Here is a 72,089-nt window from a genome sequence, read left to right as displayed (position 1 = left end):
GTGACCATGATGTTGTTATGAGACTCAACCAGTCTGTGCAGTTTAATGGATTGCTATAAATTAAAGAAGAACACACAAAAGTGTCACATCTTACATTATGCAATTTGTCCACTAACAATTATTGCTTTTTGTTGTTTGTTATGAGAGCCTTCAGAAACTGGGTTCCGGCTCTACCAGGAACTATACAACCACTCAGAGAAAGAAATTCCCCACCCTAATTACTGAGAGCATAACAAAATGTTACAAAGTGAAGCACTGGAATGGGGAAGGGAGGATGTGGGCAAGGTACCACACAGAGATTACCATGACTAGGAGGCCAGGCCATTGCACCTGCTACTGCACAATGTCACCAGACTAAACCTCTGAGTAAGTCTTGTAGCACTGTAACATGCTGGCCTTTCCCAGACATTAGAAGTAAATCTGCCTTGTGGCAAATGTGAGGTGTCTCACCTTTCTAAGATCATATACAGTCAAAAATATTGAGACAAGAGACATGAATATGATGGCAGTGGCATACTCCATGTAATCTTCAGCAAACCACAGACACACACTGAACAGCTGGAACACGTAAAATGGATTTAGGACCTGTTTGGAGAGACAGCAATAGTAAAGAGCTGGCCACATTTAAGTGGCCCAAATATACCTAGATAGTCCAACCTGTTAGAAAAGGTCTGGAATAAGAGACATTAAGTATTGTGACTTCTGAGCCCTGTTTTAATTTTCTTAGCAATCACTTTAGTCTAATCAGATCAGACTATCTTCATCTGACCAAAGGGCCAAATAATATGGACCAGTAGGATATTATTTGGGATGTGAATGACTCAGCCAAATCCTTGGGGTTTTTTGCTTCTTACAAGAAATGTAACAAAGGTGAGAGAAGAACAGATTGTGCTGTGAGCACGGAGTTCACATACCACAAGCACGCCGTCACAAACACCCTGTTTAGGCTACATATAGGCTGTTCCTGTCTGAAAGAGGTATTGGTGCTTTGTGTGGTGCTGTGCCCAAAATCACGAGCTAAATGGATCTCTCTGCAGCTCTAGGCATGCTGTTCACTTAACCTCTGTTGATTAACAGACAGCCCTTGTCTGGAAGGTTTGATTTCTAGCGTAGCTTGGAAACCTTCAATGGCCCTCAGAAGGCAAACAGAATGAGCTCCCAGGACACAGATACATACAGAGAAATACCAAGCAGACACACAGGCATGGGGATGGAGAATATGGAACAAGGGAAAATTAATGAATTCATGATGATTTCATGGAACAGCTTTCAACGGGATTTGAAAAAGAAATGCGCTTGAAGAGTAAGTAGTGGGAAGTTAAATCAGATGTAGAATCAATTATATGCACATACGGCCTCCCAAGCAGCTTAGAATAATGCTTAACCTCTTTGATGAGTAGTTTCCAAATAGGGATCACTGGAACATCGATAGTGTTTGGCCCACATATAACTCTCCTGTATGGGATAAAAAACATCACTCACATATAAAATATGTGACAGTGTCACTTGCTCAAGAAAATGCAGATTTCAGTAGTCCTGAGAGCTTCTTTTGATCCCAGTTTAAAGGCTGGGAGGATATTTCTTAAAAAAAAAAAAATTAAATTAAATGTCCTTACAGTGCTTACGTCAGAAAAGATGGCTGTACCAGTGGCATTTACTTATGCAGACAAAAGGTGCAACAGAACCGATTAGGCAAATGTTTCCATCATACAAAAATTACTTTGAGACACTATAAACAAAGGAATTCTGCATCTAAATAAAACTTAATTATCCAAGCCCAAATAATTCTGCAAACAGTTAAGAGTGATTGGAATGCACGATTTGACATCTTAGGTTGCTGGATGCTCAATATTCAATCAACTGAAGATTATTTCTGTATTTAGCAGTTTCATAAATACGTGTTCTGTAACTTGCTAATGATACAGTAGTTTATGAGAATAAGTTCAAAGACCAGAACTAGTCAATTTGGAGCCCCAGTGAAGAAGCAAACATACCTTACTTGCACTCTTTCACAGAGACTTTCTCTTACTCCAAATAAGAATTGCTAAAAGTTACAGGACATAGTTATTTCCTGATTGAGAACAATAACAGAGATGAATACTGAGACACTTCAAAAACTTTGACAAGGACTAAAATTCATTCTCTAGCCCTTTTCATTCAATATTTCCATGCATGGCTGTTTCATCTAAAATTATGTGCATATTAATAAATACACAAAAAACTCCTGGGAAGTGCAACAACAGAAGGAATTTACATCTCTTTGAAATCCATATGTTGAGTGCTCATGTTTTAAAATGCGTACCTGACATTCTGTTCGTTGCAGGTGAGACCAGAACCAAATTTATCATGTATAGCTGAGCAAGTGTAGTGGTCTTCTAGGACTCTAAAATAGAAAGGGAGTGTTTTCCTTAGGACATTATTCACAAAGACACTTGACTTCCTCAGAGACTTCTGCAACCAGTGCAGTGAACTCACCCAACTCTCTGGAACTGTTTTGCATAGATATTCCAGACATAGCATATTTTTTGTACTTGGATAGCTCTCACCTGGTAAACAAAACAGGGACAACAATTCATGCAACACAGCAAACAAAAATACTCAGACTTGCTCACAGAGCTCACCTAGGCATCCTCACTGGGATCAAGTACAGATAAAGGAAATTTTATGGGGGCAAAGAGGGAGAGAAGACAGGATTGCATACACTGACTCCCTAGCTGAATTATAGATCGGGATCCTCAGCTCAGTGCAGGTTCCAGTTTACAGATCTTTAGGTCAAGCAAGTACAAAACAGTGTTCTTCGTGAAGAAAGGAATAAGCTTCACTCTGATCTCACAGAATGAACCTAAGAGATCACTGAAGCCTCGGTGGATACGCAGGCAGCTGTCTTCAACCAACAGCTCCCTTGTCTTCCATCTGGCTTTGTGGAAAGCACGGGACTTTGGGCCATTTCCAGTCATGGTGCTGAGTCCTTCAGCTAAACAGATGTGCCAACAGACAAGAAAGGCCATCCCAGGATACTGAGTCACTGCTAATGCTAAGTCCTTGCAGAGCAGTTATCCATTAGGAACACATGTTGTCATTTATAACTTGCAAGAGGAGTCTGTCCTGTCCTGAGCAACAATAATGAAGCCTATTAGAGATAATGGCACTTCCTATCTAGCTGGCAGAGGGCAGGGCTATACACCTGTACACACGAGTGATAAAGAAATCAGCTTCAGGGAACTCTCCCTACCCAGTGTAATAAGCATTGTTATAGGCCAATGAAATCTAGACTCACCTCATCCACTGACTCAAAATGGAGCTATAACCACAGTCATTAACTTAACAAGAGGTCTGAAGTCAGGATTTCATGCAATAGGAGCTGCAACATCTGCAATGCTAAAAACTGGAGTGGGAAGCGAGGGATTCAGCTCCCTGTTGGAAGAGGTCCTTAGACAGCTCTTGGGCACAGCACACAACTCCGTGGATTTAGGTAGCTTAAATGGCAAAAACACTTTATAACTGACTTATAAGTAGGGGTTTCTGAATTGCTAAGGAAGGATTAAACTGTTCTCTCTTTGCTGATTTGAAATCTGGTCTTTTCTATCTAGATGTTTTGATTGATATGAAAGTGGTGTTCAAAGGGCCTATTATTTGAGTTTATATTTGGCTTTTTTATGTTACTACTTTGATCCTCAAAAGAATGTTACAGAGCTGTCTCCACTTTCGTCATATTGTGCCAGCTGATTAAACTAGTTGGCACTAAACTTTCCTGGGCACATTAATATATGTCCACAGCAGAAATAGCAACAGCTTTGCTCAGCTAAAGTTAGGTTTATATTGAAAATATTTACTAAAAAATGTTGTAGATATAAAAATAAATTCTGGTAAGTTAGAAATTATTTCCTGAAAGGGAAAATAGCTCTTTTCTGGATTCCTTGGTGCGGTGCTCTAGTATCTATAATTAAGAGCCAGATATTAGCAAATGTATCATTTTGCATTTCTATTGCTCACACAAACTTCACATGTAATGCTAAACAAGGCACCTAACTGAACTGTCTGGTACATGTTTTAGACATGGGATAATTACATTCACTCAGCTCAGGAGGGACATTGAGATCTGCTTGGATCAATCCATCACCTACCTTCTCCCCAGTGTCTCATCAGGATGTCAAATCTATGGAACTGGCAGAGACCAGGATACATTTTTGCAACAGTTAACAATGACACCTGTTAACCTGACTCCAGCAAACGCACTTGAAAGAACAAATTGGTGCATACAGAGGCAAGGAAGCAAAATGTGTTGATGAAACATTTCTGGAAATACGGATGTCGCTCAGGCACTTTTCTGTTCTATTCTCCATCAGCTGCATTCTTCCCTGTTTTCATTTTACTGAGGCAGCTGTGTTCAGTTCTGCACAGTCCCCTTTCAGACCGTCACCCCTAAATTCCCTGATTCTTATGTCAGGAATGATTTTTTTATTTGGAACTCTGATTCTTCACTGCAAACCCCAGTCTCCTGAAGCTCTCCTACTTATAGGTTTTCTATCAGAAATAGTGAGATTTCTCATTTCATAACCCCTCTCAGAAAAAGAGAGGATTTTTACAGAGGCAAGAACCATTGAGTACAGTTCTCTTCTTTTTCCACAGCTCACTGTGTTCCTCAAGCTGTAAGATTCTTAGCTGGATGTGTTTCCCAGGTCACTTTCACTCCATGAAGCATGACTGAGATTTGCCATCATCTCCCAGATGCTACAGGGAATACTTTACTTACTTGCAAACTTGGCTTCAGTATGGCTTTGCTGAAGATTGAGTCTTCCTCAGTGGCTGGATAATCTGATTTACTTTTGATAAATGCAGACACTGAGATCCATGTCACAGTCTTACGAGAATAAGTCCTAAAATCATCCTAAGTGAGTATAGAAGAGAAGTGTCACAACTTGCCCCAAACACCAACCAAACTCACTTTCACCTTGGAGTCAATGATTACAGTAGCCTTTCTAGAGCACTGCTCTGGCTTTTTTTAAGGCTTAACCAACAGAAGCCTGCCAACACTTGTGACTGAGAGAAAAATCATTAGAATAGGAACAGAACCACTGTCCTGTCAAAATGCAAGTACTGCAAATACTTCAGTGACCACAGGTCCAGTGTTTGGCTAATAAAGATGCAATGTGAACACTCAGGTCAAGATCTAGGACAGGCAAACAGCACAGGACAATCTGAGATGCAGTGACCGTGCTGTAAAGGGAAGATCAAAGGGAACACAGCACTGTGCTGCAAAATGGATGTTTAGTGCCAGTACCTTTACAGTCACTCCTGAGTAAACACTTCACTGGAAGAAGTGTGTCAGCACTTACGGCACCTTACACAAGCTTTTGCCACAAACTGGGTTCATGACCTTCCCACTTTTTATGAAGTAAGTTGAACATTAGAACTGCCTGATAACAAGAGTTGGTAGTACAGTCTGAGAGATTAGAGCAAATACCGTAGTGAGTAGCCTCATGCTAAGTTTCAGTCCCAAACACTGAATTACATGCATTAAGGCCAGCTATGAGACTGACTTACATTCTGTGTGTGAGCAGTTTTGCAGTTACAAAACTTTAATTAGAAAAGGGGACAGTAAAAAAAAACATTCTGTACCAAATATGAGTCCTTTGGAATAATTTAAGTGTGAAAAAAAGAAGTTCAATAATGTTTATATATCTTATTTGCCCACTTTTCTTCTTAAATTGATCTTTTGTGTGGAATAGCATTTATTTTCTGATATTTATCTTTAATTTAGATTTCAGAATGAGTAGACATTGGCATGCAGATTGAGATGGGAACCAGTGAATAACACAGGTACTCATCATTCGAACTAAAGTGAATCAAAATTCAATAACAAAAGTAAGCTAAATAGGCTCTTATATTGCAAATGCAGAGATAATGATAACTTAAGAATTAAGGTTTTATGTGAAGTAAAAGATAATTACAAGGATCAAGCTGATGAAATAACTTGTATCCTCATCATCACAGTAGCCATCATCACATTTGAGGGCTGATATAATCAGAATGCAGCAAAACAAAACAAAACTGTCATTTTAACACAAAGAATCATGAAGGAAATCTCAAATTTTCAAACACCCAGAGCATATTTCAGAAATCTTCTTGATAACATGAACATACAACATGATTCAATTCCTGTTTAATTACACAAAGGATCATTTAAAAACTCATTTATTTGAAAAATGCTCGGCATGGCACATCTTTTTAAAATTACACACAAGAATAGGTAATTAAAAATACAAACTGAATTGAAGATTTAAAAAGGATATTAAGCCTAATATGATGTTTTTAATAACAGAAAAAACATACCCCCAGACTATTAGGCTGCAGATTGTTTCATTAGGAAGTATTCAACAGGCAGATCTGTGGTTTTCAAAATGTGGGATTTTAACTGCATGCTGCTGTGCTCATTTCAGAAGGCAGCTCAAACACAGAGGCAGTAAGTGATCCATTTTGCAATTGCAAACATTGAAAATGCCATTGTTCAGGAATCTTTGAAGCAGAACAAATCAAACTTTTGGAAGCAAACCAACCCTGCCAGGTCCTGGAGTACTAAGGCTCAGCTGGGATTCAGACCCAAGTCTCAGCTTGCTTCTTTAGTGTTGTGGTAGCTTCCATGAAATAAAACCAGGGTTTGCATATGTTGCAGTGCTTCAGTATAGTCCTCAACAGACAGAGACCTGTATCAGGAAACTACTTGCAAAATGTACCAGCTCTGAAAGCATTAACTGCACGATTGCAAGCTGGGGGAAGTGCTGATGGAAAATTGAAACAGAGCCAAGAAAATAAGTAGTGTAGGCTTGGCCTCTTGTGTACTGATCCCTCATGACACACTTGGACACTGCTGGGGACCCTGCTAGACAAATCTTTAATTTGGTCCAGTGGGTAAATTTTGGCAGAGAAGGACATCTTCACCATAATAGCCAAGTGAGGGAAACAGGATTTGCTGGATACTGCCAAACAAACGGGTGATTTAGAACCTGCAGCACACAGCTACAATGTAGAAAGCACAGGGATTGTAGAAGGGAGGAGGAAGGACTGAGAACAAATGACAGTCTTGAAACCACATATTGCAGGTTTTATCATCCCAATGTCTTTCATGAACCTTGTCTGATCAGCTGTTACCCTCCATTCCCACCATCATCATGCACATAATTTGTGGAATACTTTGAAGTTCTTTAGATCAACAGTGGTACACTTAAGATATTATTGCAGGAAACCAGCAATGTAAGAGATTTCAGCTAACTGGACACCTTACAGTTAACTCACCAGTCAAATAGCTACCTACTAGGGACTAATTAAAAGATTAAAGTAGGCACCTACTGTTGTTCTAAGCAGAACAATATCAGCTTCTTCCAAGCTGCATCGGATGCAGTTTACCCACACATCCCACTCGGGCTTCCAGTAAAACAGCAGCCTCAGAGCCCCACAGGACAAGATGTATCCAGCAATGCACAAAGCCTTTCGGCAGCTTTGAGTTTTGTAGCCAAATATGTCCTGTACAGCAAAGAGAAGAGGAAAATCATTATTATTTCTCCTAAAGAAATGCCTGCAATACTATACCTTCCTGTCATTCACTGGTCTCCCATAGGTAGTGTTAGGTATGGTACTGTGAAAAACAAGCCATAGAACTTGCATTTGGCTGCTTTACATGTCTTAAACATGATTATCAAAAATTTGCATCTTACTTTTCATCCACCTTCACAAAATCCAGATCCAATCGCTATTTTTCTGTAGCTGTGAAACTCCGTGAGACACTGTTTTGTATGTGCATGAGCAGGAATGATAACATTCTAAGTTTCAAACCTTTACTCCAAGTCAGGAATTCAGATTTGACTGTCAGCTTTTTTAATGGCCAGATAGCTGCAAAGTTTATCTGCACCAGGGGCTGGTGGGTGATCAGTGCAGAGCTGCTGCATTAGAAGGGCTGCTCCCCTGCTCTAGCAGTGATCTGCACTACTGCACCTATACCTCAAACACTGAGCCAGTGCCTCTGCTTGGTGCTGAATGACACTGTGTGCCTGCATGAGCTGGAGCTGCTGTGCACAACTTAGCACAGACACAGCTTTTGTAGCTGTTGCCACCCTCCACGACAGCTCCAATATGGGAATTTTTGAGCTTGCCCATGTGCCATTGGTCTAACATATAATAAATAATAATAATAATAATAATAATAATAATAATAGTAGTAGTAGTAGTAGTTAGTAAGAACATCTAATGAACATTTGAAGAATGCTTTACATGTTCAGAGGACCAAGGAAGCTACTCATTTTAGTTGTATGAGTAGGTGTTATTATTCCATTTTAAAAGCTGGGGAAATTGTTACAGTGAGGCAGGGTGACTTGCCCAAAACATCAAAGAGATGTCTGTCAGCATTACATTTCAAGAGCTGCAGGTCTTGGTACCATGGCCAAATTTCCTCTCAGTACTGCTAGCAGGGACTTAGAAAACATGAAATGAGATGTATAGTGAATTTATAGAGGAGATGCAGCCAAAGCTAAGATGGTAGATTCCATGGCTGCAATTACATCAGGTGACCAGGAGGATTTGCTAACATAAGGATTAAGGTTCTTCAGTTTCTTTCTTCCAAGTATATCTCCAACAACTGTGCAATCTGCTTCTGAGGATCAGATGTCTACAGTCACAGATATTGCAAGATAAGGTGAGAAGAAAAGGCAGTGTAATTGTAAGGATGACTAATGCATAATTCCTGGTTCTGTGCTGGTGTCTGCTTGTTATGTGAAATGCAGGCCCTGCCCAGTGGTTCCACACGCTGCCTCGGCACACCTGCTCTGTGGCATTCCCCAAAAGACAGACTCTGTCATCCTAAGCAATCTCCAAGAGGTTTCTAAGGGGAAGAAGTTGGCAACCATGAGGAAAAAGTATGGTAAACAACGAAGGGAAGTGGCCTGCATTGCACAGGACCTGGTTATACCACATGTGAGATGCATACATAGCATTTTCAAAGGCTTCTATAATCTCTGAGCAGACCAAGAGAATAAGGCAACTCTACAGCAGATAGAAAGAATCCCGTGGAAGGCAGCAGACAGGCAAGCTTGCTAGGAGGTAGTTGGTGTGGCAGTCATGTGCAATTAATATTCACATGCTCCTATAAACAGGTAAAGAGTCTCCATTCAACTCTCTCTTGCTGTAACCTTAACAAAAAGGTTAAAGAAATAGTGTCAGCACCAGCATACAGAATAATGCATAGGACAATGTGAACTTACTCTTCACAGCAATTGCTTACTAGCAGGATCCAGATGTTTGGATACAGACTTCACAGCTCGTCAACAAGGCAAAGGATCTCCCAAGAAGAGAGAGATGCCAAAGGGAAGAACTGCTAAAAGAACACGCCTTTGGACTTCCTTCAATGTATAGCTGGACCTGGAATAACTGGAATAGTATTTTGGGATGGGCATGAATATCAGGGTGGGGAAGACCAGGATTGCTGCCATGTGCATCTTGCTTCTGCCCATGAATCACTCCTTTAATTTCCAGTTTTTGTGTCTTACACCCGATGCCTGAGAAGTCAGTAAGGTTGTACTAATAGAATTAAGAAGAGAGAGGGTGAATGCTCTGATTGGCAGTCATTTGGGATCATCTTCTGTTGGCAGTGTTCTCCACTGAAATGGTCAATGGTTTCCCAAGCCTGATACATAACATAACCACAAAATTAGAGTAAACTCTGTATTTCTCTGTATTTTTTGTCTAGGAAACCATGCACCAATATTTGAAAATATCTGAGTCCCCCTATGCCAGGGTATGTTTTAAGGCCTTTTTTTCCCAGAATAGTTTCAATTCATAAAGTGATTTGAAACCACAGATTCCAAGACACTTCCCAGTACCAAGCACGTATCAGTATTCCTCATCTTGAAATACAGGAGATGCAAACAAGGAAAACAGATCATCTTGGAAGAAAAGATCATGCTCTTTAAGATATACATTATGCTGTGTGCTGGACCTTGAGCTTCTCACAAGGGACTTTCTTGAGACAGACAGGGAGACAGATAGACAGAGGGATACCATTAAACTGTTCTGACCCTTCAAGGGCATGATTTGCCATATGAACAGAGATGTTGGTTCAGGTTTGTTGGTTCATGTCTTGATGAGTGCGACATTTCTAACGCAGTTGTTCAGGAGTTCTAAACAAGGAGTAAACTGGGAAAGAGTAAACATCAGATGTTTACTGATGTATCTAGATGTCCATGAAGGAATCTAATGCCAAAGCAAATAATTTCCCACGGTTTGGAAATGTCTGGAGTGGATCACCTGGGCCACGTCACTGAGAAGTAAAGCTAGGCAGGGAAATAGACTATGTTCCAAATTTGACTTGTGCCAAAGTCCCCTGAGCCAGAACCTTTCAAGCTTAGCTTCAGTACTGAATGTTCCTTAGGTTGAGGAGTTTTTTCTGGCCCTGTGCTTTCAGCTGGAAGGATTATAGCAATGAATGTTGTATTCATAAAAAAAAAGGAATTAATACATGAATAACTCCTTGTTGAAGCAGAAACTTCTCACTCATCAGATAAGTCAAAACACAATTCTTTAGAAGAATTCTCAAAACCATTATCTTCCACAAAACAGATGAATATTAGACCAATAACAGAGGTATTCAAAATGTGCATGAAGAAGGGAGGAACAGGCACACACACGGCGCAGGTTTGTTCAGCCACATTAGTAATTAGGGTTTAGAAATTCTTGAAGCTTATTTAGGATTCACTCGGCCTCTGCTACAAAGGCCTCCAAGCAAATGCATGTCCACTAGGGCAAACAATACTTTCAAGGCTGGTAGAAGTCCTGGTGGGAGAACTGCAGTGAGTGCATGTCTGTCACATTAGTTTTATGCTGTTAAGGAAATCACTTTTGCTGTGTTTCATTTTGTTGTGCTGTTGCAGACATGCTTCTTCTGAAGAGGATCTGATGAATACAGATTTGCACCTTGACAACTTTTCTAATGCATGAACAGGTTTTTAGAATTCAATGAGTGCATTGGCATATAAAATAGTTCACAGTCAAATAATATGGGTTCTTGAGTGCACCAGACTAGGAAATGGTGGAAAATAAAGTGAAGATTAGCTGTCTTTAAGACTCCAAAGGGCTTCTTATTATCTCATAGGAGGTAACACCATCTACAAAATAGGCTGGTATACAGTGTTCATCTCATCTCTATAGAATAATTTTTAATTAATTGTAGAGTACAGTAAAATTTTATTCCCTCATCTGTGAACATTCCTTTTCTCTCAAGACTCTCAACAGAGAAGTGACTGTAACAAAATGGTCTGACTTGTGAGTGAAGGGTCTAAGAAGGAGCCAGGATTATTGGACAGAAAAAGCTGCCAGACCTGCTCTGTTGGCAAGAAAGGTTCTTAGCTGCTTTTACGATCACACAATGCCAGCATTCAAGAGCTTATCACTCTGGTGTCCAGCAAGTCTTTGTTACTTATGTTTAAAAGAAAAATTGCTTCTAACTTCCAGGTCATCTGCACAGCAGAATTTAAATGCAAAAGTCGAACAAATTCAGGCACCTTTTTCTTTGGTGAAAACAAAGTTTGTAGCTACAATCAGGGAGCCTAAGCAGTGGCTGTGAATGGTCATATTTCTGGCAACCCCAACACCAGGTACCCTATTATGTACAACCTGTTGCTATAACAACAGGTAATAGGATTAGACTTGAAAAACTGGCTAAGTTTCACAAGCAATTTAATAACTGAATCTCATTCTTACCAACCAGAACCTGTTTCATAGAGATTTGTTCCTGTTCACTCTGAAACCAGTAGTGGCATTCACTATTGTTCCTTTAGCAACAAGATTGTACCTTTCAGATTTTATTTCAATTTTAAAAGTTACATTTTTCAAATTCAAAGTATATAAAATTCCTGTATCAGATTCCCTTCAGAACTGTGGCATCTCACAGGAGGTGGACAGCTGCCAAGATGCAGCAATAAACTGGGGTTCACCAGCTGACTGACTGCAGTTCTCCCATTCCTTCAGCCAAAGCAATAGGAGAATCCATGCTCAAGACAGGCTGCTGGCAAATCCTTCCCAAGGCAGTAGCCTGTCAAAGTCTATCACAATCTTTTGCACTGCAAGACTTCAGCTTCACACTTTAGGTTTTGTGCAAAGGGAATGATTATTCCCAAGCTGTGCAGAGAAGAACATCACATTGGCAGAGAGCATAAAGCTGTGTTTTAACTTCCTCTTCATACTCCACATTAAATGTACTTCTCAAAATCTTCAAGCAGAAGAAGGGAAGCATACTATTAGCCCTCTCTGAGGCAAGCTCTGGAGTTCTGGAGTGTCCAGAGTTCTCTCACACTACTAAGATCTTTCTGGTACTACAAATGGTTATGGAGAGAGAGTTTGTCTCATGCTCTGAATATACTTTGCTAAGTTTTAGCTGCATAGCAGAAGAGTGAACTTTCATTCAAGAAAATGTTCTGCAGCAATTGTAAAGTAAACCCAAAGACATGCACAAGGATATACAGGTTAGTTTTTGTAAATCAGAGTGATTATTCTTAAATCCAGGACTATCTAGCACCACAGCTGTACCAAAAAATTGAAATACAGAAGAAAACTTCAAAGCATTTCTTCTTATTAGAGCTCCTGAACTTTCCACAACAAATTGGACACCTGGTTCAACACAGGGAAGCATTGCATATCCAGAGTTCAAATTAATTCCTTGCATGCTTTCAGATTACTTGAACTATTCCACTCTGGAAGAACTGGCACTTGCACAGTGTCGGCTGTTAGGTTATTAGACCAAGAGATCTGATCTTGTTTGAGAAGAATTGCTTGTTAATAATTTGGTTCAGGTAGATGAAACTGGCTGTTGAAAACAACATCAAAAAATATTTTACATGGCTTTGAATCTAAAAAAAGTCTTTCTCTTTACTTCATGTATTCTTCTTCACTTCTCTACTTAAAGACAGCCTTTTCTCTTTCTTCACAACTACTATCACTGACATACTACTTTCTTTTTTCCTTTCACACAAATACATACATTCGTTGTTCTCTTTTTCTACACACATGTTGCTTTTCTTCTCATCCTCCTACAGTACCTCATACATCCTCATGGATATCTTCCACTATCTCATACTTTTTTTCTCTCTTACATCTATGTAACAAATACACATGCATTCCTGCCTATTTTAGCATAATTTGGCTACAGTTTTAATTGCATTTTCTACTCAAGTGCTTAACAAGCCTTTTTTCTTCCATTTCCATTTGGGAACCCCAGGTGAATGAGCACTGACCATACTCATGGAGAACATGGCAACTGCCAGACACTCTGGATTCATAGTGAAGACTGACTCAGCACTGAGCTCACAGAGCAGCTGTGCATGGAAAATTCACAGTGCAAATCCCTGAGCACCAGATTCAGGATACATGGGCTCAGTATGATACTGGTGAGATGGTGATATGATACTGGATACTGGCTCCATACAAGCACAGCTTGTGCGTCCCAGCAGTGCAGAGCTGGAAGTGAACATTCAGGGTACAACAGTGACTGTACACAGCACCAGACAATCCACTTAAACCTAATTAGCTCCAGCTCAATTCTGGCATTGCTAGAGACAGCACTAATAGTGGTGAGAGCACAACAGGGTGTTTATAGTCCTAGAAGGACAAGGCAGGGTGGAGCAGAGGCACAAACCCAGCAGCTGTTTGGAGCTGGGGAGCAGTGGCACATCAGCACCAGGGCTAGAGCCAGAAGCGGGGTGCTGCCAGCCGGTTTAGTAATTGGGTGGCAGAGCCAGTCGGGTTCTGCATTGCACGTTGATAATTAGTCCCCACCCTCGGAGCCAAGTGCCTTGTGCTTCCTGCACTGCTCAGTTGATGCAGTTGGGTGACTCTCTACTGCATTCTGCAGGTTTGCATTTGACAAAATGTCTTTCCCTGGATGGCTGAGACAGCTGTCTGAAAATCTACATTTTCCTTCGCAAAATAACAGGTATCCATGTTTGCAAAGACACAGTCTCTTTCACTAGAACAGCAATCTCAGTGAGATTTCGAAGACTTCTCCAGGATTTCTGAAAGTGAACAGCTGTGTCAGCTTGTAACTGTGTTTCAGTAGCTTTGCTGTTGAAATCCTGCAGGCACTCACATCAGCGCTCCAGCGGCTCTGCAGCACAGGAATTTTGAGAAGCACTGCATTTACCAGATATGCCTAAGAACTGTTGTTATACAGCTGTATCGTGGATCTGACATCTCCAACAGAATCTATTAGAGGGACAGAATCCATGTGAATAGCTGACTCAGGACACACAGTAATGCCAAAGCAGCTCAGAAGCACCGAATTCACTTCAATCGTGCACTGGCGTTATTACTAAAGAGCAGTGCCATGCAGGAGACCAGAGATTTTGTGTAAACACAGAATGTTACAAAATGCATGCAGATACATTTCTCCCTGGAAAACTCTGGAAAGAAATACAGCAGTTCTGTATTTAGGAATCCCAGCTTCTGAGATAGTGTTGGCAATTCAACAGACTGCATTTGCCAGTAATTTGTGAAAACATAACAGGTGGTTTTACGTTTTGGAAAAAGCCAAGGTTTCTAGTTCTCTAACTGGAGCTTATCCTGGAGATCCAGCTGTCAAGAGGTTGGGGATGCTGGTTTGGCCCATCCCTCAAGCTCATATTAAAGCACCTCCATCTAGATCTGTAACACCACATGAATAATCTGTTGAGCCATCATCCCTTATTGGAGGGGATAACCAGTTAAAACCAATGAACACAACCAACCTTCTTTTCTTTCTGCTAAAAAAGATTACATTCCTTTCTAACTGTGTTTCTGCCAAGGAAACAGCCCAACTACCAATAACTCAATTACAGTCTGTAGCATTTTATTGCAGAACACATGCCACCTTCTGCTTCAAGCTGAGAAAGACCTAGACAGAGATACAACTCACCATCTCATTCTCTTCTCCCTGGTTAAGCTGTGCATAATGGTTCTTGGCAGGATTTTCCCCCATGAAATGACCCTCTGGAGACTTTCTACAGCACCCTCAGGACAGGTCTTCAGCATAGTGTGCTTGAACTTCTACATTGAGGAAGTGCTCTAAGTACACACCTTCCTTATAATTCTGATGATGTTTGAAGTAGGGAGCTCCTCCCTCTCTGGGGTTAGCAGGTAACACTTTATCCCTCCTCCCTTCATTCTGTTGTTGGAGTTTTGCAATTGTGAGGGTTCATGCAGAATTCACTCAAAAACCATGCAAGAAAGAAAAAGTTCAATGTTACAAGTGTTTGCCACAGTATGATTCCAGAGAGTAACTCTGCTAGGTGCAAGCAAGCGCTGTTGGCACAAAACTTTTAGGGGAGGGCAAGAGGGGAGTATTTTTCTTCAAGAGATTATGGAATCACTGGAGACCAGGAGTGTGTCCAAATAAGAAACAAAATAGGCATTGCTACTGTTAACACTCTTAGCAACCAGTCTGAACTAATTGTCCAGCAGTGATCCCCATATATGCCATGGAAAATAAATCAAGCTCTGGCACTGTAAAAAGGGGCCCCAGTTCATGCAGGGGGATTTATGCACTAACTGTATGTCAGGATTCCACTGGGTAGGATCTGTAACCAGGACCTTTATTCATTATTGAGAATATCCTCATAGAATGTCTTCTGACCTCACCATATAGCTTTGGGAGACATCAATGAGGTTATTTACTCACTGCTGGGGAAAACTGGAGTTCCCCACTGATGTCAGTAAGATGGATAAGATGTCTGTGACCTTTAAATCAGAGCCAAAAGGAAGCTGGCAGGAAAACAACACTGAATGTTTTACCACCTCTTTTTTTATTTTATTTTTTTTTTGGCTGCATTTGCTGATTAGTCTCGTGATTTATTCTTATTTCACTACTATTTCCTTGTACTTTGCTACTTTTTAAGAAGTTACACAAGAAATATTTTAGGAGTGAGGTCAGGAAAGGCAAACCTGTTCTTCCAGCAAGTATGTCAAGAAAAGCAAAACATTACTTCTAGGGTGATTGAAACAGATCAAGAGGTATTAAGTTAACTCCTATTCTTCAGCATTTTGTTGCCATGAGGCATGGACTTGTACAAGTCCATATCTCAAGCTACAGGAAAGACCACTGCCTATCCTGCAGTGGGCAGGCTCAGAGAAACTGAAAGGGAGAAATGCAGGAAACAGAGAAGAGAAAATGAAGGAATTAGATCAGTTAATATAAGCAGATGTGCACCTATGCACAGCACAGAGACAGATTCATTTGAAAATGCTGGTGATAAGCACTGGAGCTGAGTTGTTCCACCCTGACACCTACCACATTTCCAAAAGGAGCCCAGACCAGAGGTTGGATTGACAAGGATACATCTGTACTAAGCTGTGTAGAGGGTGATTTATTGCACAAGATCAAGTGGGAACAAGGCTCTCTCCAGACAGAACTTTAGCGCCACCCTCTCCTTCCTCCCACTGCAACTTGCTCTGAACTTCTCAACATACCATTTTATTCCTCTGAGACCAAGCAAAGGGAACTCCAGTTATATGAGAGTCACAGTATAAACTAAAACTTCAAAAGAAAGAATATATTAAATTCCATTTCTGATAAACCTGACTACATGGGCAAAATGAGCATTGTTATCTAGAAGCTGCAATAGAGAGGAAACAACTGCAAAGGTACCTTTTCCAAGGCAGGCTGATGATTTTGGGAAATAATTCATTATTTTGGGAGGTGCCAGGGATGAAAAACAGGACTGTCACACACGATTTTTCTGCCTGGTCAGCTTTTGCCACTTTCCCAAATATCATCCTTGCTCTTTCAGTGTCTGTAGCAGACTAGGGTGCAGCAGGGGTCCTTGGTTACTCTGGCACAGAGATGAGAGGTGCAGAGATCCCACAAAAGCAGGGTACCCAGGGAAGAATAAAGGCTCATACAATCTCTCCACTATTTGTAGTTTTATTCCAGCTCCAAGGTGTTCTGCCCTCCTGAAGAACACCCCTATAGGAGTATTTATACTGTCACTGAAAATGAACTAAAAACAGGTTAAAGGTGCAAAAGGTTCATAATTTCCATAGTCTGACATCCTGTCATAATAACTCATCACAGTATTAATCTAGAACCAAAAAAGATGGTAACATTTGATCATTTTCTTAAGCATGTTCACCATTGCCTGGAGAAACAGCAGCCTGAAATGGAACCTTGTTATAGGATGCTCTCTACTGTTTGGAGTAAGAATTACATAGTATTTATTGATAAAATATTATTTGTTAGCATCATCATTCATATTTTTAAGATGAAACTTGCCTTTAAAAGTTATACATAAATTACAAAAACAACTGGTCAAGCTAAAATATAAAAGCGAAGTAAGATTTAAAATATAGTCCCTTAAACTTTTAAATAAATTAGTCACAAAGTAGGCAAGCAAGAGACAAAATCACTTGCCTCACCTCATCCCAACAACTTTTATCTCCGTCCTGAAGATACATGTATGTATTATGTCATCCTTATGCAATTTATTTTTCTTTGAAAAAATCTCACTGTATAAACAGAAGCCTGGCCTCTAAAGCATCCCAATTCTCATTTTCTGTTTCTCAGCATGTGACACCCAGTTCTGGCTACATTACAGAAAGGAAGCTGCGAATCAACTGGTGACAGTTCACAGGAGAGCACCAAGAAGAACAACAAAGGAGTCATAAAATATGGAAGAGGTACTTAGTGTTCTTCCATCTAAAGAAAAGGAGACCAAGAGGAGCCATGGCAACAGTCTTCAAACACGTAACTGGAGAATGCAATATTATCCATGTCCACTGTGGATGTGTTAGAAGAAAGATCCAGATCAGGAACAAGGGAATACTTTCTAAGTCAGCAAGCACTGGCATTGCCAGGTGAACAATCCAATGTCTGTGGTCTTTAGGGACAGATGTGGTATGCACTGCTCAAAAACTTCCTAACCAGAGGTGAACCTGCGTGAGGATGGATGGAGCTGATGAACTCTTCTGGTGCCTCCTTTGCCTCCTGCTTCAATGTGGCTGGGAAAAAAAAAGCAACCCAACAATTCGCAGAAGCCCACTGGGAAACACCTTGTGTTTTCCAGCTTACAAGGCAGCGCTGCCTTATTCTGCACTCCCCAGCCACAACAACATCTGGGGACTCACCAGAATCTTATCCGTACGAGAGTGGAAGACCCTGGTACCACCATCGGGGCTGGGCTTCACCTCCCCTCCCTCTCCATCCCTGCCCTGCCGGGTGCCCGAGAGGAGCCAGGGACACAGGGACGAGGCCCCGAGGCCATCACTGGGGTGTGAGGGGGGCCCAGAGGCCGCTGTGAGGGATCCAGGACTCCGGTGCGGGGATCCAGGGCCACGGTGTGAGGGATCCGTGCTCCCGGTGCCCGGATCCGTGATCCAAGTGTGAGGGATCCGTGCTCCCGGTGCCCGGATCCGTGATCCAAGTGTGAGGGATCCGTGCTCCCGGTGCCCGGATCCCTGATCCAAGTGTGAGGGATCCGCGCTCCCGGTGCCCGGATCCCTGATCCAAGTGTGAGGGATCCGTGCTCCCGGTGCCCGGATCCCTGATCCAAGTGTGAGGGATCCGTGCTCCCGGTGCCCGGATCCCAGATGTGCCAGCCCCGGCACTCCCCGGCTCTCCGCTCCCGCCCGGCCAGCCCCCGCGGTGCCCCCTCTAAACCCTCCCTCCTTCTCCACCGCCAAGCCCGGAACCTTGGCGCGGTGAGGCGCGGTTTCCGGCGGGGCGAACGGACCGCGGTGCCCGGAAGCGGTGCCGCTGCCCTTGCCCTCAGCCCGGCCGCGCTCCTGCGGCTCCCGGGCCGCTCCCGCTCCCTCCCGGCCCTTACGATGTGGCGGACGCGGGCGGCGGCGGCTTGGTAAGCGGGACGGGCCCCGGCGGGCTGCAGGCGGGCCGGGCATCCGCGGGGGAGGCGGTGCAGCACAGCGCGTTGGGGTGTGAGTGGCGCAGGGCTGGGCCTGAGGCTGCTGCAGGAGGCAGCCTGGTACCCCCGGGCTGGGCAGTTTCCCATTCTCCAGCTCCCCTGGGACCTGAGCGAGGTGGTGCATGTAGAAAGGAGCTGCTTCTCCCGCATTCTCGCCCTGGGGAGCTCGGGCCGCTTTCGTGCTCAGGCGTTGTCCCTCCCAACAGCTTGTTTTCCGCCGTTCTACTTAACCATTCCAGGCCGGGGCAGTGACAGTGAATGGTGGATAATAGCACGGTGGTCCTTGTCAAATTTCACGGAGTCTTGAAATGGTTTGGCTCAGAAGGGGAACGTGAAGATCGTCTAGTTCCACCCCCTGTTTGGGATCGGCAGTAGGAAAATAAGCGTTGTCTAGTGCTGAATGAGAAAGAAAATGCCACGTGCTTTTTGTTGGGTTCCATATGCTTCATAGTCACAGGCATACCAGGCCGCTTTTTTGTGTTTTACAAGACATTATTTATAATCTCAGTGCGGTGTTGCAGCCTGTAGTCAGGCAGAGCTACTCGTGTCTGGAAGGATTGTTCTTGTTAAAACCAACGTTGCAGAGGCTTGAAATTTGGAACTCATTAAGTACCTAATTTAATAGTATTTTTCTGCCATCCTTTTCAATCTAGCTGTACTTTTCATTGAAGATCTCAAGGTGATTTTTTGGTCAGTATTCATCAGGAGACTTAGCAGCAAGAGGACAGGAAAATGGAAGTTTTGGTGTAGTGGAGGAGTAGTGGGGGTCTTAATGGATTGTAAGATTTCAGATGTGTAAGTAAAGCAGTTGAGTTTGAAATATGCAAGAACACTCAAAAGGAAGTTGTAGATCAAGGTTTTGCCAGAAGACTGTAATGGAATTCAATTCTTCCTTCAGTTTAAACACACAGACTGAATGCTGTAAAACACAATGTGTTCTAAAAGAAAAATCACAGAGAAGAAAGTTATGTAGTATTAGACAAAATGCCTTTAGCCCAGGTGAAGATGAATAATGAGGAGTGACTGCTACAGTATGTGCTACCCCATGGTCTCTGCTGAAAATAGTATCTGTGAAATGGTAATGTCTGCAAAACAAAATAATGAACAGCCATTGGCACACTTCATAATGGTTTATCACACCTTGATTTGAAAACTTGGCTTCAAAACCGGGAAATAAAACATTTCAAGTGTGGAGGCATTTTTGTAATGTTTCTACTTGTAGTTAATTTCTGAGCCTCTTATAATTCCATGTCCAAGAGGAGAAATGCTTTACTGTTTTAGGGATTGTTCTGGTCCTGCTTATTAATCTCTTTCTAGGTTCTGAGTTTCTTACTGCCAAAGCCCAGCCTTGCAGAGATGGTTTTCTATGACCTGTGACCTATAACAGCAAAGGGTGTCCTTCACAGCCAAAGTGACTTGGGAATGGGAACTTACAGATCAGTCCCTGGAGTTCCTTTGCTGAGCTTTCCATTGCACTGAAGGAAATGTCTAAACTTAGATCATCGGCAAAAGTGGTCTTTAAGAAAGAAAAATGTCTGAGTTCTGTTTTTTAACTTCTCTTCTAAAAGCTCAGTTTCTGGATTAAAAGTCCTTTTTATGACAAAGTCTTTCACTTTGGATATTGAGAATACGCCTGTCATCTCTAGTACACTGAAAATCTTGAGGCAAAGGACTGTATAGATCATAGGGCATGTTATTATAAAGTGCTGCAATGTTTTCTGCTAAGTATGGTTCACTTGTTCTTGTTAAGATCTGTTAATTTTAAATGTTTTAGGATTATGGGATTAATAATTTGGCATTTCAGTGATATGAATAACTTTTTTTTTTTTTTTTTTTTACTCGTCCCATTTGGAAGTAAATGCACTTGATAATATTGAAAACCCTGAAGAAAGCATCAGAAGACAAGCTTTCATTTCAACTTTTAAAATTTCAAACCTGTAACTTCGCACATATTTTGCATTCACTTAATGATTTAATATTAACCATTCTGATATGATGGTACATCCAATAAATTACAGAAGAAAGCAGTTGTCATTTCCTTAAACTAACAAAATTACCTCAGACTGTTGCAGTGTGCAGATAGTGTAATCAAAAGTACGCAAGTTTTATTCCAGGCCATGTGTTTGCATAACATAGGCAAGATTGATAAGGCTCCTGTGTTTTAACGTGTGTTTTTCATGGCTGAGCTCTGCTTTCAGAGTCAAATCTTCCATGCTTTTCCCTCTTTAGTCTGAATTCCTTCATGAAAGCATCAGTGCACATGGTGCAGCCATCTCCAGAACTAAGCTTGTCTATGCATGACCCGAGACAAAACCATAGTCCTGTAATCCTAGAACCACACCAAGTGAAAGGAACTGAAAGATGTCATTTAGCACGTGCCTCGACTCCAAAGGAGAATCTGCTCGGCCAAAATAGGACAAATGTATTCTATAAAGGATTTTCTTCTGTGTATTGGGTTTTTTTAAAGTTTGGAAATCCTGTACTAATTTAACATTCTCTAAAAGTTCCAATAGACAATAAGACAGGACAAACTGCTATGTTTTCTTGTATGTTACAAGTCTTCTGTGGACTCTTAGCCCAAATGATACTTTACCTTGTACATGTTGCTTGCCTAATTGCAGTGTGAAGGTTAAATGTAATTCATAACAGACTTCAGAATTTGTAGTTAAGGTTTTGTGTCTGTAATCACTAAGAATACTGTACCCATTAACGATGTTTGCAGCTTTTTATTTTCCTCATAAGCATAGCAGTAGTAGCTAAAATTGTGCATTCAGGGTGATGTAATAAGGTTATCTGTAACCAGCTAAGACATAATGTGGATTGCTTCTGTGCATTTGAGTTAATAGTGTGTTGAAGAAATCAGTTAAAGCTTTTATGTCTTTCTTTCAGTGTCATCTGCCGGAGTCTAACAAATAGCAGCTATGGAATAAAGAGAAAATCACCGCTTCAAAACCTACATCTTGTTTCCCGAAGTATACATCATCCTTACTATCCAAGTTCAAAGTTCCAGAGACCTGCCTTAAGGATATCCATTCAGCAGTTCTCTTCTCTGAATCGTCTTCCCCTTCACAAAACAAAACTTTTAAATGTAAAACATGGATACCAGTCCCACAGGAACTTTTGGCTGGCCAGATTAGCCTCCAGGCTTCTCAAAGTTCGCTATCTCATCTTAGGATCTGCAGTAGGAGGTGGCTACACAGCTAAGAAGGTATTTATCTCTGGAAGCTACTTCATACATTTTGTCTTTTTTATTACATACTTCAAAACAGAAGTTCTTGTTATGGTCACAAAAATAGAAGATGCCATTGCTTGGTTAACTTGGATAATAAAGATGAGTGAATATGGAAAACATTGTTTATAAAACTGCTATAGATCTTAAAAGATCAAAGTACTACTCCTATCTTAAGATGGTGGGTTAGTATGTTTTACGTGTAGGTAGTAGTTCTCATGCACTTCTCTATGTACATTTCCTTTTCTATTTCTACCATGATTTTTTTTCCTTTCTCTGTTAGACATATGATCAGTGGAAGGACATGATACCAGATCTCGAGGAATATAAGTGGATTGTTCCTGACTTCATTTGGGAGCTTGATGAACTTGTTGACTTCGGTATCACAAAGCCATGATGTTACTCTGTCTAAAGACTGGCATGTGTAAAACTTGAACATAGGAGTGTAGGTCCTCAGGGCCTCACTCCAGGAGTAGTTTATCCAATGTTATTTGACTGGAATTTTATTTTTGGAGTTTGGTGTATTTCTCACCAAGGCATTTGTATCAGTGTGTTTGTAAGAAAAAATTAAGCTCTGTTTAGCATGGATATTCCCTAATGCATCCTTTAATTTGAGAATGTTCTTGGTCCTTTCATAAAGCCGTATAATCTCATTAGTGAAACAAAAGTTGCAACATGATCAAGGGGATTCATTCACACAGGTGTTGGTAGTATTATGCAGAAAGTTCTTTATTTCTGTATTAATTACTTACAAGTGAAGATACAAACAGATCAGTAAAAAATATGTGTGAGTAAAAGACCAGTTGAAAATGCAATATAGTGAACCTGCCCATCTACAAAATTATCTTGAAGATACAGAAAAAAAGAAATTAAAAATAGAGACTTGCTTTCCTGAGCATTCAGGTTGCAACAGAGACTTTTGTGTATTTTTAGATGAAGGACAGAAATCTGAAAATCAAGCACCAATGTATATTTTATATGCAGGGTAGAAACATGGTGTTCTTTTTTTTTAAAAAAAAAATAATCTCTATGAAGATTTTACTGCATAGACTCATAGAATGGTTTGGATTGGGGAGGACCTTATATATGTATTTAGATCCAATCTCTATGCCATGTGTGAGTTTTGTACAGATAAATGCAGAGATTGAAAACTGATAAAAGTTTTTCTTTTTCTTACTGCAAGTGGTCACTACATTTTTATAGTACTTTAAAGCTAATGATTTTTATTTTAATGATGACAAAATTGACTTGTTTATGAAATTGAAAACTAAGCTTTTCTTAAAAAGATTTAAGACATGAGCACGGTTATAATTTCAAGTAATTTTAAAACATCCTCTACAAAGTATGTGAAAGAATAATGTATGAAATGTGGTAAAATGCAGCAATAAATTTTCAGCAGTTTTAAAGTACCTGAGGCAGCCAACTTTATCAGGAAGTTCAAAGTCTAAAAAAGCAAATGGTTTTTCAGATCTGATAGTCTTTCCCAACAGTAGTGGGGGGAGGTGCATGTGGAAAGAAACTTCTTCATACTTTTTTTAAAAAAAATTTAAAAGTCATATCCTGAAACAGTTGCTAGGTTTTATAGCCTAAGCCATTTTTGTTCACAAAAATAATAGGAAAAAGCCTGGCTCACTAACTGTTGTGCTGTTTTCCTAGAAAAACTTCTCAAAGCCCTCCCTGATGCAGATGACCTTGCCAAACTTCTGCCTGACTTTGAAAAGATTGGAGAGAGCCTTGCTTCACTGAAAGGATTTCTTTCTCCTGGTGAGAGCAAATTTTCAGCTAAGTTTTAATTTCAAATGCTGAACTTGTTTCATTATGAGGGTGTAGGTATGTCTTTAGACAGTAAAACAAAGCACATCCTGAAAATATTTGTGTTTGCATTGAGTATCTCTTCTGAAAGTGTTGTGGACACAGGTAAGTGTAATGTATTTTTAAAACTGAGAATTCTAGTAGCAAGTGCAGAGAACTAAAATGTGAAATTGAATATAAAACTAGAATTCTTGTGCAACTCTAAATGAACAGCTTGAAAGTTCAGTTCTTCAGCAAGTCAGAGAAGCTGATATGTCCAGCTAGAACTTGGTGAGAGTATCACTGGACACTAACAATATCACAGCTGTTACAGGAGAAAACAGTTGGATTATTATGAGCAAGGTTCTTAATGTTGCAAGCATGTGAAATAAGGGATTTGTAACAAAGGTATTCTTCTGGGTTGAATGATGTTTTCCATCTGGTCATGGACCCAGGAAAACGTGCTTGGAGATTCAGGTTAGGTGGGGCAGTGTTTCAAAGGAGCAGGTAAGAGTTTTAAATCCTTCAGAAAAGGCACAGGGGTGGTTTGTCTATTCAGCCTGTGCAGGCAGTAGCAGGATTAATGGTTTTCAGGTTTTGGCAGACTTAAATGAGACATTTCTATCACTGGGCTTTTTAAAACTGGGAACAATTAGATTTGATCATCATATCTGACTTGTTAATGAACACAGCTCAAAACTTCATTCATTCTTATAATAAACTGCAGGAGTATTTGTATTACATACCTTACTAATTATCAAACCACACAAATTTGTATTCATGAAAGAGTCTATTTGTGAGGGGTTATATCATTGTTCTAAAAATGTTTGAAAATATTTTCATATCAGTATGCATAAAAAGTTTTTGCTTCTTTCACATGCTGTCAATGGCAGAACTAATTTATTAATCTTAAAAGCACAGTAAGAATCTAAGTAGGGGCCAAGTTCAGCAGAGTGACATGTAGATTCCAATCTCCTATGTATTTTGGCTGTTAAAAATTTTAACAGTTTAAAATTGTGTTATTGACTGAGAGTGAGATGTCGCCTATAACTTATCATACTCACACTGGCATAGTGGCCATTTATGATTGTGTAGTCCTCCAAATGAAACAAAGATCCCTCATCTTTATTTTGCATTTTGTTTTGTGTTTATAATTTTTATTTCCCCTCTTCTGCTGATTTTTCACAGGTTACAATTTGGTTAGTGAAGTCATAGGAGCTTCTGAACTACTTCTGTTGTTAGGTGTGTAAAAGCCCTTTTTCCTGCCCTTAACCTGCTTTTTTACAGCAAACTGTTAAAACACTACCATACTAAGAGGAGTGAATATCAATATAAGTACAGCTATTTACAGTATAACTTAATATGGATTTATAAATACTTTCCAACTATTTTAAAAATACTTCATAGAATGACAGATTTGCAGAATATGCTGAGTTGGAAGGGACCCATCAGGATCATCAAGTCCAACTCCTGGCCCTTTTCAGGGATATCCTAAAAATCCCACCATGTGCCTGAGAGTCATGTCCAAAAGCTTCTTCTGCTCTTCCAGGCTTGGTGCTGTGACCACTTCCCTGGGGAGCCTGTTCTAGTGCCCAGCCACCCTCTGGGTCAGGAATCTTTTCCTGACCTAGGTCCTCCCCTGTGAGAATGAACATGAACAGAGATGATATATCTCTGCCACAGTCCTTAGCAGATGCTTTTTATTTCAGGCTTGTTCCAGAAGCTTCTTTTGAAAACCTGTCATTAAAATAGAAAGGATTTTTTTTTCTCATTACAGTAACATCAGTGGATTTTGTATTATCCTTCTGTCTTTCTCAAAAATTAATTCTGCGATATTTTGAGATTTTTTTATAGTCTAAATGAACCTGCCTGCTCCCTTGTGATATAAGTAATCTGAGTCATAAACTAGATAAAAAAAATTTAGATGAGTTTTAAACTGATTTTCTTCTTCAGTTTCTTAAGATGAATTTTTTTTATAAGAATTGCAAAGACTGTTGAAATACTAACTCATAGGGGTTGAAGCTTTAATTTTCTGGTAGATGTAGTTTGAGAATTTTTAAATGTCTTTTGCATCTTATTATTAGTTTCTGTAATTGTGTCCTAGGTTCTCCAGGAGAAACAGCATTCCGGGCTACTGACCAGGGATACGACAATGATAAACAGTTCAAGAAGGTAATTACTCACTTGCAAACCTGAAAAAGTCTTTATAAACAGATATTTATTGCTTGAAAGTGCATCAGTAGCCCATTGCAGAAGTTCATTTGAAGCAACTTGAAAAGAATTTATTGTTGAAAATTAGTTCAGTATGCATTACTGCTTTTTGTATATAAAAGTAGTGCAGTGATAATAAACATTTTGGTGTAAGGAAATAAAAGGCAGACATGAAAATGTTTAGTAATTGCATTATTAAGAAAATTGGTCTGTAATAAGAATGTGATTTTTAAGTATTGTATGTGCATTTGCAATTTTTCAGGGCTTGGTCTCCATAGCACTTGAGTTGATAACTTATTACTGAAGTTGGTTTAGGCATTTATATTTCTTTTTAAGCATTTCCGCTTGCAAACTCATTTCTGTTGACATTTTCACAGCTGTAATTCTTACCTAAGAACTTCTGCCTTAAAGAATTTCCATTTCTTAAACTGGTCTTTTACTTTTTTTATCTAGATAAAGCATGCATTATATTTTTGTTACTATTCTCTGGAAAATAATGATACTGTATTTTGATAACTTAGAGTTTTAGCACATTTTTCTTGAAGTCAAGAAGGTGAAGTTTATTTTTTTTTTGCTTTCATGAACATTTCTGTTAAATTACTAAATTGTCATGTTGGTCATTCTTTTAAAGGCTTTTTATTTTTCCTGTGCTTATTTTTAAAAACTATTTTACAAAAATTGGAGAAAAACAATATATATCAGGGAATTTACGAATTATCATATAGTTATTTATGAACTGAAACTTTCTGAACTATAACTGTGGCTTTTCCATAAGCAACTTTTCTGTATATGCAGGCATGTATACATTTATCCTACATTAATTCTGCATGGTAATATATAGTAAAATATATACAAAGCTCTGGTCTTACAATCATTTTTCCCCCTGGAGAACAGTGATGGATTTTTACAAGAGAATTAACCTAGCTTTTTATCTCCCTTTTGTGTGTAAATTGTTTATGTTTTTCTCCAGAGTGATTGCTTACACCAGGTTTCACTGTGTAAAACATAAATAACACCTTACTATTGATTTGTGAAGAAGTGGTCATCTTAGTTTATTGTCTCTGATAATTGAAATAACTGACACTTTTACCAAATACCAGTAATATCATTAAAACTTGTTACAGTCCCATGGTTGTTTTCAGTGCAGTGATATCTGCATTTTGACTTGACTGTGGTATGGAAAATAGCACCAATTAAATCAATATAATTAAGAAAATTTTGTCTGGTCTAATAATTAAATCTGATAAGAAACTGATAATTTGAAAATTAATATGATTAGTTTGGTCAGAATATTTCAAACCAGGCATATATGAATACCTAACAGAGCATAATCACCAAGTTTATTGGCAGGCAAAATTATTATTTTCAAGACAATGGATAAGATGGCCTTTTTGTATTCAATGCTTACCAATGCCAAGCAATGCTGGTTTAAGAATTGTGGTTGTATGGGCTCGTAAAAAGATTATATGGGATATTACTATCATAATAATATGATATTAAATGTGCCGGATGAGCTGGTTTTGTTTTGTTGTGAAGAGATTAGTAATTGATAAATCCAGAAATTATTTGTTTGGAGGAATTTTCTGAAGAATTGTTATTGGATGTGATCCTCAGACAGGTCTCTAAAAGCTGGGAGTAGAATGAGTGAGAAACCAGCTGTTTTGCAAAGTAACACTTTGATAGTGAAGGATGTCCTGAACACCAAATCAGGCTGTGCTGCTTCTTGTCAGCTAACATGTTTATCTCATAATCTCTCATTTAATCCAAAAGGTACAATATTTTTAAAAGATAATTAAATTAAAATTACTGAAGTGTTCAGATAAGTAGTTTAAATATGTGGTGTTCAAATCTCTTTTTACCTGGATTAAAGAAGAAATTTTGTTCTGGGAGAAAGAAGAGTGAAGACAGTTATAAAAACTATATTGAAGTAAAAATATTGTATTGTAAGTGAGGATCAAGACAAAAGGAAATAATAAGTTTATTGATTGATACATACAAAGAAGAAGATGTTACAGGGAAGCCTTTTAAATTGCATCATTTTTTTATTTGAATATTTTATTAAATGGTGTGACTGCAGTTGAAAAGGATTCTTTTCATATTTTATTGTGGAATAAGAGTCACATGCACCAGATGTCTTTGAAAGGAATTGCTCATAAAATAATTAGATTTGGTGACTTCAAACTTCTGTTACATTTCCTGTTTAAATGCTGAAAGGCCTTCATGGCAGATTTTGTTCAGTGTTTTTTCTTGTATTTTTGGACCCATAGTGTAATGTTTAAAGGGAATGTGTTGGGTGATACCGAGAGTTTCTTTGTCTGCAAAGCAGAAAAATATTGTTATTGTTCTTCTAATACCAAATGTAGCCGTGAGGTTTCCTCTCCTTGCTGCTGTGTAGTAATGAAAACTTTTGCCTGAGTTCCTGGCACAGCTCTAGTGCATTTGCTAGTCCGGCATAAGAGGCATTTATTAAATCTGAAAGTGGTTCAGTAAAATGCAAATGAGAAGATTTTTCTATGCTTCAAATTATACAAATCACTGTTTAACAAATGTTTATATTTGGTCATTTGATGTGTCTCTCCTTTTATCCATTCTCTTGTGTTGTTTATCCTTATGTGTACATGCCTGTGTGTGTATTTCATGCAACAGGTGTATACCTTGATGATGGATGTCTTGAATTCTAAAACCAAAGTTCTGTTTCAGAGCTTGTTTTGATTCCTGAAGTATGTTCTTGAAACATTTCATTTCACTGAATGTTTTCTTAGAAGATGTAATATTTTTTTAAAGAGCTTTATTTAAATAGTTCATTAATATTCTTCTCTGCATTCTCTGAAATAAACAGTTCATAAATTTCTGGTAAATGCTGGCATAGTATTTCTCAACCAATTTTAAAAGACACCTCACCATTATAGAATTTTTGGTGTGGAGGCAGAAGAAAAGAAAACTAAGCTTTGTGGAAATGCTGAATGAGTAAAAGAAGAAGCATCAAGTTTTAGGGATTTTTTGAATGATCAGGAATAGTTATGACAGCATGAATTTAAAGTGCAGTGTACTACAGAAGTGGAGAGGGAGCTTTTTCATTTTTTATGCTTGAGAAGCTATTTTTCTTCTGCTTGTTTGAGAAAATTAAGTAGCAGGCAAAAATCATCGTTTTATAGACTGTATTTTGCTAGGAATAAAAGCAAAGTGAAAAAGGCTGAAGAACTTCCACTGACAAAGCTGTACTGAACAGTTTGGTAATATTTTAAAGCTGGGATAGTTATAGACAGAATTTTTTAAATATTCAGATGCTTAGTTAAAGTTGAATACAATTGTAAAATGTAGCTAAATGTTGGTTGCTTTGTTCTATCTGGATTTGCAAGATGCATGCTTCTGCTGGCTCTATCCAGTCCAGCTAGCAAGAGATCTTGCTAATGAAATTTCACTTTTGTTTGAACTGACACGTTCATACCTGTTTTTCATCTGTCTTTGTCATGCCTTTTGGTTTAACTTTGTTCTCCTTACACCCCAAATTTTTCCTCTCCTTTTTATTATAAACTCACGGCAGGGCCTGCTTGGGGAGCTCATTCTGTTACAACAGCAAATCCAGCAGCATGAAGAGGAAGCACGCAGAGCCGCTGGCTTCTCTTCCCAGCAGAAGCGAAAGGTGATGGCTTAAGGGACGATATGTTCTGCATTCACTCTAATCAAATACTTCAGCTCTCTGCATTTGAGCTGGAAAAATCTAACTAATTAAACTTTGGACGCAAATAATTGGCCAACTTCCCTACAGATGTATAGTCCGGTTTCAGTTTAACCAAGTTGCATTTTAAGCATGATGTTAAAAGCAAACCAGGTACTTTGTGTCACTTTGAAATTGTATTATCTCTGCCTCTATAAAAACTGTTAATTAAAGTTCATACATTAAAAATGCATTTAAGGAAAGAACATGAATTAATGTTAAATCTGTTTACTGTTGCTTGTTTATGGTAGCTCTGTCTTGTAAGAGTGTAGCTGTTTATGGGGAATATATCACTGGGAGCTTTTCTCCCCTGCTTTATACTGTTGCCAATCTGAAAATGACAGCAGCTCCTTAGTAATAATTTTGCACAGACAATTGAATACTGCTGATAATAACATATATTCATCAGTGTAGTCCCTTGTCTGTTTTCCATCCTAAAGCTGAACTTTTACTGATTTGTTGTGCTTGTTGAACATCTGCAGTTCTCTTTACTTATTTAATTTAAGCTCAGATAATTTTGTTAATTATTTAATGGCTGATTGGAAATTCCTCTTAAATTGGGATATTTTAGTTGTCTGATCTGCTGCAATCGGTAATTCTTGACCACATGGCTTTGTTGGCTGCTTTTGTGCCTCCTTAAAAGCTTTCTGATTGCTTGTGCTTTTCAACAGCTTTGGAATTGAGCACTGAATTCAGATTTTGATCTTCTGTACATCTGAAGTTAAATCCCACAGAAAGAGGAAGGCGCTAAATATGAATTAAACTTTTAGACGTATTTACATAACTGTAATTGTCATGCTTTTTAGTCCATCAACAGAGGAAAGTCAGTGTTCTCTGAAAGTACAGTAGTACTTCAGTGTTTAACTTTCTTGCCATATTATATGATTTAGAGGTACAAGCTACTTTGTCAGATTGTATACACTTTATTGAGAGAGCTGGAGTATGGAATAGTGCATTGAGGTAATAATGAAATGTATGAACTTGTAAAAATTTCTGGAAAAAACAACAAAATACTTGATATATAATAATGTATCAGCCTAATAAACACAATCAGGAAGAAAAATGAGCTTGATATTACATTTGCTTCTGATTGAGATTCTGCTTTGTTAGTACTTTGTTGCAACTAATTCCACAATTCCCAAGCTGTGAAGAAACTGCAAGGGCTGTCTTATCCTGCCCTCCATGGCAGATACTCTGTTTGGAGAGGATTGAAGGTTTACCTTCCTTTGCATATAGAAAGTTTTCATTTAGTGTTCAATGTACTATTTGGCATACATGCCTTATGACAAGGAATGAGTCTTGTCACTCTAACCTTTATGTTTGAATCAATTTGAAAGAGATGGTAAACTATTTTCTTTAATACCTTGATATGATGATATGGGTCAAAGAATCCAATCACTGATCCACATTCTCCTTTGGAAGAACAAATTGTGACTGTCATTGAAATAAGTCATTGCAGGTCCTTCTGACAGGACATAAACTAACCTTTTTTATTTTTTAACTGAGTTGGCTTGCTTGCATGTTTATAAGAAAACATGGTAATTTTATTTCTGTTCTCGAAAGTTTTATTGCCCAATTTACTTGCATATTTTTCCATTTTAATTTATTTACTCAGTATTAAATCTACTGCAGTGGTAAATTGAGTAACAGTAAAAACCATCTTACAATCAGGAGAAGATATTAAAAACAAAAATTGAATCCTCTCCTGTTGATTTTTTTTGGGGGAGGCAGGCTGTTGATAAATATTTAGCAGTAAAATTGTTTAGTCTGGTACAGCTGCACTGTGCATGGCTGCTTGAATGCATTTTGTCTGGGCCTTGATATTTTCATTTGAATTATTGGAAATCATTATAGTTCTGCAAATAATCAATTTAAAATTATTTGTAGTCTAGTTAGAGAATATACAAAACCAAAAGCTGTAGTTTCAAATTTTCAGATGCACACAATTATTTCATGCAATATGTGACAAAGGCTGTTGAAAAGCAACTGCTGTGCAAAATGTGTAACTCTATAAGGAGCTTTTAGGTATCTTAGTGATCAGATACCTGTGTGCAAGGGCCCTTGATTAAAAATAAGTCTCCAGTATTTTCTCATAATTCTTTATGGTGGCAATGGGGAAAGAGGGAGGAATCTTGAGTTACAAACCATATTGAAGTGGATTAAACAAACACTCATGTGTCTATATAAACATACTTCAAAAGTTGTTTTTTTGGGGGGAACGGGGATAGAAATCAGAGATTAGTCTTATGTGACTGTTAATACTTCAAATTGATACATTAGCTTTAGCTTTTATTGGCAACTTAAAAATTTCTAGCGATATTATGGACCATGTATTCAAAATACTGTATGTACTAACATTGAAATCACACCTGCACTAAGCACTGAGGCAAAGACATAATTCTAGAGCTGTTGGTTTTGACATAACTTACTTAACATCCTTCTTAGAATTAATCACTTGGTGCTAGATAATTCTTTGCTTCAGATCCTGCAACTTGAGACTGTGCAGTATTTTGGCTTTCTGTGCTGAACAGAAGCATCAGCCCACACAGACGGTGCCTGTGGTTAGAGGTGTCTGTAGGGGAGCACTTCAAAGGTGCATTATGGCCCCACAAATCCTTTGAGAACAGCAGAGAGCAAGAAAATGTTATCTCCTTTGAAAGTCTGCAGTACATGGAAACACTTCGTTTTCCTCTTCTTTCCTAAATTTTCTTGCTTCTTTTGGCTGTGCACATCATTCTCTTTGCCTTCCTGTTTTTCTTTTCCCCTTATATCTCTGAGGTGTTGGAGGTGTGTGTACATGTAAATGTTTATTTACATACAGCACCTTGTGGCTGCACACATTAAGTCAACTGTTCAACTAACCCTATTTCTAATGTACTTTTGGTACCACTGAACTAATTAACAGTAATGAAAAGTCAATTTACAGCATTTTGTCTTTGCTCTTTCTGAAAGAAAATAATTGGAATAAAATGGAAGTATCAGCTTGGATTTCTTTCTATAAAATACAGACATGATTCTTCAGGCTTAACAGCTAAATGATATTGATCACTGTGAATAATTGTGGATTTTTCTTGTTTAGTCTGTAACAGTAGTTGTAAAGTTTTAATAATGGAACTAATTTATGTCTAGCTAACAGCTGTCCTCTGCATATTAGATAATATGCTCTTTCTGATCTGAAGCCAACTTGAGTTGTAAATATCACATGGGCTTTATCACATGAACTTTATTTAAATATTGACACACTCAGTAATTGTTTAGTTTATAATTTTTTCTAAACTGAATATTTAATCAGTCAACTATTAGATTTTGTTGTTTGTGAATATTTGCATCATAAGAATTTGTATTCCACCATTTATGCTTTTTGTCTTTGTATTATTAAAAGGGGATTGTTTGAAACTACTGCTTACTGCATCTTGATGAACACATTCTAGGAACATTTGGCATAGAATGTTTCTTAGTGTTTGATCTTATTACATTAATGCCTTGAACCTCAAGATCTCTTGTACTATAATATCCTAATTTTTCCAGTTTTAATGTAATTTAAACAATTTTGAAATAACCCTTCAAGACTGTCCTGTCTATCTAAAATGTATGAAGTTGTGCAGCACATTTAGAATTCTTACAAACAAATATGAGATAAAAATGCTTATGAATATTCATAAATAGTGAATACTCACCTGAAGGTATTTTCTGTAGCAAGCAGGTGTTCACTGATTTTATCACATTAAGATGGTGCTAATTCAGAAGATTAATATACAGGATCCTGAGAGTTTGGCCACTAAAACTACATTTAGTTCAGTGGACAGAAATCTCAGCACCATATGAAGCCACTTTTCCTTAAACCCACTTTCCCAGTATTAAGTCTTGAAGGATTAATTTTTACGTTTGCATGTAATGAAATTCGGACAATTCTCTGATGTGAGCCTCCTGTTGCAGATGGGGCTTTCCATCAGCTTTAAATTTCAAATGCTAAGTGAAGAGTTTTACTTGCTGTAAAATGCATGTCAAGTCACTTTTCTTATGTGGAATAAAGTTTTCAGTTTGTAATTTAGTTACTTACAGTACTTAAACTAAACAAGTGATGGTAGCCATGATTATTTTTCTTTGTAGGTTTCTGACAAAGAGAAGATTGATCAACTTCAAGAGGAACTTTTACGCACTCAGGTGACTTTTCTGAGTTATTGATGCCTTAGGTAGTGATTTATGTGCAGCTAACTCAGATTTACTAGACAAAAGCACATCTGAAGTATATTTGGTAAAAATGCAGTGTTTTTTCAATCTCTGAATGTATCAGTGCAGAGTCCCCTGTGTTGGCACAGACCAAAGGTCAGTCTAGTTTGTTCTTCTCTGACAATGACTTAGAGAATGCAAGACCTCATTCCAACCAAGTTTTAATCTCCTTGATTAGCAAGGCAGAACTAGTTATTTGTAAAGTAGATTTTTTTCAGGGATGATGCACATTAGTCATATTTGTCAGTGTTTTGGTTTTCTTGCTCATGTTAATGTTAATGTACAATTAATCTTTTATCTGCAGGCTTCTAAATGGATTAGCTCTTTGGCTCCGCTAAATTGTTTTATTGGGGCTTTCCTAACCTCATTATATGTTTGCTCATTTTCAGTGCATTTATAACTTACCTTTTTTTTAATAACATATTGAAATTTGATTTGTTTTTAAAAATACACTCAGGCCAAATATATTTCCACATTGTAGAAAAACATTTTCAGAGTAGATATCAAAACCATATGCATCTCTCATCTTCAGAGTACTATTGCAATCTCCTCAACAGAGCTAAGCTGTTACAGTTGTGTCTTGATCTGAGGTCTTATGCTGAAGAAAGGGTCTAAATAAGGCTTGCACATTTACATTCAAGCTCCATTTTGACTGGATGGCCACTTCCCACTGACACTGATTTCTGTCTGATTCCATATATATAGCTTCTTTGAAAATTATGCCTAAGATGCTTAAAGATTGATCTTTGTGTCCTGAGGTTTGAACAGTGTGGTTTTATAAAAACCTTTGAAGCAAAGGAGTTGCATTGTAAAAAAAAAGTAATTCTAACATTTTTCTCTTGGTGACCTTCTGTTATTAATAACTCATGTTCACAAAGGTTTCTGTATTTTTGAAGGACCTGCCTGAAGGATTATGAGTTTTTCACAGGTAAATCTTTGCTCATGTGAATCTACTATGTCCATAATTACACAAATATGTTTGTACTACTTTTTATAGCTCAAATACCAAAGAATGCTCGAGCGATTAGAGAAGGAGAACAAAGAATTAAGAAAATTGGTGCTGCAAAGAGATGACAAGGGAATTCATCAGAGGAAGTTAAAGGTATGCGTTACTAAACCACATTGAAATATAATTATGCCATATAAATTGCATTTATTAATTCACATATAAACTTTTAACGTTTGTTTTAAGATACCTCTGTTAATTTTTTGAGTCATCAAGACATTTATACATCCCTTATTTTTTAACTGTATAGCTTTTGAAAGTGGCTTCAACTGAAAAACACAAAGGGGTTACCATGTCTAATTAACTAACTTACTTAAGTGATTTGGAAATGTGACATGGTTTTTTTATGTAGCTTCACTGTATTTTTTGGATAATCTTGCTTCCAACTCTTGCACACGCAGTCTGAGACCTTTGTGCTTAGATTTGGGTCTCATTGAGTTTGGTAGGAATAAGTTATGGGGTCAGGGAACATCATTTAATGGCCATATAAATCCAGTGAGATGGGCTTTTGTTTTTGTTTGCCAACATCCTCAGCATTCTAAAAATGGATGTTTTCTGCTTCTCTGTGTCATTTGTTAACCAATATGGATCTTGCACTTTTCTCTGGGAGCTGAAATATGAATCTTACTTGTGCAGAATAAGACATGTAACTCTGTATCCTTGTGAATGTGTGTTGTTCATCAAACTAAATAAGTCTAGATGTTTAATGGAAGAATCTCAAATTTAGCTTAACTTGAAAGCTGTGAAGTTTGCACTCAGTTGTTCTCTTATGCTGTACATAGGAGCTCCCATTTTCCTTCTTCATCCACCAGAGTCAAGGAGTGACTTTACTTGGTATTGTATTTCATAGAACAAAGGTCTGTGCTGCAGTATAGATAGCTGTGGTTTCAAACCATCAGGAGAAAGTAAAAAAATTTTTACACAAGTTTACAGAAGTAGTCCGAAACCTTTGTTCGCTTATTTGGCTGTGTTTTCTCTCTGTATTTTCATTTTGTAGAAGTCCTTGATTGATATGTATTCTGAAGTACTTGACATCCTGTCTGATTATGATGCCAGTTATAACACTCAAGATCACCTACCTCGAGTAAGTGGATAACAAATTCAATTATTTTTACTGAAACAGCAGTTTTACAAGTAAATAAAGCATTTAATTCTATTCCAGAATAATCCAGAGTTAATACTATGCTATTTTCTTGTAACTCGCCTTTTTGCTTAAGACATGTCTTTCATTTTAAAAGCAATAATTTTGAAAATAACAAAGTTAACCAAGCTAAGCCTGTTTTGGCTCTTAGATAAATCTTGTCAAGATTCAGTTGAGCTGCTGTGCTCAGCTTTTCATTTTAAATGGTTTCAGTCCGTGCACCCCATCCTCCTTAGCTTTGCGAAGTGGTTGTTGTTTCCCACTGCATGTGAGTGGAGCTGAGAAAGTACGATGCCCTGTCCATCTCCCCACAGCAGTGCTACTGTTGGGGGTGGATTTGGGAAGGGGTTAGCCTGACTGTTAGCTGGTGTAGGAGAGAGCCAGGAATGCTTGCTGCTTTCAAAGCCATCTGTAGCATATAGGAAGCCACTAAGATGGAGAAACTTGGGATTTCGCTCTTACCAGGCAGAAGCAGCATCTACCAGATGAGTAGTGTTTTGCCTGCTTGAAAGGATTTTGTACAAGAGAAGAGCTGCCTGCCACAAGACCAACAAGCCCTCTCTCTTTTCATTAGATGCCCTGGCAGGGTGCTTTGTGGATTGTGCTGTCTTTAGCACAAGTCAGTTTTTTTGCTTGACTACAAGTTAGTATTTCTTAGAAGATTCTATCTTTAAACCAATGCATTCATTATCAAGCAGAACACAGCTGGTGTTCATATGGTGTTCAGATGTATGTCTTCCTAGTAGGCTGATGTCTGTACTTCCAAAATGTCCTTCCAAAAGCCAATGGCTGTTTAAACTTTCACTTAAGGTGGTAGTGGTTGGAGACCAAAGTGCAGGAAAAACCAGTGTGTTAGAGATGATCGCCCAGGCCCGTATATTCCCTCGAGGATCTGGGGAGATGATGACACGTTCCCCTGTCAAGGTAAGAAACATCATCATCTCTGAATCAGCATTTGTGATTGTTCTCATACTCAACACTGATATTTTTGTTGTATCATTGTTTTGTTCTCCTCTGATCATGACATTGACTGAAGCATACATGTACAAAGGTTTATAAAATGGCCTCTAAGCAAGGGAGTTGTTTCAGCCAATGACAAAAGCTCTGCAGGTCTGTATATGATCCATGTGTACTGTCTAAGCAGTAGCAGTGCCATTTAGTAATTTTGTGCTAAATAAGCATGACATATAATTGTGTTTCTACAGAGGGAAGTGTACATATACCATGTACTTCTCATGTTTCTCTATGTTAGATTTGCTATACTTTCTCATTAAAGCTTTTAACATTTAGGTAACTCTTAGTGAAGGTCCCCACCATGTGGCTTTATTCAAAGACAGCTCTCGGGAGTTTGATCTGACCAAAGAGGAGGATGTAAGTATAATAAAGTGACTGGAAGTTAATGAGACTTCTGTTGATTCTCTGAATAATTTTGTGTCTCTGTGATCTCTTAGCCCCTGTTCAATTAGAGTGAAAGATGCTTAGTGAGGCAACACATTGTATTAGTTATTAAATTATCCCTTTGGCTGGCACTGAAGTGGATAAAATGTAGAGAGCTCCTTATGCCAAGACACTTTTTGAAGCGTGAAGGGATCTGTGAGTAATCTGTCATTTAGTGCCCTCTCCATTTACCAGACTTACTAAACATGCATTCAAAATAATACTTATAAACTGAGATCTTCATCCCTAACTAAAAGTGTTTTTCTGTGAAGGTAATTGTTCTTCTGTCACAGTTATAAAGAGTTTTTTGTTTGACATGTTGCTTTTCTTGTAACAGCTTGCAGCTTTGAGAAATGAAATAGAAATCAGAATGAGAAATAGTGTGAAAGAAGGGTGCACTGTTAGTACTGAGGTAAGACTTGTCAAATATTAATGGCAAATATCTGTATGTGTATATGTTTTGTAAGTATTCTTCAACTGGGAGACTGTGGTGACTCCAGTTTGCATATATTTTGTATTTTGCAGTATAAAATGTGTATTTGGACTAAAATTTGGATAAAATCAGTTTTCTACAACAATTACTTGCATTAAAAGTTGCCCTTCCTATTTAAAATTGCTGATTAAAACGTGTGTAAATATGTGTTCATATAGTTTTATATATGTGTGTTTGTCTGTGTAACTACATTCAAAGTAGGTGGCATATAAATCTCTAATTTCAATTTTATTTCACAGACCATCTCCTTAAGCGTGAAAGGTCCTGGTTTGCAGAGAATGGTATTGGTTGATTTACCTGGAGTCATTAGTGTAAGTATGCAATAATTTTAAAAATGAAGACATGTAAATGAGATAATGTTACTGGTGAGAACATTAACTGTTGGGGTTTTTTTAACATTTTTTTTTCTTTGTTTTTCTTTAAATATTTATCTCCATATGCTTATTAAAGACTGTGACATCGGGTATGGCTCCAGATACAAAGGAAACTATCTTTAGCATCAGCAAGGCCTACATGCAGAATCCTAATGCCATCATCCTCTGTATTCAAGGTACTAAGAATCTAAACAATTATCCATTTCTGTTTTTAATCATGGGTCTTATGTTACTCTGGAATCTGTTGTAGTGGTATTTTTCCTTTTGTGATAATTTGTGTAGTGTACAAAACAGCATGCTGTGGAATATCTGTTTGTAAATTAAGGGAAGCTATGCAAAATCTGTGGCAAAAAGCAACTTTTTGCTAAGAGTTTTTTTAGCATTAAAGAAAAATGGTGGTGATAATAAAATTCAAGTTTTCCACAGAAGTGTTTTTTGGAGGTAGCATACAATAATACTGAATATAATATAATGCTGAATATTTTGAGTAAACTGGTACTTGTCCAAAACTTACAAGACTACAACAAAAATGGAACATAAGTCTAATTTTACTCGGTTAAATTTGTAACATGAAACTTACTTGATGGCTACTGTGTTTTCAGTGTGGTGTGTTAGATTACATAGTCCCTAAAATAAACTTTGTATTTATTTTAGATGGGTCAGTGGATGCCGAACGCAGTATTGTCACAGACTTAGTCAGCCAAATGGATCCCCAAGGAAAAAGGACAATATTTGTGTTGACTAAGGTTGATCTTGCAGAGAAAAATGTGGCTAGTCCAAACAGGGTGAGTTCAACCTCTTTTTCTCACATTGTGCTGGCTCAAGTCACACATGGTAAAATACTTGAAATGCTGTCAGAGATACTGGACCTCTCCTGCCTGTTCTAGATGGTTTTGAGTGCTTATTTATGTATTCAGTATGATAATTTTTTTGATGGTTGATGTTTTAATCCCTCTCAGGCTTTGCTTTTAGCAAAATGTGATCATCTGTGTGACTTCAGTCTCAGCTTGATATAATACTGATTCCTTTCATGCATGTGACCTGAGCAAGTTCCATTTCCCAAAAAGGCTTAAGAATATTCTAGGACAGGCATTTTTGTTGTATTTTGTGTTCTGCTATGTTATGCCTTATTAGATTTATGCCTTTATTTTTTTCAGATGTTTTGTTTTCAATCTGAGTAGAAATCATAGTCCTATGACAAACTGCATGCTGCTGTACTCTATGCATAGATATGACTAGATCTGGCCTTAAAACTGTGCTGAAGAATGTCTCTGCAAAGTTAATAATTTTTTTTTAATCCTTTATTTTCATAGATCCAGCAAATTATTGAAGGCAAACTCTTCCCAATGAAAGCTTTGGGTTATTTTGCAGTTGTTACTGGAAAAGGTAAAGAGAGCTCTAGCTCTGCTTATTTTGTCCTTGGTAGCCCAGAAAGTTGTCTAAATGGAACTGTTGCAGCACTCTTTTCTTTTTGCAGGAAACAGCAGTGAAAGCATTGAATCTATTAAAGAATATGAAGAGGAATTTTTTCAAAATTCAAAGTTGTTAAAGTATGTTGTTATTTTAGTCTTTCTATTAAAATGAGCCTGTATTGGTAAATGCTAGCTTCAGTATTTCTTGCTGAATTTAAAAGGATTGCACTGTGGAAACAGTAATTGAGATTTAGTATGTTTAAATTAAATACCATGTTGAGGTGACCAATTTATCTTGGTTTCCTACTGCTTGCTGTAAGTCAATGGAGACAGACAAGCATCTTCAGGCCAGCAGTTGATTCCACTGCAGTTCTGGGCCGCTCTTCCAAGTTTTGTGTGTCTCTCCATTGGCTCTACGAGAACTAAGTTTCAGCTTATGTCTAAGCACTTAGAGCTGAAAGAAGTGAATCCAGCTGCAAAGTGAGTTTTAGTGCCTCTAAACATCAGTTGTCTTGGTGTGACCATGTTGTATTCAAAGGGTTAGTTTGTATGTTCTGAGGGAAGCTCACTGAGTGTTTTGATTTCACAGGCTGGTATTTCTCAGGAAAGTACAATACATAATCTTTGAGGCTAATACTGCACTCTGCAACCTCTAGAATAAAAACTTATTTAGGGTGGAGTTTTTTGTTCCTGTGTTTTGTTTTGGGGCTTTCCCCCATTGCTTTGGTAATGATCTACACTGAGTATTTTAGATTAAGAGACTGGAATTTGGTTTAAGTACACAGTTACATGTTATTTTCTGCTCTGAGAAGCAGGGCTTTATTCTAGAGAGGAGAAAATGACAGCCCAAAAGCATGGGTATGCAGAGAACTTCCTTTAGCTGTCTTTCTTTACAGGACAAGTATGCTGAAAGCACATCAGGTTACAACCAAGAACTTAAGTCTTGCTGTGTCAGACTGCTTTTGGAAAATGGTGAGAGAGTCTGTGGAGCAGCAAGCAGATGCTTTTAAAGGTAAACAGGTTTTCAAAAAGCAAGGGAAATAGCAACTTAGTTGTTTCTTCTATGTGCATATAATACTGTTCTGCCAGCATGCTTGGGCAATTGTTTCATACATTTTATATGATCAGTATTTCCCATTAATTGATAATTGCCCCAGGTAATTTCTAGAAAAAAACTAAAGAAGTAATTTATTTTGCAAAGTAACACTTGCTCTAAAATACAAACAAGTAAATAAGTATGAAGAACAGAAATCAAGTTGGGGTGTTTTTGTGGGCAAAACACAGTTCTTCCCGTGGATTAAGATGTTTAAAATGGCTTCCTGTATAAAGGTGCCGTCTGGTCAGCCAGGGCTGAATGACTCCACTGCGCTTTTTTAATGCATGAGTTCTGCAATTTGTAGACAGAGTATCTTGGCATAGACAGAAAAAAATTCTGCTCATATGCAGACACATTTAAAATTCTTGGATAATTTTTCATAATCAAGATTTGTGGCAATTTTAAGACCTGCTAAACTTTTAAGGTAGTCATGAAGTGCATATAGACAATTTAAAAAACAAGGCCCTATTTCTGATTTTTGCAGCCACACGTTTCAATCTTGAGACAGAATGGAAGAACAACTACCCGCGGTTGCGAGAGCTTGACAGGGTAAATTACACTACTGTTTTCGTTGGTGTGCTAAAAAGGGTTGAAGATTATGAATTAAAATGTATGCCTTTTAATTTCATTTGTAAAGGTTTCTTAAAGTTAACATAAAGTACTGAGATTTCAAAATGTTAGGACAGTGTAAATTATTGTACAGGAAGGAAATACTGTTCTTCAAAATTGTGATACTTCAGCACTTAAGTCCTTCGCTCTTCTAGTATACAGTTACCTGACCCCAGGGATAGATCAGTGTTTCTTTGTGATCATGATAGAACTGGCAATGAGAAGTTATATTCCCTGGTCTTTCAGATAGACAGAGTAACAAAACCATTGGGATCTCATTTTCTAATTCTTTTACAGAGATCCTGAATATGGAAATGCCATGCCTTGATAAAGGCATGCAAGAGATGTGGGGGGAAGATATATGGTAAACCAGAGTAGCTGATGATATGCACACACATTGTTCAGAACATGACCAGGAGGTATCATTTGAGGCTTAAAGGCCTTAAGAAAAAGGTTTTGGGTTTTTTTTACCTTTTATATGGAATCATGATGAAACTATGCTTAATCTTACTATTTCCTTTTGCACAGAACGAACTGTTTGAGAAAGCAAAGAATGAGATTCTTGATGAAGTCATAAGTTTGACACAGGTCACACCAAAGCACTGGTATGGTAATTTTTTTTCCTTTTTTTAAAAAATAATTTACTAGGAGAAGTTTGCCTTTAAAACCGAATTCTAGTAAACAACATTCTCAAATATAAGAAACTGTTTTTCTTGGACAATGTATTGTATTCCTGTGATCTGTAGTCTTGTTTTCTGTGTTCTTAAGAAATTGAATGCACACCTATTAGTCACTTGCGTACTGCAAACCATCACGTGTTACAACTTTCATTTTAGGGAGGAGATGCTTGAGAAAACTTTGTGGGAAAGGGTATCTACTCATGTGATTGAGAACATATACCTGCCAGCAGCACAGACTGCAAACTCAGGGACATTTAACACCACTGTGGACATCAAACTGAAGCAGTGGACGGACAAGCAACTGCCTAATAAAGCAGTAGAGGTGAGAGTTTAGTTATTTAAATAAAAAAAACCAAAACAAATTAAAGCTTAATTAAAATTTAGAATGAAAGCATAACTCCAGAGAAGTAAGGTGATGGGTGAATGTCTGACTGCGGTTCTTTTTACTAGCTTACATGTCAGAAAAAGCTGGCAAGATCTGGATGTCCCAGAACCATACAGAGCAGAGACGTATTTTGCTCTTCTGATGAATTTTTGCCTATTAAAGAAAAAAACTTGAACCTATTTTTTCAAGGTTAACAAGCCCAACCCCTCAAGTAGGCGTATTCACATTTATTAAATTTAGGCAAGTTTAACAGAATTCTGCTTGCTACAATGTGAAGTGAAGCAAAATTTAGTGTTGTTTTTATTAGTAATGGATAAGACAGCAAAGGAAAAGTCGGTGATTTATGCTTGCATGTTTTTTTTGGAAAATCTCCAGATTTTCATATGTGGGAGAATTGTAATAAATGTGCCTTTATCAGCTGATGTATGGTGTAATGGTCCATTTCAGGAGGAATTGTTTGCTAACTTTCCAGGTGGCATGGGAGACTTTGCAAGAAGAATTTTCCCGTTTCATGACAGAAAAAAAGGGAAAAGAGCACGATGATATCTTTGATAAACTGAAGCAAGCTGTCAAAGAAGAAACTATTAAGCGACACAGATGGAATGAAAGAGCAGAGGATAGCCTGGTATAATGTAGTGGGTTTTTTTACCTTTAAATGTTTTTATTTGAGTTGAATAATCAATATTTTTTTCATTCTTCTACTGTAATCATAAAATGATTGTTGTTGTCCATCTCACCTTTTCTATATAATGTTTTAATTCAGTGTTTCTCAATTAATTTCATTATTATCTTTTATTAGTTACTGCCCTAAATAGTATCTAATCAAACTGTTTTGGTTTGTTCATGAATGTTCTCCATAACCCACTGTCTGCACAAGGGCAGCCTGGCAAGAATTGCTTGGCATCAGCTTATTTGTTCTATTCAGTGTAGCTATATAAAATAACATCATTTCATTTCCATCTTTATAGATTCTGTAATCCAGAGGGATTTCCTATCTTTTGCTTTATTTTTTTCATTATTTATGCAGTCTGTAGAAGAGTAAGAGGCACACAAATACTTTTTGCAATGCTTTGAAAAAAAGTGCCTCTTGAATATCTTGTGTGTGCCCGATATAATCTGTTTTAGCAGACATTAAAAAATGAAAAGAATACTAGAAATGGGTTATTAATTAAATCCTGAGTAAATGATGTACTGCATGCTAAAGTGACATTCTGTATTGCAGCGGGTGATCCAGCACAATGCTCTAGAAGATCGGTCGATATCTGATAAACAGCAGTGGGATGCAGCCATTCATTTCATGGAAGAGACGCTCCAAAGTCGGCTCAAAGACAGTGAGTGATGTTATGTATTCTACTTTTCTTCCCTTTTTAATCCGAGCCAGTCTTAATCTAGTTCACTTCCCTCAAGTGCAGCTTTTGTATCAGCCCAGCTGACACAGTGGTGACTGCTTGCAATGGTACTGATACTGATAGAAATACTGAATAAAATACAGCCTCAAAAGCTCTCATGCTCTTGCTCTTAAAGTGTGGCAACTGAATAAGAAGCAGTAGAGATCTATAGAGTCAAAAAATGGTCTAAATGCACATGTAGGAGAGCAGGATAAATTCAGGGGAAATAGTTGGTCTGTTTATGGTTTCTAGCATAATCAGTTTTGATGCAAGTTGCAGCCAAGGTAAGATTTGAGGGTTTTTTAATGCATGATTTGGAACCATGGTCCAAGGAGGGTGGTCACAGTAGAGGAATGTTGAGTTTTTTATGTACTTCTTAAAGTATCGACTGGTTGGAAGTAATTTTTAAATTTTAGTAAAATACATCAACCATTGCTTGAAGTGAAAGACACCTGACTTAGTGTGGTGTATTTTATGCTCTTCAACATAAAATGTTCATTCTTGTTCACGTACTTAGTTTTGAAAGTATAAATTTGGCTGGTAGCATATATTTTGTTTGATAGTTTATATCATATCTCCTTTTTCAGCTGAATCTGTTATTGAAGATATGGTGGGTCCAAACTGGAAAAAAAGATGGTTGTACTGGGTAGGCCGCACCAAAGAACAGGTAAAAGGAAAAAATTACAAAGAATTTATAGTTTGCTATCTTTAGAAAACCTTGATTACTACTCAATAAATTTTAAAAACTACCAATTCTCTTCACACTATTTAGATAACTACAAAAACCCTCACTTGTCATTGTTTTAAATAGCATAGAGAATTTAGTATACTTTTTCCATGCTCCATCTACAGAGTGACTTGTTAACTATTTTCCATTTTTCAGCTGAATTACATCTTTGCTATTATGCCATTGACCTATGTATTGAACTTCTTGCAGTAAAAGGAAATCACTGAAAGTGGGTGGAAACTGGACTATTTTCTTCTATACTTTTCATGCCTGCCTTCTAAACAGAAGTCACATGCAGTTTCCTGTCATGCTGTATTTGGATTTAATTAGTATGTGATAGCATTATCACTCGCATTGTAATCACAGTTGTATCTTCTGATTTGCCATATTCATCATAACATCTCATTTGCTCATAGCTTTTGGAAATTTTTTTTTAATTTAAATTGCTCCTTTTGTTCGATAGCCAGTGATGATGGGCTTTTTATATTACTTTTTCTAGTTGTTTCTCAAACTGATTCATGCTTTGAGGAAGTAAGCAGAATTTAAAATTATAGGGCAGGAAGTAATGGTTTCAGAGTTGGTTATATGCAGCCAGCTATTGAAGCAAGGTAGTGACTTCAGCCTATATTAATTCACTTTTATGAACAGCAGCTTAAAGGTATGAATCCATGAAGAATTCCTACTAGCTAATAGGCAAAAATTAGAATTCTCATCAGTGTCATAAGTGGTATATTAATATGAATCTGCTAGCAGATACTCATTTTGGGGACAGGAGGCTAACACTTAAATTTTTTTTCCACCCTTCTATTCTTGTTCTGCATTTCTGTGTATAATGAAAAGGAAAAAAAAATGACAGTGAATTATCCATTAAAAACACTATATTTGATGTGTCTGCATAAATTCCTTTTGAAGTAACTTAAAGTAATAGTTAATAGTGTCACAAGTTTTTTTCTGCCCTTGCTTATTAAGCAAATAAAGTGTTTATTGCGGAGGTGCTGATGACATCTGAGTCTCTAATAATAAATTCCAACTAATCATTCCTATCCTAGAATATTCGTAATGAAACAAAAAATGAATTGGAGAAATTAATCAAGTGCAATGAAGATCATCCTGCTTATCTGGCAAATGATGAAGTGACGACTGTCAGAAAGAATCTGGAAGCAAGAGGAGTAGCAGTGGATCCATGTCTGGTGAGATGCAGAATTGTAACAAGACACATGGAAGCCCCCTGTGAACACTTGACTGTTTTCTAGATGGCAAGGAAAAGACTCCATCTGAATACTGAGTTTGTAATGCAGATGTTTCCAAATGAATCACTAAGTGACTGCTTGCACGCAATTCACACACTTCTGTTGCCTGGCAGACAAAGGCTGTACAGCACTTTGGAATCTGTCAATTTAGATTGGAATCAGAATCTGCTGAGCAGATTTTCTTGCCTACATTGTAACAAAGCTTGTTAGAAATTATTGTTCAGATGTAATCAAGGCCTTTGTGAGCAAGTTACAGTAAAAACACACTGCATATTCTAAAGCTTTCGGTGTGGTTGTATGTGAAGCTTGCAGTACATTGGTACAATGAAGAGAGAAAAATTTTTTTTAAAATACTTAGAAAAAGGCAGGATTTTTTTACCGTCCCAAGGGATTGTACTGTACATTTGAAATGTTCTGTAAAATGACATATCTCATTGCAGTGAAAGGCCCTTAAGTGTAATTAGACCTTTTATCTAATTAAATGTGAGATTTTAAATAAATGAGAATTCAGACATTAGTAAGTAATAGATGTAGATTTCCTATAGCAGTGATTTATTTTCTGCAGTAACTTTGGCTACTTTTGTGCCATTAATACATGCACTTCTTCTAGAAAGAAGAGTTTTTGTAGTATCTGCTACTCCTTTCCTGTACAGCACTTACCATTTTTTATAAAGGTCATAGTAGTGATCCACATCCTCTGCATGAGGAGGATTGAGTGCCAACTGAGGTTTTTTCCTAGCTAAGCAACTGACTTTCTTAATAATGTTTTATGGGTTTTCCAGGGAGGCATCTTGATACACATATTTAATTTTGAAGAATTGAAACATAATAAGCCTAATCAAGGAAAGTTATAAATGTTTGTTTACGTAAGACCCATTAAATATTTCTCTAAGCTTTAATCTGGTTTAATTGGTAAATTAATGGGTACAACTCAAAAATGTGTTCTTAGTGTTAATGTAAGGAATGTTTTGTAGAATGTAATTTAAACGTGTTTTGGCTGCAGACAGTATTTTTAAGCATTCAGTTATGTGCATGGAAGAGTAGGTTTTTTTAATTGACAAGTCATCTGTAGTGTTTGCCAAGTGTAACTAACACATTAATCATATCCCAGTTGCAGACAAATTGCTAAGAAATATTTAGACATCTGTTACATGATAGCAATGGTGGAATTTGGAGTTACATTTTAAAATCAAATGCAATCATTAAGCATGATAGTTAGTCCACGTATTTATTTATTTAGTCAAATTTAAATACTCTTTTCCTAGATTAAAGACACATGGCATCAAATTTATAGAAGATACTTCTTGAAATCTGCTTTGAGCCACTGCAATCTATGTCGAAGAGGCTTCTATTATTATCAGAGGCATTTTGTGGACTCAGAGGTAAATTGAGGAACAGATGTTCTTAATCTACACTGGTGTTTTGTCTTAATATTTCTATTTCAGTTTAAAAAAAAATCTAAAAATACTTCAAAGTAGCTTGACCAGATAACTGGTGATCTCAGATACATTTTACATGAGGCTTGTAATGGATAAAATGCCATCCTGGTGGTAATTATGTAAAATGACCACTAGGTATCAGCCATGACCTAAACGTCTGTTTCTGATCAATGTGTATTGAAAATGTATGGTTAAAACCAGTAGTGTACAGCTGTTGATGTGTTGTGAATAGCCATTTCTCCTGCTTTCCCATTGATTGTTATTTACTTCACTTACACTGAAAAATTCAGAAAACGTCCCTATGGATTTATAGGAAAGCTATGGTCAGTAAATGTTTATAGTTAATGCTTAGAACCATATATGATCAATGGGAAAAAAAATTAACAGCTATGGAGTTTCCAAACAGGACTTTATAAAAAACTTTCCAATTTTGTGAACCCAAGCTTGTGCAATAAATGATGGTATGCATCAAGTGACACAAAGAATACACTATTTTCTTACCATTATATTTAAAATCAAAGAGAAATTACTGGAAAGGTAGATCTCCTCACTTTGTTTTTCTCTTAATGAGCCAGGAAGCCAGAAATCTTTGTTACTTTAGAAATACCTTTGCCTGTAAGAGATAAGAGAGAATAAGATCACAATATAGAGAGCTGCCTCTTCATGACACTTAAATTCCTAGTCATATTTCTGTCTTTTTTAAGGTGTCCTAATGTGAACTTAATGCTCACTCCTGCCATCCTTGCAGGTGTAGAAACTGTCTTCTGTTGTTAGCAAATACAGCCCTTAGCCCAGCCCTTCTTCAGAAGCATTTGTCAGGCCAGGAGGCACTGCCCAGAGCTCAGCTGTTGTCTCTCAGTGTATTTGCTATGAGCAGTGCTGTTCCAGTGAGCATTAGGTTACTCTCCCCAGCCTGCATAAAGTGTGTGCAAATCGTTTTTCCATGATTTCCCATGGTACAGCTCTTTCTGTTGAAAATAGCACACGTGAATGTGATGCAGTCCATTAAATAAGGTCAATGGGGTTCTTGTGAAGTATTTTTCATATGTTTCCTTGTTACCTACACCAGTAGTTCTATGGGATTTTTGTGCAAGGTCTGGATATATATACACAAGGTTACAGTTGCTACTAAAAGTGTCAGAAGAGATTCTTGTGTGTGTAGGATGTTCACTGGACATCAGAGGTCTGACACCCCAAGTTCTGTCGTTCCAGCTCGAATGTAATGACATTGTCCTCTTCTGGCGAATACAGCGAATGCTGGCGATTACAGCAAATACACTGAGGCAGCAGCTCACTAACACTGAAGGTAAGGCTCAGTCAGTGGAAGGGTTTGAAATTAAAAATTAACTCCTCCTAAAAAAGTCATCCAATACTAATTTTGCTTGGAGGGGAAATAACCCTTTGAAATTTAAAAATCTTTCTCAAAGAATTTCCATTCTTAAGAAAAGAAGGGGTTTTTGTGTTTGGAAGTTTGCCTTTTCTCCTATCAGATTATTAAGTATGGTAATATATTGTGTTTCCAACATACCTTCTCAAAATTTTTTCCTTAGGTCACTGGAGTTGCAAAAGTGTTGCCACTCACTTTTTTCTGGTTGCATTGTTGTTTTGGTTTTTTACAGTAAGGCGCTTGGAGAAGAATGTAAAGGAAGTGCTTGAAGATTTTGCTGAAGACAATGAGAAAAAGGTGATGCTCCTAACTGGCAAGAGAGTCCAGCTTGCAGAGGATCTCAGTAAGTACCCACTCTATGTGTTTTGGAAGAGCTTGAAATTAAGCAAATTCTGACCACTGTCGTTGAGAATATTCAGTGTGATGTGGGTTGTTCATGTGCTGGCATTTATCATACAGATCTTTTTTAAATATGGGCAGATCTTACTGATTCTAAGGTGGGCATGGATAGTATAGTGTGATAATACAATTTACACTAGATGTAACTTCACTTATAGAAATATATTGAAAAAATGTAGTTAAAACAGAGTAATATTTAAAGGGAGATTCCCCTTCTAGAGGGATTACAGTAGTTTAATGCTTTGGGTAACTCAAAAGTGCTCAAAAACCATTAGGGTTTTATGATTAATATAATAAGCTTTTAAACAGGAAAGTTTTTAAGGTGACAGGTCCAGGTTGAGATTGTCTCCTGTTGTCTGCTTGCACATCCAGTAGGGTTTAGACTGACTTTTAGCTGATGGACCTTGTCTTGCACACATACCATTGTTTTTTTGGCAGTGTTCTGCCATTCTGTGAGACTGCCACTTAAACACCAGCTGTGCACCAGGTCTGTGAAGGGGAAAAAACAGTGCTGTGCAAAAGGGAAAAGAAAAAAAAAAAGCTAGTGATAAATGAAGTTCCTGTAGTTACATAAATATCTGCATGTTCATATCACAGGTGACCATCCTCCTTAGACTTCTGTTTTGTGTTTGATGTACAAACTAATTTTTGTCTTAAAATATGACTTGGGATATTTAATTTAGAATAAATGAATATTGTGATCAGTGTTTCTTCTTTTAATTAGCAAAGTAATTAGTAAATTTCTTATATCCAATTCTTATATTCGTGGGACAGAGCCTGCAATAGCTGTTAGTTACCTAAGTATGAATCATATTTTTCACTTTTTACATCCAAAATGTAATATAAAGTAAATGTTTTGCTTACAGTAAACTCAAAATCTAAGGATTCATTTTTAATAGTGCTGGTTTTGCTACACTGAAAATACTATCTTATTGGGAATATTGTTATTGAAATCCCAGTGAACTGTATTTGTTGTCCTTTAGAAAATGTAATATTTTGCAATTGTGAGTAGGAGTTTTGGTGATCTAGGGCAAGTTGCCTAGGTTTTCTTGACTGATCTCTGAAACAGGTGCTATGACTGTATAATTTTCATGATAGGTACATATTTTTCTCCAAATATCCTGTGTTGCTTTTGAAATCCTATATCAACCTTTATGTAAACATTCTTGTAGAGTAGGTAGAACGTGTTTTACAGCGTAAGAGGTTCTCCTCCTCTCTGTGTATGTTGAGGTAAAATAAATGGTAGCTGCATAGTAGGATGCAGACCTTTATTTGGAAGTTCTCTTTCTCAAGCACTGCTGCTTGCGTTATTGCTTTGATGCTGGATGCTGATTTTTTTTGGTTTTTTCCTGCATAAAAACTGGTATGGAGTGACCCTGGGTGATTTTGATTTATCCTCAAGTATTCCATGTTTTAAATCAATATTTAAAAACTCTAACATGCCCATGATGTTTAAATTAACATGTCTTTATTTTGCACTGAAATTGACTTAGAATTTTTGCATTGTCAACTTTGCTTTTCCCCAGTCTTAGTAATAGGCTCCCATTTCAAAGCAGTGGCAGCTGAGGTCATTATTTTGTAAACTAAGACTAGACCTGTAGGAGTAGCCTGTGCATGTTCATAACCTGAGGTGTCAGTGCGCTGGTATGAATGCTTCAAGTGTGTAGTTTGCATTTCATAAATTACTATGTAGCAAAAACATGTCACTGCACTGTATTTCTTTAAATTCAGGAGGTCACAGATCCCACACATATTATTCCAAAGAAATAATTGTTATTCAGTACAAAACAGTGTATGATGACATGTTCTGCTTTATTGTACCTGTGGGAAGATTTTAAAACTACCACTGCTCAGCTCTGTACTCAGATCTGCATGCTTTTATTACTGAGTGATTTTTATGGGAATATGACAGAAAAAGGGAGTTTCTTTGCCTTTTCTTTGGTGAATAGAATGCTTTTCTATGGTGCAGATTTTTTTTTATACCCCTGAGACAGATTTTGATAGCATAGAGCATTGAACTCTCAGATGGCTATAATTTCCTTCTTGTAGCACTTAGTAAAGTTCAGGACTCTCCTAAAGGAAAAAATCCTGACTGCTGTGACACATATTCATAAAGTATTGGTATTTTAATTAGGATCTCCTGAATCACAAAGTCCAGTCTCTCTATTCCATGCAGCTGTGTTTATATAACCCAGCTGATTCGAATATCTTGAGCTCTATCTTCACATCAGTTACTTATTGGGGCTCCCTATTGACACTGAAAACATGTTCCAGGATGTCATTCTTCTGGTGGTTACAAATAGACTTCTAATTTCCAGTCTAAATTTGTAAATATGGGGCTGGGATTCACTTCCTGATTAGAAACTCTACTTGCAAATGTAAATTATTTATATACCTGAGGTTGGGTTGCCTCCTCTTGATGCTGATTATATGGGAACACTGTCTCACTGCTGTTATATCAGTCTTTTAATGCTGAAGCACTGAAAATGTTTTATTGTTTATTCAGGATATTGGTTAATGGCTATTACTAACATGGGTTACCGAGTCTCATGATGAGAGCTCACAGAGGACTGAAAACTTACTTGAGCAGGTTTTGGTGTCTGTGTTCTACAGCCTTGAATGGTACTTTAATCCTATATAAGAATATTCCTTATATGACATTTATGCTTGAATCTTGCTCCTTCTCACTGTTCATACCTCAAGTTGTATTCTAGGTATTTTAAAGAGTGTAAACAGATCTCTGAAATAAATTATTAATTTTTTAGTGTACTTTTTCTACTTTTCTACTTTTTCTACTTTTTTTTTTTTTTTTAGGTTGCTTTTTCTTCAGGAATATGCTTTAAATGTAATGTAAATGTACTCCTTAACATAAGTATTGTCATGATACTTGTACCAGTGAATGGTTACTTAGTTTATGGAAATAAAGAAGTTCTGGGGTTAGTGTTTTCAGAAGAAAGGTTTACAAAATGCAAAAAGGGACAGAGGAGAATATGTATAGCTGAATTGGGAAAATTGACTTCAAAACTGTCCTAAAATGCAATCACTCTATAAGAATGCTTGTGCTGAAAGGTACACCTGTGGTTGATGTATCCCAGTGTCCTGACCCTGGCAGTGAGCAGGCGTGGGAACAGCATAAGCATACAGTACTACTTGCGTGTTATGCTCTCACAGCAGCCCACAATCTGTGGTTCCAAGATTTCCTAATCCTGAGGTAATATCTTTGTGATTAATAGGCATTCATGGATTTTTTTTTTCCCTCCTGTGAATTTCTCTAATTGCTTTTTGAACTCATGTAAACTTTGGCATCTGCAACATCCTGTGGCAATTAGTTCCAGGGTTCAACCACACATTGTGAGAAAAAGTACTTCCTTTTGTTTGTTTCTGAGCCACCTGCCAGTTTCATTTGGTTCTCCTTAGTTCTTGCACTGTGAAAAACATTCAGTAATCTTTTTCTATTCATTTTTTACCATTCATGACTTCACAGACATGTATGCTACCTGCACTTGATGTTCTTTTTTCTGACTTGAAAAGTTCTCATGGTGTAGTTGCTCTTTGCATGGACATTGTTTCCTGGTTTCTGTCAGCCTTGCCAATCTTTTCCTCTTTCTTAGTTCCACTAAAGCCTTTTTGAGGTGAAAGAGCAGACCTTGCACAAAATACTTGAAATGTATCTACATTATGGATTTATACACTTGTGTTATGATGCTGTCTACGTTTTATTCTGGTCTTTTTATAGTAATTCCTTGTAGTCTGTTTCCTCTTTTGGCTGGTACTGAACAGTGAGCTGATGCTGCAGTGGTCTGTCTGCTACAACTCCCAAGTTCTTGTGTGAAAAGTAACAGCCATGATATTTTCATTTTCTTGTCATGTTTTAAAACTGTAGGTGCAGTTGAGATATGTTTCTTGGATTTTTATTATGAAGATTCAGAAACAAGTAATTTGCTGTCTCTTACATGTCTAACTGGATACAGTAGGCTTATTCAGCATTTGATAGGAACCTCTTTTAATGAAGTTGTTCACAAGCTACCTCACAACTCTGGGGCATTATTTTTATTGGAAGTTCTTCTCCAAAGTTGTCTGGCATTTCAGGAACACAGCCCTGACTTGGACAGTTTCACCAGAAATCAGAGGAATTACATTTCCTTTACATTTGGCACCTGCATCTTGATTTTGCTCATTGCTGAAGGACAAAGTACTTTGATTTGAAATTTGTATTCCCCACAACTAAGTATTTGCTTAGCTATATCAGTATCTTAAATATGCTGTATTCTATAGGAAGTGAAATGGGATAGAAGGAGCTAAAAGTATAATGGTGAACATTAATATTTTAAAAGGAGAATTTCACAGAAAAGCCTCTTGGCAAGACTGCCTTGTTTGTATTGCAGGCTTTAAGGCACTGCTTCGGGCTGGAGGGAAAATCTAATGGTGACAACTCAGTCCCTTCAAATTCCTGCAGCTGTAACCCACAAGTGTGTGCAGCTCTACACAAATCTGTTCACTTGCTCTTGTTTTTTAGATATTAATTACCCTTTATTTCTTCAGTACCTTTGAAAATGGATGAGTCAATACATATATTTTAATTTTATCAGTGATCTTTTGCAGTATTTGCAAGTTCTTATTGTTTTTTCCTGTATTTGTGTTAAACTTTTCAAAGTGAATGATATTGAACACTGCCTCGGAAGTTACTGAAAGTTTTAAATGTTACGTGTATTTTAAAATGCCAGCTTGGTTGGTTATTTATAAAAAACAATTATTTGAAGTCACATCATCCCTAGGACTGTATCTGAATTATGTTCTTCAGTATTGGGCAATGCTTTTTTTTTAAAAAAGAAAATAATACATAGATTAAAGACTTCAATTTCAACATGAATAATGTATTTTCTGCTGTTTTTATTTTTAACACAAATGCCAGATTAGTAATTTCAGCAGAAATACCTGATAGCATGTGGATGAATGTTACCTTTCCGTAGACTGTAACACGGTAATTGTTGAAAATGTTGAGTTCCTGCTGGGGCCAGAGCAGCCTCCGAGCTCCGCCGGTGCTGAGCGCGCGGTGGCGCTGAGCGGCCGCCGAGGGGGCACCGCTCCTGCCGGGGCTCCCCTCCCAGCTCCGGGAGGAAGAAGATGCACTTGCCTGTCATTGTCCCTCTGTTTTCCACTTCCCCTCAGGGTTTTCTGGTTTGTTTGTATGATGTGTAATTTATGAAGTTTGGAAAGGATGGTCTTTTTTTTTTTCTCAGCTGCACATTTCTGGTTAGCAACTGCATGGAAAGTACTAGTTTAGTAAGCTTTATTAAGAAAAAACTATTAGGAACTAAATCCTTTAATCATTTCAGAAGGAAGTGGATCTTCCAGTGTCTTATCTTAAAGCTAAGTGCCATCTCTCCCTATTGCAGTAGCATCTAAATCATGCTAGATGGTGCACTTAGGTGTTGAATGCTTCAGGTGAATCCAACCTTCAGGCAAGGCAGCAGGAGTTTTGCCATTCAGTTCAGTAGAGTTGAAATCTCACAGACCCAAAAGAAATATATATGTCCTATCTTCATTTATTTCTTCTCCTTTTAGTCCTTTTGGACAGCAAAATTATGAATGTTGCAAAGCTGTAGGATAAACAAAACATAGCATCTTTCCTAGGCCAGCATACTATTCATCCAATATCCTGTGTCCTCACAAGTTGGAAAAGAGAACCCAGTTCTTCACCAAATTATAAGTGAAACCATGTGCACGGGAGAGTCATTGGCAGGAGGTGGGAATGCCTGTGGAAACTTGATCCTGAAATTGCTAGGTATGAATGTGAATGGATCAGCCTCCAAGTTCATTTGTCAGTAATGCTGACACCTGTACAGGTGTCGTGGGCTAGCTGAGACTTCATTTTGCACAAAAGCTTTTTGAAACATTTGAGGAGTAAGCCCTCACATGAAGAAAATACAGCTTAGGTCCATTTGTTTCAATTCTGTCATACGTTTGTAAGCTATGAAATGTAATAGTTTTCAGAACTTAATTAGTTTCTTGTAAAGACTTAAACATATAAAAACTAAACAAACCAGAATTACAGTAAAATACTTTCAAGTTTTATATCTAAAGTCATTGCTTTGAAGTCACAGCATTAAATTTTTTATTTACTTTTTCTCTTGTTGAATGTAAGCCATTTGCCAGCTTGGAGCATAAATGGTTTAATATCATATAGGCATATAATAAACTTGCCATTTTAATGGAGTTAGAAGGCTAAGGTTGGCACTTCCATAGGCAAGTTGCTGACTCAGGACCTGAAGTTCCTGTGATTTGCTGAGTGGGTTCTGTTGTGTCTGTTCTGTTGTAACAGAATGGTTTGAATCCAAGTGAATCCCCTTTTTTTGTTATGCATTTATGCAAAGTATGGGATAAAATCTGTGAAGAGTACTTTGCATATAATTACTTGCTCCATGGTTACATTTTTTCTTTCATTGCTGTTAGCTGCAGAACAAAAATGTTGTGTGAAAGTAATCCTGTACTGTGGTCATTACTGTAGCCTAATTAAATTTCAGTTCCTTCAGATGACTGCCAATCGTCCTTTGATTTGACCTCTATCTTTCATGACATTGTTGATTAAATGTGCTTCTTAAAATCAGGCTTTGACTTGGCTTTCTAAAGCGTTTGCTTCCATTTGCTCTTCTATTATGAGCTTTAACTTCTTTTTAAAAGGTCACAGTGTTTCATAGGGGCAAAGCTCAGCTGTAGGGGGAAAGATCTCTCAAATAAGCAGATCATAAGTCATTTTCCCCTAGAAACTAGAGGCAGACAAAACAGCTCAAAAGGCAGTGGTTAGTAGTCCTTAAAACAGAGCCAGTGTTTACAAGATACAGAAAAAAGGTATAGTTTTCAAGGTACTAAGGTAGTGCCCAAATGTCATCCCTGCTGCCCAAAGACAGATATAGGAAAGAGGAAAGCATCTTATGAAATGCAAACGGAGGAGTAATTTTATTAGAAACTGAAGAATTAGGGTTATTTTGTGCTCTTATTTCTTCCACAGTGCCTAATTGGAGTTTTAGAAGCTGCTTAAATAAAAATATGGTTGCTTCGTAGTTGTAAGACAATTCCAGAGGTGTCAGCAGTCTTGCTTTTATCTCATTCTCCTTTAACCTGATCATAGCAGTGAGGAGCACTCACTCATCTCATCCTGGTCTGTCAAAATATGACACCAGGAAGATGGTGTGGCCATCTGCCCAGACAGACACAGAGCAGCCATTTCCCTCTGGGAATCACAAAACAGATCTCCAACTTCTGCTAAGCATGTGCAGGGTGGCTGCTATCTTCACAGTCCCCTGCCAGCAGCTTCCCTGAGGATGTTACTATAGCCTGTATCTTATCAGAGGCTGCTTGTCATTTAGAGCACATTCATTTCTGTCCAAATCTCAATCAGTCACAAAGTGTGGGCTGTCTGTTTCTTAATGAGTTCAAGCTTGTGCTGGTGTCCCCAGTGTGCTGGTGGCAGCATGACTCCTGTGCTCCCTTTGAGCTCTGTACAGGTCCTGGTGCTCCATGGTGCAGGAACTTGTGCTTGCAATCAGTCTGAACGGTTGTGTCTTCAATTTCCTCTAATTTTGAACCAAAGCAGTATCTCACAATAGACTTGCAAACTTCCTGTTAGAATGCGAATTAATTCTTTTTGCATGACTATCATGTTTTTAGTTCCATGCAGATAATCTAAGAAATCAACCCAAGCAAGTGTGCTTTGATGTGAAAGACACTGGATAAATGTTCTTTTTTTTTTTTTTTTTTCTCTTGAGTTTTGGGGCCGCAGCATGAAACTAATGAATTAAAACCAGAAGAATGTGTAGGATGGTCTGTGTGTCAAAGTGCAGATAAGGTAGTTCCTGCTTTGTGTCATGGCAGAAAGTGCCTTAGAAAGCTGCGTCTTCTCACAGAGGGAAGTAATCCTCAAGGGAGAACATACATCACTTGTAGACATCCTGTGATGGAGTGATGGTTTACTTAACTTAAGAATCCCAGATGACCAAAGCCTGTCTGCTGTGATTTCTTAGTTATTGATGAAGAGTTAGGCACTGATGTCCAGGTCCTAAAACGGATCCATACAAAGTTCACCACATTTGTCACTGACTAAAAGAAGCCTATCACTTAAAGTTGACATTGAAAAATAGTGATAAACTGCTACATGAATAATGACATGTGTAATTCCTATTAATCTTACTCTAGACCCATGTCTTTTGTACTTGAGGGTCATTGTGGTGTTGTCTGCTGAATTTATTTTTTTCCTCAAATTTTCTGAATGATGCAAAGGTGAAAACATCTAATTGGGCATTATCTTCTCTTTAGTACTGGTTCCTTGGAAGGGTACTTATTAATCAAAATTTAAGTACTTATCATGAAGAGATTTACTATTGGTATAAATTACAGGCTTATAAATGGACAAATGCATGCTTTTGTTCTAAAGTGCTATGGGGCTGTGGAATGTAACATTCCCATTTTCAAAAGCTGGAGAGATCAGTGTTATGTATGTTACACTTTGTCAGTTGTAGTAGACTCCTCTTTGCCCATAGGAATGATAGCAAAGAAAAAAAGAAAAATTTGAATATGGTGACTTAAGTTTCTGACTATTAAACATTATTCTTATTATCTGAAAATTCATCTAATCACCACTTCATTTTCTGCCATTTTCTAGAGAGACTTTAACTTAAATAGTCATGATGGCCTATTAATTCATTATCTAACTAATTACTGAGTATACTTTCTTTTGGGTGGAGAAACAACATATATCACTTATTTTTTTATGTTAAAATCTTTTTACAGTTTCATAGCCTTAAAGTTACAGTAGCCTTTACATAGTAGTTTATCATCTTTGCTGTGTATATCTTTCCTGCATAAGGAAATTTTGTTCATATTTTGTTACATCACTGGATGAATCATTAGGATAGTATTTCTGGTTTGCCTCTATGCTTTCCATCTATTTGCACACAAAATAATGAGTATCACTGTATTCTGATTCGTTCTCGTTTAACAGTTTTGATTTGGATGTTCAATCTTCCTGTATCCGTAAATATGAGATTCAAAGGATGAGATTGTTTTATAAGGTTGCCTTGTCATTCTGCTATTAAGCTCCTTCCAGCTGTCCAGTAAGCAACACAGCCAGGTTCTGCTGAAAGACTGAATTATTAGAGCAGTTTTAATTAAAAAAATCTGAGATGGAAACAGAGGACTGAAAGATGCCCAAGTCCTACCTTGATACTGCAGACCTTGTGACACTCATAAACTTGCAACTTAATACAGGGTAATGATCACTGGTACATTGGCTAACCTCAATGACAGTGTAGAAATAGTTTGTGACCTCACATCACAGTTTGGTAATATTTAGTTTCCTTTCTGTAGACAAGCAGAACTGATGAATAGCTCATGGAAATGTCTGTTGTTTAAAGTCGGTAGTCTGTATAATTGTCAGTTTTGCTTCAGCCCCATAGCTCAGTTCTGAGATGCTCTGTCAGAGACAGAAGGATTTCATGCTTACCAGCCTGAGGAGCCCCAGGGATTGCTCCAAGAAGCACAGCCAGCTTCTGTTCTGTTCCACCGAAGAGGGGGCAAATGTGCGGCCAAAGCCGTTTTGTTAAACTGAGAGCTCTCACCGGTGAATCTGGAGCAGCTATAGATCAAGACATTGATTAGTAACCTACTATTTCAACAGCACAATACACAGTTCCCATTTCTGGGGCTAAACATCATTCTTAGTAATGCTAAAATATTGTTGCAGTGCTCAGTAGCTTGCAAAAATAACTTGTGAAATAAAGGTAATACTGTTTCATACAGGCAGCTGACAGCTTTGCTCAGGTGTGCTATGAAGGGATTAATAATTAATATAGTAATACTTGCAACAAAGTAACTTCAGTGTTGGCACCTGTGACTTGGGGGTTTTTTCTGTTTTAAGATTTTTTTCTTAATTTTATTTTGTTTCTACATCAGGCTAAATACACAATTTGGAGGTGATCTGTTCCTGTTTAAGAGGTGGATTTGCCTACAACAGGGAAAACAAAACTGTATCTTCATAGGAAACAGGCTCCTTGATGTTTTCTTCTGTTATGGTCCTGGAAAAGGAGATCAAACTGGATGAAAATTCAAATGTCATGGTAGATTGCAACACATATAAGAAATATAACATTAAAGGACAGCTACTACAATATAGCATCAGCTAGCATCTTCATTGAGTCTAACTACTGGTAACTAATGACCATGCCAGCTACATTTTGCAAGCTTGCATTTTAAAGACTGTATATTCATAATGATGGATTGATTTACTATATGAACTATTATAAATTCCATTTAAACTTTTCAGGATTCTGCAGTGCTTTTATTACTCTAATGAGCTAATTGTTTAAGAATCATTCACATGATTCATCCTCCTGCTCAGTCTTTTTTAAAAAAAAAAACTTCTAGCTGCTGAAACTCTCTTGACAAACAATATTTATAGTGCCTTGACAGCAGGATGAAGAACAGCGTTTGTCTTTGTAACAGCTTAAAGAAAAGGCCTTTCCAGCACCCAGCCATGCAGTTACAATCTTGACCTCTTTCTTTTGCTGGGAACATACATACAGCATACAAGCAGCACCTCCCATGTGTTTTCTTGACCCTTTGACTGTCCATTCACTTCCCATCTGTTTTGCAGCCTTAAAGGAACAGAGGGGGCCCTCTACTTATAAATCTGTCTTTGCAGCTGACAAATGATGTTCTGTCTCTTTAAGGGCAGCCTGGGTGGTTTTTGCCTTTTTTTTTTCCTTCCTCTCCCCTTAAAACTTTAGCTTTCCTCTCAGCCTTATCCAGAGGAAAATATGGTATGTGAACAAGAGGAAACTGGCAAAAAATGTGATAGGTGGTTTCAAAGGATTTTCTAAAATTCAGCAGGACATGACCTTGCAGTGATCAGGGAATTACAGCAGTGTTTGCATGAAGCATGAGTAAGCGTGTTACTGCAGGTAGCTGTGGCTGGGAAGTCTACTTTCTGAGGCATTGTTTGGAGTGCCGGGAGTGTGTTGTCTCATACCATTTTAACAAGAAGTAAAGCTTTTGCATGGCCCTTAGAAAATCAAGGAATGTGGCACAAAAGGCTGAGCTCCAAAGAGATGATTCCCCCCCTTTTCTCCACCTGGCTGCTCATGGGGGCTGTATACAACTGTGGAGTTTGTGTCTTAGCCCTAAGGTAAAAATCAGCTTTCAATAGAAAACTTTGGATTGACATGTCCAGTTTTAATGGTGTGTTTCTGGGCATTGTGATGAATCCTGACTGACAGGGCTTTCCTTTTTAATAGAGGAAAGATGATGCATTCACAGCAGTAAATTCCAAATTTCTGCCTCTGTGGTTAACTAACCATAACATAGAAGTAGCACAGCAAGCAGTGAGAATGTTCATAAGCAAGGAAGGGATTAAGAAAGGAAGGAAGATGAAAAAAAAGGGAAGGGGAGAACTCAAGTCTAAACGCAATCCAGAGCAAAAGGAGCAACAGCCATGAGCTTTCAAATACCAAAGCCATGTAAACACTAGTTGGAGACATTAATCTACATTAATGTAGAACAGGAGGATTTATAATAAGATATTAGCACATTTTGTGGTCATTTTATACTGTAGGTTTCATCAAAGTACAAAATAAAAATGGATTTGTGTTCAGAAAGATTTTGGAATTTGTTTTGTTGCTGCAATTGAAATTTGATATCATATGTACATATTTGTAATTTGGAAGGGAAAGCTTTTTGATTTGCTCAAAGTACTCGTACTCTGGCACAGACAGAAATTAATGTCTTTAAAATTCTGTGCTAAAATTGTTGGCTCTTTATGGGTAAATATGTATTTGAATATTTCAAAATAAATTTATCTTCAGAACCATAATCAAGACAGGCCACGTCTCTTCGTAAACCAATTAACAGAGCTAGAAAATACAAGAAAACCTTTTATTGCCTCTAGGATTCTGTTTGAAATAAATCACTAATATACTTTGCTTTTGTAATTTGTATTAAATATTATTTGGGATTATTTGGCTTTAGCTCAGGAGATTTGCTTGATAACTTGCTTCAGCTTTCATTTTAGCACTGTTTCTTGCTGTCTAAGCTTGGGTATTTCAGACAGCAGTCAGAAAGCATACCTTCCTTGTAAGACTGAATATTTCAGGGGTGTTCCCTTCTGACCAGATTATGATAGTAGGAAAAGCAAACTTTATCTGTGCCTACGTCTTTCGTCTTTCTGTGTTCACAGTGTATTCCAAATCCTCATTACAGTTCAATTAGTCTGGTTCTGAGCCTTTTAGATTTGGGACCACAGGATTAATGAAAAGAAAATGAGTGGGTAGCAATATCATTTCATATGGAGATAAGGAGAGACTGAGCATGAATGAGGATCTCAAGACATCTGAATAAAGAATTTCCTCATTCTGTCAGTGAAGTTTTATGGGATATGGAGGGAGGATTATGGGAATATTCATGACCAGATCAAGAGGCATAATGAGTTGATGTATGAACCAGCTTATCTTTTAGGTAAACATGGGGTAAATGGGAAATAGAATAACCATTCATGGCCCCTAGGCCTGTGAATTTTACTTTTCTAAGATGGAAACAAGGGTTTAGTTACAGTTATTCTTCATTGATTTAATTTGATTTTTGATCAGTGTTTAACAGGTGCTGGAAGAATTGCTTATTTGTAACTTCAGGTCTTCATTAGAGCTAGCAAAGAGCACATCATCTTTCTAGAATCCGAGTAAGCAGTATGTGTTTTAAAACTTACACAGTACTTTGTAATAAGAGTGTAGCACTTTTGTTAAAATCCCTTTTGTGACATGGGAGGATTGTATAAAAGAGCTTGGGTGGTTCAACCAGTTACAGAAGTAATTTGCTAGCAAGCTGAATGCTTTTAATCTGTGGTTTACTTTTCCTTGGAAAAACACATAGTATCACAAGACATGGAACAAGAGGTCGCTTTTTGTCTACTCCTAAATTTACTTCTGCAGTAAGTATTCTTACCTGAAGCCCAGATGATTTTCTGTATTTGGAATGTTGATTAACTTTCCCCAAAACAGAATGTACTGTAATTTACAAGTGTAAATGACTGATAGTTTAATCTAAGTGTCAGTCAAAACCCTACAAATGTGGGTATTGAGCTTGTGCATTTCACAGAGGCAAGAACTTCCCTAAAGTTGGGTAACACCTGATTCTTGAATTGTGAGAATGAATGTTCCATGTACAAAGTCACATGGTGCTGATGAAACTAGACAGCCCAGAACTGCAGGGCCTGCACTTGCACTCCTCTAGTTTATTAAGATGAGTGTTGTGTAAATGCATAATTCTGCCTTCAGCCTATTTCTAAAGTAAACCAATTCAGCAGACTGCTTCTCTGTGCTACAGAATGGACGTGCAGGAGAGTGTTACAGGTTGCCTGGGATCTGCTGCTGCAAAAGGCTTTATACTATAGCAAAAAATACAGGGTATGGCATGAATAATTACAGCTATTTGGCACTCATTGTAGCTGTTCTTTTGTAAGAATAGCCAGCATATTAGTTCAAAGTATTAAATTACCTCAAGACCTCATAATTACTACAGTTAAGTAATCATTTCAATTCAGTCTGAGTATAAAAACTAATAAAGTGCTCATAGTACGCAGTCAATTTTAGTATACGTGTTCTCTGAGCAAACACAGCTGATACAGTATATTCTGGTGGAATACATATTTGCTATCCTGTTATTTTAATATGCCTTAATCAGAAAATTAGAATAGATTTGTTGGCACAAACCTTTTTTTTAAGGGTAAAATAATAATTGCAGGTTTTTGCTGATGGTATTAATTTTCAGAGCTGGAATATTTCGTTAGCAAGAGGTTGAGAAAGGAAAATACTTGTATTTAATACTGCTAAATCTTCCTGCTTTCACCGGGTCTAATGGCTTGGTCAATACAAAGAAAACACTTGGGAAAACGTTGCAATTGGGAAAAAAAGTGCCACAGAAAGCCACTGAAAGCACAACATAAAGAGATCTACTGGGTCATGAGATATCATCCCCAGTTATCACAGGCAACTGCTGTTCATTTCAGAGAGCAGGGTCCAGGATTAATAATTTCTAAACCAGAATCATTATAGAATATTTTGGGTTGGAAATGACGGTAAAGATTATCTCATTCCAACTTCCCTGCCATGGGGTCAGGGGCACCTTCCACTTGACCAGGTTGGCCAAAGCACCATCCAGCATGGTGTGGTCAAAAAATACGTTAATTCTTTCCAAAATAGTAGAATGTTATTTATTTCAAAGGCTGATTTTGTAAACATTCATAGAACAACAGTATTGGAAGCTGAGCTATGTAGTTGTCTGAATAAATGCCCTAGAAATAACATTTTCTGTATGCTAGAGGTTTATATACCGTGATGCCATGCATATTCTTTTCTTCATTTGAAAAGATAGTGTTTTCACTACTTGAAATGTGTTCAGTAAGGACAAGTGATCATTGGACTACTTTTTTTTTTTCATTGATGGCTTTCAAAGATTCTGCTGAACTGAATCAGAATTATTTTTTTAACCTGGTAAAAATCAGCTACTGCAGTTTCTTAATTTTCAGGGTACAGCTTTTGCCCTCACACTGACTGTACTTTTCATTTAATATCAAAGTGCCCTAAAAGGAAACAAAAAACCAGCTGAAATTCAAGAAGCTTCGTTGGTTGTTTTCTTTTTAGGACTTAGAGTGTGATTCAGCTTCACTGTACTTCTGTTTGTAGATAAGCACCACTGGGGAAGGGCATGCTGAAGTGTTGAAAGTGTCAGTGGCTTACCCTTCATCACCTAAGAATTGCAAGATAAAGAGAGAAGCTTGAGGTTTCTACATACTCGTGGAGGCTATTTTCCACACTTTATTTCAAATACTTACTAAAATTCTCTACTTCTGTTAGAACAGGACTGCAGGAGTTAGTTGAGTTTTTATTATTATTACTATTACTCTAAACTGGATTTTATGTTTGTGGATTGTCATTTTGTTAGATTAAACTTTCAGTTCCCATAGCTACATTCCTGTTCTATTTGTAGGTGATTTTTTTCCACTTATGCTTACATATCCCATTTAAAGCTGTTTTATTTTTCTTTTTGTTTTGCTGATACTTCAGCTCAACAAAGTTGATAACATATGGTATTGATAAAGAGAAGAAAACATAGAAGTTTTTTTTAAGAAAGCTTAAACCCTGTATCTCAAACATGGGAGCATATGGCCTTAATCCAATAGTATTTTTAGCTTGGAAAAAAATATTTGTCTGTGTTTATGCTCATCTAACTTGTTTTTGTCTGTCCTATTGCTCTCCCCTCATTCCTTCATATTTCTGAAGTGTGTTTTTCATGCCTATAATCACACACAGAAGGAGCTTCAAATGAGGATGTGGTGAGAGAGAAGCAGGAAATCTCACAGGCTTTGGATTCCAACTGTGTTCTAAATCTTGCTTCATAAGCAGTTTAATAAATCAAATAGGTTATATGATGACAAGTGTTGTGTGGAATTGAGAAAAGAGTGGGAAAATGCCTAAGCCCCTGGATTTTTCACAATCAATTTTGCCTTTTCATTCCGAGTAACTATTTGTAGTTGTGGTCAAGTCGTGTTTTAGTAGGGGGAGTAAACTCCCAGATTTAGTTTTCATATAAAATGAGATTCTGCCCACATCCATCTGGTTACTACTGAAATGCAAGAAAATAAAATGCAAGTTTTAATTTTAACATTGTGTGTGCCCTTTGGAGGAGGTGTCCTAAACACTGACGTGTGGCTCCCTGAAATTCTCCTGGGTGAAAGGGTATGAGTGTTCAACTTTATTTAGAACAGTTAGTGGTGTTTGTTACACTTGCTGTGGAGCATGAGGACATTTGGTTCAAGAAGAAAGGGACCAGTGGGCATTGTTTAAAACCTAACAGCTCTCTGTGTGTAACAAGTGTACAGTAGTTCTGCTATGCACGATCTGATGGAAATTTCAGTTTTTTGAAATATATTTCTGGTATTGGATTCCTTCAGTAAATTTTTGAATTATTAAATTAGCAAAATAATCATAAAATATATCTGTAGGAGTTCTTCAAACAGGACAGGGTTTATTTTTTTCTGATGTAGAAAAATGTTGTAAACCTCTGTTAATTGAGAAAAAATATGCTTAGGGTAATATTGATGACAGCATTAATTTTGTTTGTGTTTGCATGTTTTTGTTCATTATTTTTGTGTGGGTTTTTTTGTTGTTTTCTTTTCTCTCGGTACTTGTCCTCAGATACTTAATAATAATAGGTACTTGAACAGTGATTTTTTTATTTCCACTAGAAAAAGTTCGGGAAATCCAGGAGAAACTTGAAGCCTTCATAGAAGCCCTCCATCAAGAAAAGTAGATTGTTCAAGCAGGTAATCATGTTTTGATCATAAAGAGATTGCTACAGTTACCTCATTGCTCTATATAAAATTATCCATCTCATTTAAATGCATGTTTTGATACTTGAAAATTCCTTTTTCTTTTATTCCATTGTCTGGCTGCTGCTGCTGCTTCTTGCTTCTCATCTGCAGAATGATACTTGCTGCTTTTACACTACAAGCAGATATGAAACTTAGTAAAAAAACAATTACTGACCAGTTATTTAAGTATTGTGAGTCACTGTAGGCTATTTTATTACTCTCAGTTCATATTTTTATCTATATTAAGAAAAGAAAACATAAGTAGTTAGAATCAAAATGAATGGAACACTTTTCTATGGAAGCATTTTGGTTCTTTTGTTTTTCTTAAAGACACTGTATATTGTTAGCAAAAATATTTGTATGCAGGTAATTCCCAAATCTCATTTCTATTAATTTTCAAATCCATAAGCCCAAGTGATGCCATACATTTGTACATATTTTAAAATAATTGTCATTCTGTTTCAACAGCAACTTGACGCAAGAATGCAGCCTTCTCCAGGATACCTTGCAGAAAGACTGAAATGAAATGGCTTTTGTGTCCCATTCTCTTTCCTATCCTTTGGGGAGCATCCTGAAATGTTGAAGGAGAAAGAAAATAATGACTCGTGGGATTGAGAAGTGCAGTTAAAATCCACCTGCTTGTTTAATCTTTGAAGCTACATACACAGAAGAATCTGATTTGTGTATTAATGAGATAACTTGGGAGCTTGCTGAAGTTGTACATTTAAGGGTTTTTTCCTGAAAGGGAAAAAGCTTTTTTTTTTAGTATGTGTCTTGTATGGTAGAGCTGGATCAGATTCATAAATCTGTTGTCATTTTCTTGCCTGCAAATGATGCTGGGAGTTTGACATAACGTTTTAGTATTTGTATATACATTAAAATGTCCTTCTAAGTAATGCCATTTTTATTTGTTATGCTCTGTGTTGAAGCATTTGCTGATCACTGTGGTACACATTTAAAAGCATTGTATTGAAATCCTGAGAGGAAGTGGTGGATTTTGGTCAACTCTCAAACTATTGAGAGATGTCAGCCAAGCAATTCTCATAGTTCTTTCACCTGAAAGCACAGACTGCTATTCAATGACACCTTAAAAGGCTTAGGCTCAGGAAATAATGTCAGCAGCTGCTCCTTTTACCTGTTTTTTCCTGATAAATGTTGTTACTCTTGAATGTCAGCTGATTACATTTCATTTCTGGGATTGCACAGACTGATTTCCTTGTTAACTCCTCCCTGCACCATAGGTACAGAGTAACCTGATGGAATACATGTGAAATTTAAAAAGACAGAATGTACAATTCCAACTTCTCCTACTTCCTAACTAAAAAAAAGAAGGAAAAATGTCATTAATTTCATTTTTATTAATAGCTACTGTAAGACCAAAATCAATTCTGTAAGAATGTTATGCACAAGGTCCTTCTGCACCCACTTGATGTCTATCATTCATGAAAATTAGTACGGCACTGAAAACTGCCTTTAAGTTTTGCCATAGAAATGTTACTTGTGACAAATTTAAGCATGATACAAGCTGTCTGTGGTGGTTAATCTCCACCACATTTCTTTGCCCACATTTTGCCACAAATGATCTGGATGCACCTCTGAATACTTGTGTGGAAGAAGGTGTTAGGCCTGAAACAGTTGGTGTTGCAGTTATCTGATTATGTACATTGAAAAACTGAACTAGATTTATTTTCCCTTTTGAAAAGGCAGTTGATTTTGATATGTAGAAATGAAAAGAGAGGAATCTGAATGTTTTCCAACAGATATTGTTTTGGTTTGCTCTCAGAGGAAACAATACAAAGTTTGGAAAGATGTTCCCCAAATGTTTGGACATCAGATATTCAGCCATGTGGACAAAAAGCTAACAAGCTAAGCAAAATTATGTTGAAAGGTTAAATATTTCAGGGTGATCTAACCGAATGTTTGGAGATTTTCTGTTTGAAATTAATTCCTGAAAATTAGTGTTTGAGAACCGAAAAATAAAAAAATGGCTTGTGTCATGACCATCCCCTGAAGATAACTTTAGAAATGTAAGTTTGCACAATTTTGAAGGCAGACACCTTTGTGTATAGCAAGTGAAATAAGTCTGTACTTTGTAAAAAAACCAAACAAAGAAACAAACTAAAATTTTTGCATTTACCTAGAGATCACTGTTTGAAACTTCTGTGTAATGTAAATGTTGCAAAATATCGCATCCACTGGCCCAACGTTAATTTCTTTTAGTGTGATGTTCCTATGGGTTTAGTTCCAACTTCTCTGTGCTGCTCATCTAAGACTTAGCATGATATATTCCATGGAAACTAGGTATTTATTGAATAAAAATGTAACTGAAGGAATAATAAAATGTGGGTTTTGAACATGGTGCAGTTGCACCTAATTAAGTCACTTTGACCTTTTTCTCATTTGTTAAGTTGTGAACAAGTGTACATTAATGATATCAGTATATATTAATGACACCAAAATGTCTGATTCCAAAGAGCTGTGTCAGCACCAAGTTAGCGGTGACTGTACCATTACTTTTACTCTATAAATTAATGTACCATTTTTGTAATACATTTAGACAAAGATCCTATGTCAAGCAGCATAAGAAGGATGTGCTGAATATTACAAGTTTTGAGATGGAAAACACAATTATTTGAACGGCTTAAAATTCATGTGGTACTGAAGAGTATGTTATTCCAAACTGGTTTGCAAAGTTCATGGTATTTTTTCTGTATTTCTTAGGCTACCTTCAGATTCTGGATACAGCAATTTTTTGTAAGGAGCAGTGACTAGTCTGTAATTTCTGTATCTTTTGGAGCTTAGGGAGGAGAATCACCAAATGTAAACATTCTTAAATGGATATTTCTTAAATGTTTATTAGTTTCTTAAATGGATATTTGAAAAAGATACAAATAATGTCTTTTCAAATGTCAAGAATTACTCATTCTCAATAGTTACTAGTAATGTCATCCTAAGTTATCAGACTTACAAGAGAAATTAAAATCTTGGAAATGTAAAAAATGTAAAGCGTAAAAACCAAACAGAGGGTGAATACATCAGTTAAGTTCTTGGTTATTTCAAATTCACTGGTGTGCTCTTTCACCATCAAAGCCACATGAATCTGGTTCGTTGCTGTTTACATTTTTGTACATAAGCTGAGTTATGATGTAGTTCCGAGGCTGAAGTTTCAGCGAATTTTCATGTATCTTTAATGTAGCTTAGTAATTCTTAACAATTGTATTTTAAAAGATGCAAAAGATTTCCATCACTTGAAATGTTGAAATACTGGGATCTCTAAACCTGACCCAGGACCCCTTGAGTCAGCTAGAACTCTTTGTTCATAGTGGGATTTGGTACTGGAGAGGTCTGTAGGATGTTCTTATGCCAGGGAAGATATTGCCATATGAACTGTCTGTGTAGATACCTCTGTGTTCTCACAGAGTTGCAGCATGTGACGTTTCTTGATTGCTTGGAATGTGTTCCTGGGTCCTGAGGTGCTTTAGGGAGATCTTCCAGCAATGCTTCCTTGCACAGATGGGCTGTACAATGGTGAAGTTTATTCATATTCTGGAAATACCCTCACAAGAACTTAACATTAATGATTACCTGAAAGAAACCATCTTAGTGACTTACCATGTCCAAAAAAACCTTTTCTTTTTAAATGTCAATTTAAAGTTCTTGGATACTGTTCTATTTTTTAATTAGTTCATTAATACATCTTCCCTTGCAGTAATCTTCATAGACCATGATCAATCACTTGCTAGTTTTTATTCAGTAAGATAAATGAAATGCATTGTAAAACCCTTGCAAGATAGGTCCTACACAGTCAGGTAACTCCTAAAGCTGTAGTTTCACAAGTGCAATAGTTCTAGATGGCTGTTATCACAGAGCTTTCACAGCATCTGGCTGTTGCCTGGAATTTTTTTGTATAAAGTACTTTATAGAAAGGATGGGAAGAAGCAGAAATGGTACAGATATTGTAATAGTTGTTTATACTGTGGTACTGGAATGGAAAACCCATGCGTATTTCTGTGTATACAAACCTTGCTTGCATCTGCCATCACCTCAGTGCTTCAGCACATCAGAAGGTGAAATTATCCAGCCTGTTCTGTGAGAAGTATTGAAAGTCAGAGACATGGTTTTAGTTTTGACTAGCAGTGATTCAGGAAGTAGTTCTGAAAGTACTGGTGAAGCAGTTATAGAGCCAACCTCACAAACTGTTCTAGAAACATTTCTGAAATTGAGTTTCTTGGGATTTGTTTTAGGTGCTGTTCCAGTGCCAATTCCAGAAATATTTCTAGTCTTACCTGCTGAAAAGAAATTTATCGTGCATAGCTGCAAACACTTGAGTGTTTGTGTTGCAGAACACTGATAGAATACTTAATTTGCTGCTCTTGTAGGCTCCAAGAGGACTTCCAGAGCAGTGGTGCTTTCCCAATATGACTTAAAAATGTCTTTCTAAACTATCCTTAGTAGTGACAACCAGCAAAGTGAGCTTTGTTCAGGTTCTTCACTCAAAGGATAACAAACTTTTTGAAGGTTAGTCAGTGTGGTGCAATAACACCTTGCCTTATACCATTACTAATGTAGGGGAAGATGTGAAGTTTGAATTAAAAGGATGTTTTATAACAAGTTTTAGAATAGAAGCTTGAGTGTTACATCCTCTGTAACATTTTAGGGACCTTTTCAGGAAACACCTGGGTGAGCATTACTGCACAGGACAGACAACTGCCACATCCTTAGAACAGCAAAGGACAACCTTATAATTTGGAAATGACATCAACTCTACCTTGGACTGGATCTGCACATTGATGTTTCATCGAGGATCGTCTCTTTCAGTATGCTGGAAAACAGTAAATTGCACAGCAAAAGCCTCTTTAGATCTAGATATTATTTCACTGCAGAAATCATAACTGAAGACCATTTTCACTTCTGTTTCAAGCAACTGCCGTCTCTGCCAGCCTCGTGAAATAAGTATAAAGGTAACAGTGTGCCCCCTATATTTAGGAACATTGCAAGCAGTGTTTGCCTCATGTCCACAAGCCAATTGCCTGTAGCTTTTGATGTTTAGAGATGGAACATTCATTGCAGCCATCCTTACAATGAGTCTGTTCTGGTTCATGTGAAAATCAACATCCTTTTTTGTGTTGCTGCCTGACAGGATGCTACAATACTATTAGCATTTGCAAAGGGTTTGCTCTGTCTAATAGTGCAACCCCCAGATCACAGGCTGCTCAGTTTGTGTTTCTCTATTATGTGAAAGACACAAAGAAGCTGAAGGCTGGCAAAGGCCTGTCAAATCTTGTAATGTAGCGAGCGACCCCAGAGCTTCATTCTGCTTTATATCATTCCTTGTTCCCCATCCCACCCCTTTCCTTGAATGGGCTCTGAGGTAGGTAAATGAATTCAGTGGTATGGTAGGCGGATGATTCCTTTCTGACCTTGTTCCTGTACCATTTGTTTTCAGGCTTGTTGGAGGGAAAGGGACATATCTGAACCTTTTGTTTCAAATAATTTTCTCGCAGGTTGGGGAGTTAATGCAGACCTTGTCTGAACTCACCCGAGCGGAAAGTGCTCTGGGTACAAGTCGTGACACGCTTGGTCCCTTGGAATTGCCAGATTAAAGGAGAAGGCAGTGAATTGGAATTCTTTCACATTTGGCATTGCTTAAACACCTGGACACCTTTTTTTCTCCCCAGTGTGCATGTGTTTATATCCTCTGTCATGCCTTGGAACATCTGTCTTAAGAGCAGTCAAGAAGCAAACAAAGAATGACCTTTGAACAGCCCAGTGTTATGTGTTTTTGTTGGGAAGGAGGTGAGGCTGAGGCAAAAGCTGACGACAGCACACACCAAACACCAGTGGCTTTCAAAGGAGTATTTCAGACTGATGTCTGAAATTGGCACAGCACTTCTTGAGGAGAGTCAGGTTTGTTTTAGGGATTGATCTTGGATCATGTCTTCGATGGGAAGGAAGGCAAAGCTTTCCTGCATGCCATGACTGAATCTTGGGAGCTCTGCATCCTTGAAGATCCTTTTGTAGAAGGAAGACCAGAGGAATGTGACCAGTAGCAAAACACAAGGTGGGAATACCACTACAGCTGTCCTGCACAGTCATAAATTTGCCCTCTGCACTGTGAATGCCATGATGTTTGGAGGATTGTTCATACTTCCTGAATAATGGATTCCAGAGGTCTCAAACAGAGCACAAATTAAAGAATCAGAGGCTGTCCTGAGCTGGAAGAGGCACACAAAGACCATTGGACTACAGCTTCTGGCCCTGCAAAAATACTGCTCTCTCCAAGTCTTAATCGTACAGGGGATGTTTGCTGTGTCTGAAGAGTCCAGTTCAAGTCTCCATCTGCTTAG

General features: G+C 37.5%; 2 protein-coding genes across 6 annotated transcripts in view; one reads left to right on the top strand and one right to left on the bottom strand.

Moving 5' to 3' along the window:
- LOC131581452 (probable cation-transporting ATPase 13A4) overlaps positions 1–15,065 on the bottom strand; it is a 214,623-nt gene extending 199,558 nt beyond the window's left edge. For both annotated transcript variants that reach the window (XR_009278093.1, XM_058843712.1), the window contains exons 1-8: positions 14,930–15,065; positions 7,348–7,521; positions 4,754–4,888; positions 2,476–2,546; positions 2,303–2,383; positions 1,386–1,455; positions 451–585; positions 1–53 (exon numbers count right to left, since the gene is read on the bottom strand). The exon at positions 1–53 is cut by the window's left edge and continues 20 nt beyond it. Coding sequence is in view for 1 of the 2 variants with exons in the window: in XM_058843712.1 (XP_058699695.1) it covers positions 1–53; positions 451–585; positions 1,386–1,455; positions 2,303–2,383; positions 2,476–2,546; positions 4,754–4,888; positions 7,348–7,521; positions 14,930–14,992 (782 nt within the window). In the remaining variant the exon portion in view is untranslated. The remainder of the gene's footprint in view (positions 54–450; positions 586–1,385; positions 1,456–2,302; positions 2,384–2,475; positions 2,547–4,753; positions 4,889–7,347; positions 7,522–14,929) is intronic.
- Positions 15,066–18,707: 3,642 nt separating this feature from the next.
- Positions 18,708–68,124, top strand: OPA1 (OPA1 mitochondrial dynamin like GTPase). Of its 4 annotated transcripts, XM_058843775.1 has the most exons (31): positions 18,708–18,860; positions 21,816–22,134; positions 22,439–22,535; positions 23,812–23,919; positions 25,135–25,188; positions 26,051–26,118; positions 29,702–29,800; positions 33,986–34,039; positions 35,103–35,207; positions 36,109–36,195; positions 37,063–37,176; positions 37,543–37,623; positions 38,027–38,101; positions 38,422–38,493; positions 38,633–38,732; positions 39,211–39,341; positions 39,870–39,942; positions 40,034–40,106; positions 40,865–40,980; positions 41,549–41,613; positions 42,202–42,278; positions 42,510–42,675; positions 43,211–43,363; positions 43,961–44,069; positions 44,714–44,793; positions 45,903–46,043; positions 47,369–47,485; positions 48,755–48,848; positions 49,162–49,272; positions 65,617–65,694; positions 66,211–68,124. In XM_058843775.1, the coding sequence occupies exons 1-30, from the start codon at positions 18,832–18,834 to the stop codon at positions 65,679–65,681; spliced, it is 3,033 nt and encodes a 1,010-aa protein (XP_058699758.1). In that variant the 5' UTR covers positions 18,708–18,831; the 3' UTR covers positions 65,682–65,694; positions 66,211–68,124. The 4 variants fall into 4 exon arrangements, with proteins under 4 accessions (XP_058699758.1, XP_058699759.1, XP_058699760.1 ...); XM_058843776.1 differs by lacking the exon at positions 25,135–25,188; XM_058843777.1 differs by lacking the exon at positions 29,702–29,800.
- Positions 68,125–72,089: the final 3,965 nt, after the last annotated feature.

This window comes from Poecile atricapillus, chromosome 8, assembly GCF_030490865.1.
Source record: "Poecile atricapillus isolate bPoeAtr1 chromosome 8, bPoeAtr1.hap1, whole genome shotgun sequence".
NCBI lineage: Eukaryota > Metazoa > Chordata > Aves > Passeriformes > Paridae > Poecile > Poecile atricapillus.
Note: the sequence above shows the minus strand (reverse complement) of the source record. Positions and strands in the feature narration are given on the sequence as shown.

What these genes read in the sequence shown, in the direction of transcription:
- OPA1 (XM_058843775.1), top strand. Translation starts at nt 18,832, where the DNA reads ATGTGGCGGACGCGGGCGGCGGCGGCTTG. An exon ending in ACGCGGGCGGCGGCGGCTTG is followed by an intron (nt 18,861 to 21,815) that starts GTAAGCGGGACG and finishes TCTTTCTTTCAG; the next exon opens with TGTCATCTGCCGGAGTCTAA. An exon ending in TGACACGTTCCCCTGTCAAG is followed by an intron (nt 37,177 to 37,542) that starts GTAAGAAACATC and finishes TTTAACATTTAG; the next exon opens with GTAACTCTTAGTGAAGGTCC.